Source organism: Cyprinus carpio, chromosome B14, assembly GCF_018340385.1.
Source record: "Cyprinus carpio isolate SPL01 chromosome B14, ASM1834038v1, whole genome shotgun sequence".
NCBI lineage: Eukaryota > Metazoa > Chordata > Actinopteri > Cypriniformes > Cyprinidae > Cyprinus > Cyprinus carpio.
This window is the reverse complement of record NC_056610.1, coordinates 21574131-21635078: the sequence shown is the minus strand read 5'-3', so window position 1 is coordinate 21635078 and position 60948 is coordinate 21574131. Positions and strand designations below refer to the sequence as shown.

Here is a 60948-nt window from a genome sequence, read left to right as displayed (position 1 = left end):
CAGGCAATGGGTTGATAAAAATATTGATCAAAATTAAGATACAATTTATACAAAACGAAAATCTTGTTTTAAACAGAGTCTTTCTACAAAACAAAAAAACTCAATAAAGTGGTCAAAATCATGTCTTACCTACTCCATGTCTCATAGCTATTGAGCATGAGGTATCATATCTTTCTCATGCTGCATGCTCACTTTCATAATAAAGCTATTGATTAAATAAATAAAAAATTACATTAGCCTATAATATTTAAACAAATATGAAACCAAATATGTGTTTTCTTTAATGGCTACAACACATAGCCTACACAGTACAGAGATTTTGTTTTAATTATTTTTTTTTATTTTTTATTTTATTAAACCATCAAAGTACAAGTACATCAAGTACAATTTTTGTGTATAACATAGTAACAATCAAGCCAGGGGAGAAGACTAGTAGAGAAATTTCATGTCGTCAGTCACAACATAATGACGTCACATATTTTCCAACCCAGCCCTCAGCCCCCCCCGCATGAAACAGCTTCCAGCGCGCCTGAATACACCTGCTCCAACATACATTAGATACAACGATACACAGTGAGCAGAGGTGCAACAGTTAGACTAAACTGCAAAAACCATCCAAAACTAACTGGAAATCATCGGTGAAGAGAGGAGCACAAACGAACGGATCATTTATGAGAGGAGCTTAGCCCTGCAGACCTGTCTAATTCACAGCACCGGGAGGCAAGATGCCAGTCCAGATACCGGACGACACCGATTTCTTATCTTTCCGAGATCAATGTGAAAGTCATGATGGCTGGGTCGCCCGTTATAATAAAGGAGGAGTGACGGTTTGGTGTCGAGACGAGGAGTGCAAAACTGTGCAGAAACTCAAGGCAAGTGCGCTGCAATGCGGATCAATAGACGCACACACTCACCAACTAGTGCATTAACGTATAAAATAAGACCAACTCTTGCATATTTTCGATATTACAGATCATCATCTAAATGTCTATGAAAAATAGATTCTCTGTAATATTTTTTTGCTTAGTAAACAAATCCTTCGTTTACTGGAGAACGCAGCATAATATGGCAAGCTGTTTTAACATTTATTCTGTACAACTAACTATATTTTTGCGTTACTTTTACTTTTTTAATTACTAGTAATCCAATAGTGACTAGTAGCCTATCGATTCAATTAGTCACTAGTAATAGGTCTAATTATTTATTTACTACTAGGGCTGGGCGGTATATCAAGTTTGTACAATATATCGATATATTTTTTATAAGCGATAAGGTATGAAGCAATACCAATAATATCGATATCAGCCAAATCAGCCAAAAAATACAGATATATTAATTTTTGCTCATATCGCCCAGCCCTACCTACTTGGTAACTAGTGACCAACTATATATGTTTGCCATTGAATTCAAGGGGATCTGTGGTGCAGATATTGCCTTTACTAGTTAAACTTTTTTCCAATTGTTGTTGGTACTTTTTATTATTTAGTTAATTCATGATTTAGCATGAAAATAATAATAATAATAATAATAATAATAATAATAATAATAATAATAAGAGATTGTAATTGGTGAAATGTGGCTAGTAACAATTTGGAAAGATGTTAGTGTCTCATAAGTAAGTAATAGTATCTAATAAATAAGCACAGATAAATCTAGAAAATATACTAGTAACTTTTAGAACAGTAACTGTGTTAGCTAAGAAATACACATTAGCATGTAATAAATAGTTTACTTGTCTAACTGGAATAGAGCAGCAACAATGACCAGCTAGAAACCAGTTGCTATGTCACAAAACACCAAAGCTGGATTTTCCAATATGGCATATTATTAACGTATTAACAATACTGAGATAATGTTCTATTGGCTTGTGCATTTTAGGAAGTAATTTGCTGTAACCACATCACCTTTTTTTGTGTCTAACAGCCATTGTATATTGATTTATAGTTTTGTCTTACAGCTCATGCACCTGCATTATTATTAGGTACAGTAAAGACATAATGTTGCAAAAGATTTCTATTTCAAATAATGGCTGTCCTTTTGAATAAAAAAATGTTTCTTGAGCAGTAAATCAGAATGATTTCTGAAGGATCATGTGAAACTGAAGACTGGAGTGATGATGCTGAAAATTCAGCTTTGTGGAATCACTGATATAAATTACATTTTAAAATATATTCAAATAGTTTTAAAACATTTCAGAATATTACTGTTTTACTGAATTTTTTTCTTCAAAACAATACAATTATTATTTAGTATTTGTTATATTTAGTAGTAGTAGTAGTAGTAGTATATTTTTCATATTTAGTTTTACAAAAAATGTATACAAAGTTTCAGCATATGAACCAAAGGCTTGAATATACTTAGCCTTTGGAACCGCAGTATATTAGTCTTCGCTGTGCAAAAACAGTAGTACAGCATATCTTTTAAGCTCCTGAACAGTAGCTTTCCTCACAGATGCCAGACCTTTTCAGAGAAAATCTTAAAGAAACAAACAGAGATATGGTTATGGGCCATTTGCCCAGGGGATCTCAGCGTACAGTGGGGCAGGCCAGGCCTGACTGCTTCATGATCCACAGTCTCTGAGATGAAAGAGCGGTCTCTCAGGGGCGGACTGCACTCATGAGATGTGCTGAAACATTAAGAGCGGAAAACCATAGTAAAAGCAGGCTCAGATGAGGAAACCTGAGCCCCTCCTGCTGGCTTACCAGAGTTTTTTTTGTGTAAAAGCACTTCTGTTGACCTCTCTGACAATGGCTAAAAGCTGTCCCGATTCGAGAACCTATGCATGAGGGCTGTTTCAGCAACAGTTTAAAAATTATTTAGACCTGTGACGCCTGCAAAAATGAAAGGAGATGACAGGCCTTCGTCAATAATTCACGCAGCTCTCCGGGCCACCGATGCGTTCTTTTCATGAATAATTGAGCTTTGTAGGCTTTGACGACATTCCATTCATAGAGACTAAATAAAACTTGTTCCAAGGAACCCAATGGAAATGAGCAGCAACCGATCAAGCTGGGGTTGTAGGGGGTTGGGAATAAATTATTAAATGATGCCAGGGTAGAGTTGATTGGGTTACACGGTTTCTTGCGTCGTAGAGCCATACAATATCTGATCACATTGCATTTGATGTATTCATGCTTACCTGACCCTCCTTGCAACCCAGGATAAGGTGGCTACAGTATACATGGAAAAACATTGGGGCTTGAAATACAAATGCAAGCCATCATGCTTAAATCTAAAGCTCCACTGTATCTCTCACTCCACTGAGGATCCTTTTTATGCTTACTGTTTGCTGTGTCAACTTTTACTCTTTTTGACATGATGTGGCTGAGTCACACAGAAGGCAGGGCTTTTAAAGATAAGGAAATGAATAGATCTATGTATAATGGTAGCAGGCCTTTGTCAGCACAGTGAAAAGCTTTCATTTCTCATCTGCCCAGTAACAGAGTGCATTCAAAATCTGTCAGCACTTTATCACGGCTGCACCAGACGGAAAACTACAGGAGATTTTTCACCACTCAACATACTTTGTGAACTTTGTATTCAACTGTAATGGAAAAGTTCTTAAGATTTGAATGACTCAATGAGACAGTGTCTTATTTTTTTTCTTAGATGAGAATCGTGTGCAAGGACGTGACGGCAGAGACTCTCTACGATGTCTTGCATGACACGAGCTACCGGAAAAAATGGGACACTAACATGATCGACACTTTCGATATTGGACGACTGACAGTTAACGCAGATGTAGGATATTATTCCTGTGAGTCAGTCCTTTGTTTCTGTCTCAACTGAGCTGTTATTTCCACCATGTTCCTGGCGAAGCACACAAACACACTTTTTTTTTAATAAAGCCCATTTGTTCTTACTAAGAAGATTGTAAGATTCCATATAAAAGTTGTGGGTGGCTGCGCTGCATTCTATGATGTAGTGCAATTTCTACAGTTAAACTGCAATGACGAAAATAATTGGGATGTTTATGGTTAAGCGAGTGTCTTGCGGTACTCTCAGATATACTATGCATGGATATCACCAATAAATTATATAGGGACATTGATGAGAGTAATTTAAAGTGACAGTACAAGAGGAGTCCCTTGTAAAATTTATTCAAGTCAAACATGAAAAAAATGTATGGGTTAAATCAGGTAGAAATAGAAATATATTTAAGGTAACAATTGCAGGTTACAACGTTTTACAGTGTATTAAAATACAAAATGCAATTCTGATCAACATACAAAACCATTTTTTAAGTATTTGCAATTATAATGAGTAAGAAAACAAGCAGAAAATGCTGTTTTAAGCTATGTTGTGAGAACAAAGCTTATAGGAAACATCTTGCGAGAGTTAGACTTATTTAAACATCATCTAAAATAGTTAATACACTGTAAAAAAACAACAACATAAAAATAGGGCACACTATACTGTATTAATATGAAGTCATTTATTTGTTACAGGTATTTTACCCGTATTTTGAATTTTGCATTTCATTGCGTTTTAGAGTTAAAAATACAATTACTGGATAATGTCCTGGCAGATTTTTTTTTTTTTTTTAAATATCTATTTTAGTATGCAGTGGTTTACCTTCTTGTCTTTTCATACTTTACCAGGCCTCTAAAGCATGTCCTTGTTTATTCACAGGGAAATGTCCAAGTCCATTGAAGAACAGAGATTTTGTCACCATGCGGTCATGGCTTCCTCTTGGCAATGACTATCTGATAATCAACTACTCTGTCAAACACCCGGTATGTCTGTGTTTGGTCTGGATTGCAAGGTCTGTAGAAGCTCTGATTTTAAGAGACATTTTGGCAGAGGTAACAATATAGTCTGAAACAGTATGTCAGTTGGTATGTAGGTCAGAACTTCGGTCTCGAGGCGCTTGAAACAGAAGAGGCCTGATCAGTGGCAAAAGTCTGACAGAGGTATCAAGTAGAGCGTCGGGTGATCAAATCCCCGTGTTGTAATGAATAATTACATGTCTAGCGTCAACAGGCTTATGTCTTTCATTGTTTTCTCCATGGAAAATCTGACACAAGATGTCTTGAAATAAATCTGAAATAAATCAGCTCATTGTACGGCTCTTTAAAATACTTGATTCTGATTGGTCAGTGGTGGTCAGATGTTTACTAATATTGGCTGTTGTCCAGGACAATGCTATATATCTGTTCATTCGTGCAACTGAAACATGCATTTCATACAAAGCCAATTGGTGCTACCTTGTGTCTCAATTTTTGATTAATATAGTTGCGGTATATATATTGTATAAAGGCTGGAATGCACTACACAACTTTTAAAATCTGAACAGATTTTAAAACACTACTGTCAACATTGCAAATATTTACATTGAAAAACTGGACACAATAAACAACTCTTGATCGCTAACAGACTTTCAAGTTGTTTCGAACACAACAAACTCACACATAAACATGCGACTCGTTGCAAGAAAATGTAAAACACACACACACACATACAAAAAAAACTCTTGGCAAAACTTGTGTAGTGTATTCCAGCCAGTTTATGATCAGACACAGGTCAAAATCTAAAAGAAACTGAACTCAAATCTATATTTTATGTTGACATATTTATTTATTCAGTGCGTAGCTGTGTATGATTCACTTTGGAGTGTATTTTGAGACAGTGACCAACTATTTAAAGAAAATTCTGCTGTTGTTCCAATCCTATATGAGTTTCCTTCTTCTGCTGAACACAAAATAAGATATTTTAAAGAACATGGGTGACCAGACAGTTGCCGTTCCCCACTGACTCCCATGTAGAGACCAGCAACTGTTTGCTTCAAAAAATCTTCTACTTTCAGCAGTAGAAAGAAACTCATACAGGTTTGGAAGAACATGAGTCAGTGATGACAGGATTTCATTTTTGGGTGAACCATCCCTTAAATATCTCAGGTCAGACTCTTTGTATATCTTATCCAATCTTACAATTTTAAACACTGACTCCTTCCAATGAAACAAAATGCTCACTGTTGTAATTTTTCAGGAATACCCACCAAAGAAGGACTATGTCAGAGCTGTGTCATTGCTCACTGGGTACTTGATCCAGTCCAACGGAGCGAACTGCTGCACTCTTTATTACTTGACGCAAGTGGATCCACGAGGTGAACTTCTCTAGTTTTCACTATCATTTACAGTAAAATACCTAGAAAAATAAAGGTGTCGTCTTTAAATATAAGTATGCTGGAGTCACAGCATCAGACTGACCTTTCTTTTGGTGGAAAAGTACACCATGAACTTACCTGTTTACACGACTCTTAGGCTGTTTACAGTCTCGGTTGTTGGTGTATATACAAAAACGCTTCCACGTTTCAAAAAGCAGTGCAGTTTCATCTTGCTTTCATAAAAAAAAAAAGAGTGCAGAAATGCATGTGTTTAGACTAATGCGTATTTCATGGAGTAATTTTATGTAATGTCTTGAGGGCCTAGCCATCGCTATTTTTCTTCATGCTCTTTTGCTGTACAGAGTGGGGAGTCAGGAAGCCTTTGAAACTCCTGCTTTACACATATTTTATGGATTTGCTGATGTCATCTTTTCCATGCTGCTCGGAGCGATGGCTTTGATTATTAATGTCTTCCGTTGCTGTGATGCACCAGCTGTTTGTGACGTTGTGGGATAGACACTAAGATTCAGTTTACAGCAGACTCCAGGGACAGAAAGGCAAAATTACAGTGTAAAAACCAGATTAAAAAACATCCAAAAATTTTAACTATTTTACTATTGCAGCTTCATTCAGGTTGTGAATACGTCTATTACATTAATGGTGATTTTTATTCTCTGAGCATATTTTTAAAGCAATATATTTATCTCCATTTCTTTTCAGGGTCTTTACCCAAGTGGGTAGTAAACAGGGCCTCACAATTAGTGGCACCCAAGGTAAGTACATTTTCTTTCTTGATTTAGATAATTTATTTGCATAATATGTGTAAAAAGCATTTTGAGATATTAAAAATGTTAAGAATGGCACATACAATAACATTCAAAAATTTGGGATTTAAGTAAGATAATTTAATGTTTTCTCACATGGAAATGTACTACTGTATATAGTGCCATATCTGTTACCTATAAGGCACATTCACATTACCTATATTACATACACACATTTTCTGGGTAGATGAGGATATATGTTTTTAACATATATAAAAACCTCATAGTAAAATGTGTATATGTACACATGCTAATAATATCGATATAATGATTTTTTTCATATGGTAATATATCTTGCAACAATATATGTCTTCAATATATTTTTATACAATAATATAAATCAACAATCCTCAATTTATGTTTTATTTATATATGCTTTTTTAACTTTATTAAAAACATACACAAAAATCTGTATGTTTTTGTAATATTCTTTTAAAAATATATGTCTATCCTTTATATTTACTTATGTAATATCAAAATGTATCGATGGGGTTGAGGATGGATCTACATGTACATGACATATATGTTAAAAACGATTGTATTGGTTGTTAATATCTGAATTTTTTTCAGTGTCTACTAGGTTTCACATATGTTTTTACTTCTTATGACAATACATTTCATATATGGAAATTTAATAAATACATTTGTGACCCTGGACCACAAAAACAGTCACTGGGTACATTTGTAGCAATAGCCAAAAATACATTGTATGGGTCAAAATTATAGATTTTTCTTTTATAACAATAATAATTAGGATATTAACTAAATATCATGTTCCATGAAGATATTTTGTAAATTTCTAACTGTAAATATATTAAAGCTTAATTTTTGATTAGTAATATGCATTGCTAAGAACTTCATTTGGACAACTTTAAAGGCAATTTTCTCAGTGTTTAGATTTTTTTGCACCCTCAGATTCCAGATTTTCAAATAGTTGTATCTTTCAGATGATGTATGAATCTCATACATCATCTGACCCTTATGATTGGTTTTGTGGTCCAGGGTCACATCTGTGTTTGGTTTTAAAAGAAGCCAAAAACAGTATTTTTGGGAAATATTATTGAACTGAATTTCTATGCATATAACTTTTAATAATAAGATTTTTTTTAAATGTAGATAATTCCTCCCATGACCTTAGTTACTGATTACTGCTTAAAAAACTCAACAACCAAGCTCATGTTATCAATCCCAAATTTCAGTTTTCCTCTGCTGCCATCTAGTGGTTAGAAATGTGCATCTCATACAAGAAATTTTATAATGGCCACATGAAAATAAAAGCATATATAAAATGCATGGTCCAGATCTTTCATCCTTTTTCTCCACAGGCCATGAAAAAGATTTACAAAGCCTGCATAAAGTACCCGGAGTGGAAACGGAAACACGAGCCCAACCTGAAGCCGTGGAGGTACCCAGAGCAAAACACGCTACCCTGCATCAGTGTCGCTGACCTGACAGTGCAGAGAGCTGATTCTCTGGAGAACATCGATGAGAGCAGCGTGAATGAGGAGAAAGCCCAGCACCACAGCGATGATGATGAGACCTAAGATAACACACACTGACTCTCCTGTGTTCTGTGTGTATGTGAAAGCGACGGTGCGTCATTCTCAGACGAGGATGCTTCCCTTGCATTTGTAAATCATACATTCTTTGGATTGAACAAAATAACATTATATTGTTTTGCAGAGATTTAAAGACCTCCATTCTATGTCCATACACTGAGGAAGGGTCTGGTTAGACGTGTTTAACTGATATGTTTTATAGTGTATGATCAAATTATCAAGTGTAAAATGTCTTAAACAGTGTCAGTAAATACTTTGGAAGTGTATTAACTTTATTACTCAACGTTTCCGGTGCACAATGCAGATGTATTGTATTATTGTGACTTTATTAAATTACTTAAACGGTGCACAACTCATTTTGTCATTCTGTCAAGCAGTAATGCAACGGATAAAACACCATCTTTTCTGAGGTGAAGATTTCCTGTGTGATACTGCAAGGACTTCCACCCTTTTTTTCTTTAAAGTGACAAAGATCTGTGTGTATTTCACTGCCTTGAAAAGACCTCAGGGGCTGTAAAAAATCAATTCTGTGTAGTACATTTGGATCTGTCTGTGTGCTTTTAACTCAGTGGCATTTTTCTCAAAGTCTGAAGAATAAAAAGTTTGCTCTTGTATTTCTAAAACTAGCTTTTTGGAAGTATTTAATTGTTTATAAAACAATCCATAGAAAACAAGTGCTCGTATTGTTCAATATACTGCAATATACGCATGAAAAATATAAAAACTCAATTCATATTTATTTTTCATTAGTTAAAGGTATACACAAAGCTGAATACATTTATAAACGTTTATTTCACTTTATTGTTTGCATAGTTGTACATTTCATATAAAATATACAGTACATGATGGTATATAAAAAAAGGTGTTTACTAAAACATAAAATATAATCATGTAAACATGGTTATAACTGATATATAACACTATATGTATTTTCATGTATGTAATATATATATATATAATCATGTATGTGCAATATTGTGTACATATATTACACATACATGTTCCCATATAAATGTTAACATGTAAATAGCATATGTTCAAATATATTTATAAACACAGTATCATATTCTAACACATATACATTGAAATATTTTTTAAAAGTATTACTGAACATAAAATTACATACATTATGATATCAGTATAGTCACATCTTTTTTTGATACAGTACTAAAAGTGGCAATTCCTAATATAATAATACAACATATTCTGTAATATTTTTTGTATACATTAAATAATTTAATATATTGACTGATAATATATAAGGAAATATATTTTCTTTATGCAACGGTAAACACTTTCAACCAATAAATAAATAAATAAATAATATTACTAGTACTACTAATACTAATACAAATGATAATAAGTCATGCTAGATATCATAAGTTGTGCTCATCATTTGTATCCAACAGGTTATATAATACTGAGGGAAATTCTGTTTAGTGTTTTTATTTATGATGAGCATTTAGAAATGAACTTTTGTACTTCTCAGCTTTAAGGATTTGTTGTTTGAGTAGAAATGCTTTCCTCTTTCTTTTGGCAGCGAGGAAAGTTTATCCACAACGGTATCCTTTTTCTTCATCCATAAACGTACAGCTGGGGACCACTCCTCAAAACCTCTATTGTTTCAGACACTTCCTGCTTCCCATTTGAAACAGTTCCTGCCTACATCAATCAGATTGGGCTTTAGGGGAGAAAAAGGAAACTCCATAAGTGAACCCTCCGGCTTTCTCTCACAACAAAGTCCTATTGCTTTTGCAGAACAGATCATGCCTTTCTTCACATCATCTTCATTTTGAACCTATGTTCCCACACTTATAAATACACCCTACTGTGAACTTACCAGAATACTCATGATGTCACACAATATGACAGTATAAGATTTTCCTGTAGGATTTGCAAGAATGCTGGAAATATTCGTTAGAGCTATATTTATAGATATGAAGTGAGTGTATTTGTTAGCAAGGTGTCAGTCAATGTCAGTAAAAAGCATGCTCGGGATGATATATGAGATATAGCCTATGTGATGTGTGTGTCATTTCAAGCCTTAAATGTAATAAAAATATGTGAAGTTAAAATATTATTTAAATATGTCTTTAGGATTTACACAAAACGATAGCTATTAAATTAGCATTTAAAAGACCTAAAAAAATGACCTTTACATCACAGAGTGCTTTAAAACAATTGCAGCTAATGCAAAGACATTGTGGTGAAAATATACATACATACAACAAAATAGACATCGTTTTTTTTTTTTTTTTTTTTTTTTTTTTTTTTTTTTTTTTTAAATTAGCCATAATAAAATTAAGTAGTAGCCTATTGTATGTGTTCATGTTCCAGAGGGACCACCTACACGTATTTAAAACCACCAATACACCACACCATACAGCTAATTAGCTTAAGGACTACAATTGTTGGCTGACTGTTCAAGAAGGTAAACTCACATCCTTGTGGTAGTTGTAGTCCTTATCTAGCAACATGTTAATGACTGTGTGTAGTTTATATTTCAGAACAACACATGAAAGTTACTTAATTCAAGCAGCCCTTATCATAAAATATCCGTCAGTTTAAAAACCCATATTCCTGAGAAAAACTGGAAAATGCTAATGTTCTTCAAGTTTTTGCACTACAACTGAACAACTTACTGCTTGCACATATAATTTTTCCATTTAAATCGTAATTCTTTATTGCAGATGAAAGAAAATGATTTAATAAAAAATATTTATAACATGGCTAATTGTGTGTGTCCTTTAAACCATTATAATTCGTTTTTGTGTGTGTGTGTGTGTGTGTGGCCTGAGTGACCAACGCTAACAGTAACTTATGTAGATTAAACTGTGTCTGTCCCTTTAAGAGGTCAGTGAATGCTCAGCAGCGCTGTGCTGCTCTGACTGAGACCTCCGACATAACAAACACAACTATCAGCGGCTCAACACTCACACTTTCTCCTGCAAGTCTCACATTACTGGAGTTTAAAACGCTCCGCATCAACACAGCGTGATACAACGGGAATATGTAACGCGAATCAGTTACGGTAAGATGCGATTTTTACAGTCATGCTGACATGTCTAGATCTGTAGCGGGCAGTTTGATTCAAATCTGAAGGCTACCCACTGTTTAAAGTTGTTAGACGTGCCAACTTTTAATGATCGTTTATTATTATAACTCGCTTTTCATAGTCTTGGTGGTCCGATATGATCACAGACTTCGTGAAAAAGCTAGAAGTGCTGTCAGGTGAAGCTTACTTTTTAGTTAAGGTCGAGAGTTTAACTATTACCCAGCAGAGTGTTGACTGTTCGGAAGGAATTCCATTGATTCTCATGCACTGCGCTGTAACATATAGCCTACTGTAAGACTGGCTCTGTAGGGAGTTTCTCACTGAGGAATCCGATATCCACAAGCTTTACACCCGCTGAATGTCACAGTTTAGTTTAAACTGATTTAGAAACACCCAGAGCTAATTTGCCAGTTCCTTACAGACGCAACAACTTTGGGAGTCACCGGGGAATTTGCAAGAATAACATGCCATTTTGGAGGCCTCTGCAGAAAACATTTTCATTCAGCAAGTATAGATGCCTGATAGGGAGAAGATCTATAATTATCCCACACTGTATATGCCATACGTCTAACTGAGCAGATTCTTAAATGCAGATTAAGTTCTCACAACACGGGCGAGTGTATTAATTGTGATAAATCTCTTGTTGCATAATCTGACCTGTATTTCCCTCACTGCTCTTCGTGATACTTGGGGAAATATTTTCAGATCTGGCAGAGGTTTGACCATTGGAATGACCTATATAAGGGTTCTGGATGTGATTTTTAATTTTAAGTTTACAATCTAATCCAGTGTTTTTATTATGTATGATTATTCTTGAAATTTTTCAGACATTTGGTTAATCTACGGTATTTATTCCGATTCTGCAGCTCTGCTCATATTCTATATAGTTTTATTTTATTTGAGTGGTTTATAACAGAAACATTCTTGCGACATAATATAATATAATGTCTCTTATGCTCACCAAAGCTGCAATTATTTGATAAAAAATACAGTAAATACACTAATATTAAATATAATTACAATTTAAAACAACTGTTTTCTAAATTAAATTTATTTTAACGTACATTATTCCTGTCATGCAAAGCTGAATTTTCAGCAACATTACTCCATTCTTCAGTATCACATGAACCTTCACAAATCATTTTAATATGCTGATTTTAATGTTGAAAACAATTTTGCTGCTTAATATTTTTGTGGAAACAGTCATTAATTTTTTTTTTTCAGGATTTTTTTATGAATGTAAAGTATATAATATAATGCAATATATTATAATATAATGCAAGCGAAAAAATTTAATTTCCAATGTTAAATGTATTGCAATGGAGGAAAAAAACTAATGCAAAAAATTATTAAAATTAACATATATAAAAAATAAAAAGAGAGGAAGATTTTTATGAAATGTATGTTTTAATTATTATTATTTTTTTTTAATATGTGCATGCATCGGCAGCTTCAATATTTGCGATTTAGTTTTGAACTTTCTCTTTGTTATTGGCTGTTTTTCTTGGGCATTATGTGATCTGATATGGCTTTAATGTGAAAGCGTAGGTTATCTTGCAGCAGTGTGGTTTCAATCGAGTTAGGGAACTGAGATCTCAATATGTGTTTGAGCCATGGTCCAGCATATTAATACACAAGTGTGTTCTGTCATCTCAGCTACGCAGCCTCCACCAGTTGTGAACAATGACGTATTGTGTCACACAATAGTGCTTCACTGTTATTTATACACACCCCCCAGCACACTGCATCCCAAAAGCCTCCTTGATTCCTGCGTTTCACAAATTGCTTTTGACTCTACAGCTTCCACTAATTGTTCGTTCTGGAAGCCCAGGGATGTTTGAGTATGAGAGGGAAAGATGTTTAGAGATGTTTTTCTCCTTTGGCTCCATCACAACCCACAAACCAGTGCTATCAACAGGTCACGAAGCATGCTTTTCAATAAATATAAATATAAACAACAACAAATCATCATGCAAAAGAATAACAACAAACAGAAATAAAAGCACTTAAAAAAAAGTTAGGGCTACTCAATTAAATTGCATTCTCACTGTCTCATGAGACTGAATTACATTAGCCCAGGCTTTATTTGATTTATGTGTTAGTCCTTGCCTGTGCAATTTATTGAATGGTGTGCTAATGTCTTCACTTCCTGTTGCATGTACTGTCGAGATACAGAACCTCAAAAGTGGTGCTGTTTGAATCTCTCGAGAGTATGAAACATCATTTGAAATGCAAAGAGTAATTTTCCTGCTGATATATATTGCAAGATCATTAAGGGATCATTCTGTCACAGAAGTGTTTCCTTCCCATTACGTTTTGGGCAACTAGTCCATTCCATTCCATTATGGTTTGAGATTGTGTTGTTTTCACATGAATTTCTCATGAATCAACTGGTTGGAAATGAAACAGCTTTTTAGGTTGGTCCCAAAAAGGGCTCACAGCATGATTGGCATCAGTTGGAATTAGTACTTATGACTTATGGACTATGCAAAATAAATAAATAAAAATATTGCAAGCATGAACAACGTAAGTAATTGAAAATTCAACACATGTTTTGCTCGAGTTACTTGATATTTGGGAAAACCTGCCAAAAAAGGCTACAGGCATTAAAATGTAGGTTGCGGAAATACCAGATTAAGAGAGTTTAAGGGTTAGTTAACCAAAAAAATAAAAAAAATGAAACTTCTGTCATCAATTACACATCCTCATGTCATTCCAAACTTAGGACTTCTTTCATTTTTAAAACATAAATTAAGACATAAATTAACAATACATTATAAAACCAGCAACATGGAATGTAAGGACTCCCCTGGACTCGCATGGTACCTCTGACAGACCTCACCGGAGTTGAGCCATTACAACATCGATATTGTGGCCCTGTGAGATCAGCCTTCTGGATGAAGGTTCTCTAACAGAGGAAGAGATGCGTTACACATTCACTGGAAAGGTTTCCCTCCAGGTGGACAACATCACTATGGAGTAGGATTTGCCATCAAGAATACCATTCTACCAAGTCTCACAGAAACACCTGTTGGCATTAGTGATAGGCTAATGACCCTCCATCAGAGTCCTGCACGGGTCCATTTTTGGAGACTCGCCCCCGCCCGTACCCGCAAAGTTCAGCACCAGATCCGACCCGTCACCCATGATAATATCAAAATTAATTCTGCATCCGCCCAGACCCATTAATATTTGGCCTGTTACCCGATCCGTGCCCGCGATAAATCACACACGCTAAAATCATTCAAACTAAAGTGCTTTATTTTTTGTCTCGGACCTCTCTCAACATCACAACAGCGTCATGAATGGGCTAATGAAACAGGCTAAAGTGCACTTTGTTTTGCCCCATTCAAGTAGCCTACCATCGGCACCTAAATAGGCTATGGAACCTGATAACTATACGCAAATAGACCTATTAATGAAAAAAAAAGCACAAGAAAAAATACAACCTGAGCCTGTCGCTCACAAACAATAGCCTAGGCTACGAGAAGCATCAACAAAGTCGCACTGTTGCAGTGGTGGTGACGTGATGGTCAATGTCATGTCATATCGTTGTTGCGTATGTGTAATGGTAATTCAGACATACAAAGATTGCACATATTTTTCATCCGCGCTACTATCCGCCCGCAAGGAGTTAATTATCCGGCCGTGAATTTTAGGAATGTCACAATCCACCCGTTTTAGCCACTCACCCGACCCGTTGCAGGACTCTAACCTCCATATACCCCTGGCAAAAAAGCGTTATGCCACACTTCTCAGTGCCTATGCACCAACTTTACCATCTGAGCATAACTTCTATAATGCTGTCAAAGCCATCTACGGACCAACAAATCACTGCATCACTTTCTTGAAAGCAGATGGTCTAACACTTCTGAAGGACCAAAATAGTATCCTGTTGAGGTGGGCTGAACATATTGACATCCTGCTTAATCAGGATTCTGATGCAGACCCCACCATACTGGAAGAACTACCTAACTGTCCTCCCATCCATGATTTCAGCCTACCACCAACCTTTTAGGAGGTTCTATCATCTGTCCCTTCCCTTAAGAACATTAAGTCCCCTAGCACTGATAACATCCTTGCTGAGGTACTGAAGGGGTGGGCGGTGGGGTACATATGTATGCGCACCCTCTACCGGAACATTACCAAGGCCTGCACTGATGAGAACATCCCACAGCAATGTAGAAATGCAAATATTGCTGTTATCTATAAGAACAATGGTGACAAGGCCATCTGCGACAATAGTAGGGGTACATCACTCCTTTCTGTGGGTGGTAAGGTCCTGGCCAAGGTGATGCTTCATAGACTCATTAACAGCATCACTGAGTCAATGCTGCCTGAATCGCAGTGTGGATTTAGGAAGAATAGGAGCATGATCCACATGATCTTCACAGCCCGGCAGCTTCAAGAAAAGTGTCAGGAGCATGTTTATGGCCTTTGTACATATGCCCCACCTGCAATCAAGTTTGTGGGTCCAGGATAAGACTGTTTAGCCATCAAAGATCTCACTGTTAAAGATGTGGACGTCGTCATTAAATTTCGATGGACAACAGCGCGAGAGAGAGAGAGAGATCATACAGTATTTGATATGCTCTTTGTATTTGCATTGATCAAGGTTTATATATTAATAAAAGCTTAAATTTCATGTCCATAAAGTTGTTTAATGTTCATAAAGCAATTGTGTCTCTTTAGAAGACTTGAATTAAACTGCTGATTACTTTTACAACGTCTTTTGGTACAGTACTTTTTGAACCATGAACATTTTGTTTGCCTTAAATGGATTGGCAAAAATGATGAGAGAATATTAAAAATATTTTCATTTGTGTTTCAAAGATGAACAAAAATCTTATTGGTTAGAAAATGATATGAAGGGTGAGAAAATGAGGATTGATTGACTTTTAATATTTGGGTGAACTATCACTTTAACACGACACTGTGAGTATGTGTCCAGTGTACATCCTGTTTTTACAGTTTTTAAATGTTTCAGTTTTAAAGAAATCTGTGAATTGCATGCTAAAAGATGGCATGCGAATGAAATAGTTGTTGTATTGTATGCAAAAAATGTGTGGAAATGTGTCATTTTCTATGTACAGTGATTGCTTATGTAAGTATGAGCTCATATTAACGCAAGTCTTGTTGTCTCACTTCATTCATTATCACTGGCTTCCTTTGGTAATAAGGTTCCAAATCCAAAGGGGTACAGGAAATGTGTATGATCACACAGTTGTCTCATTGAAATGAACCGCTTTGAAACTCACTGTGATTGCTGATGTGCCTTTGACCATAAAAGACTTATTCTTTTAGTTACTTTGGTGTCTAGCATTTACACGATTATCTTATGTAAAAGGGTTTAAATTTCAGGTATTTTGTGGCGGTTTTTAAGAATTAGAAGAGCTTGTCAAGAACACTGTTTGTAGATTGTGTGAAAGTACTTTTTTAGGTTTTATATGTGCCGCCTCATTCACATCAGTTTCATTTTATGCAACATTATCAATGTGTACAACCTTTCTTATGGTTTCAGATGGCTGCGATCATCTCCAGTTCATCTGTGTATCATGCGCAGTATCTCTTTTCCTTTAGCGCGGGAGAGAGGAGGAGGGTTTTGTTTGAGGGACAGCTGTATCCTGTGTATTCAGTAGTTCGGAGAAAACCCAGATCGGCCATCAAGATAAATATAGTTGGGGCGGGGCGGACAGAGCAGAGCAGGGCATAGTTTTCCCAGCTAAATGCACGTTGATTGCTGTTTGAGATGGTATAGATTTGGAGGATGATTTAAAGATGCTGCTGGAATAAGATGGTATGCCCTGCTGGTTCCAGGCACCATCTTAACCTTGTCTAGAGCTTCATCTACAAGAACAGGCCTGCCTGAGACCGTCTACTCAATCATTAAGGCTCTTATCTGCAAGTGTCCCTTCCCCCGGCGGGATCCCCAGGGCACTCGGTGAAGGGAATGCACTCATTAGACAAACACCACATTTATAGTGCGCGCTTTTCTTGTAAGGTTATAGGGTGTTTGGGATGGTTACTTCTGACCCAAGTCATAAAATTATATTTTATCATGTTTGCTCTGTACTTGTAAGTCAAAAAGAAATGGCCTTTTCTCAACAAGCCGCATGGTTTGAGGTGTTGGTAATGGTTTAATATTTAGGCTTCTTGGTTTGTGCAAATCCTTAACCCTAAATATAGGCTATAATATTAATAGTAATACAAATAAACAGATGGCGGTTTGCTGTGCCGTCTGTTGTTGAATAGCAAATCAGTTGTCTGATGCACTGTGTGCTGTAAAATTTAGAAATTGTGGTTTTGATCTTTCGTGGTTTCCTTTTTCTTTACAAAATATTCCCTGTCTTAACCACAAAACTGTAACTGTAGTACATGTGGTTGCAAACTGAAACAAACTTTGGAGTCTGCATAAAATGTGATGTAAATATGTGGTAATGTGGCTGTGTTGATGTCACTGAAAAATCCATGAACATAGCTATTTTGTTAAGGTGTAAAGACATTGTACTCACAGTCAGTTTATTGAAGCAAATCCATAATTAGATTAAGGAAATGCCATTGACTGTGAGGAAGAAAGCAAAAAGTGTAAGCTTTTAAGCTTTGATTCTGGGTACAGTACTATTTAAAATTTTGGGGCCGGCAAGAATTTTTTAAGTTTTTGAAAGGAGTCTCTTTTGCTCACAGAGGCTGTATTTTTTTAAAGAAAAATACAGTAAAATGTGTTATAATGTGAAATATTATTACAATTTAAAATAGATATTTTCTGATTTAATGTATTTTAAGATGTAATTAATTCCTGTGATGCAAAGCTGAATTCTTAGCAACATCATTACTCCAGTCTTTAGTGTCACATGATCCTTCAGAAATCATTCTAATATGCTGCTTTACTGCTCAAGAAACATTTTTTATTTTTTGTCATTGTTGAAACAGTTGTCCTGCTTAATAGTTTTGCAAAAGCCGTGATGTACCTTTTTTAACAGAAAATACAAAAGGACAGCTTTTATTGGAAATACATATATTTTGTAACATCATAAATGTCTTTACTGCCACCTTTGATCAGTTTCATCCATCATTTCCTGAAAAAAAAAATATATATATTTCAAAGAAAAACTTTTCAACAGTATTTAAAATGACATGCTGATTCAGAGCCACATTGTCATTGTCATGACACTCCACAATACACGTTTAAACAAGAATCAACACACGGCCATCACTTTGCTTTGGAAAGTGGATGCAAAGAAGAAAAACCAATCATAATTTTGTATGCAAACAGATGTAAGAGACCAGTTGTAATACAGTCAGCACATTTTACAATGACATCCTCACTACCAGTGACCATCTTATTTTGAAGTCAATAAGAAATTTTCAAACTTTAATGTAAGTTATGTAAAAATTTACAAGCAAAAACAGGCAGATATTATATACAGAACAAATCTGAATGGAGTCTGTATATTAATGGCTGAATTAATTGCAGATGTTTTGCCTCTGGTTGTCTTGTTTGGTTCACGATGACAGTCTTGCTGAAGGGAGTTTTTCTACATTGCTACTAGGGGAAAAAGACAACACCCGGACCCGTTTCTCTCCTTTCCTCAGGTCACACTTTATCAGTCCGCCTCACAAGCTTCCTGCCTCCCCCCTCACCATGGGATCCGGTGAATCAGAGTGGCTGAGCCAAAGGTTAGCATCCAGAGTCCAGACAAAGGAAGACAAGGATATGACTCATCAGCCTTTTTTAACAGCCTTCCAACGTCTGCTTTTCTACTCCGACTCAGTGTTGTTGAGCAAAATAGACCCTGTTGACATTATCATGACTTTTTAACACATTTTTGACTTTTTATCGTGTTTCATAATAGCAGTGGAGCGATTGTGATCTCTGCTGCAAATAGAAAGCGTGCTCGTAATTATCTCCAATTTGAGATGACCTTGAGAGAGAACACTGTGCATCCTTTGTGGGTTGGAGATGTACACCCTGAGCGTTTATCCAATCATCACTCCCACCCATCAGGCTCCGCCCCTCCCGGAGGTCATGGAATCTAGCAGCTCTCTGTTCCTGGGTTTGGCTGTATGCCACTCGTAGCCTTGAGATTCCGCTTAGGCCACTGTTCTCAAATGCTGTCAGTCTTTTGGACACGCAGTCAGGAAAGTGTCAGGAATGTTTAGAAAAAAGCATTCGCACTTGGTTGCTCCCAAAGTTATGTCGTCCCCGCCAAACAAGCTTTGCCCCACCCACGTGGATTTTCTCCCAGGCCCACCCTAGTGGAGTCTTTTTTTCTCAACTGGTTCCCTCATGTGCACCACGTTTTCAACCGCTTTCCCTCAATGAATGGAGGCTTCTAAAAATAGTCCTAAGTAATATAACCGTTTTGTTATTGCTTGCATGTGCGCCATGTTACAGCTTATCATGGTTAGCGATACTGTAATATTCCCATTTGTGTTCACCCTGAATGTGTATTTTGATCGCTCAATGACTGTTTTGTTCCAGTGCAGTGGTTTTAAGTGTCTAAGAGCGGGGTCATGCCATCGTCTGCAAATGTCAGGGTGATTCAGTCTCAGGCGGATGAAAAATGCTCTCTGTCATAAAAGACCATTAACCTCCCTGCAACTATCAGCCGTGTCTTTTGTTTGTCAGATTTACAAAGGTGGACATTAATTATTTTGTAAGATTAAAATTAGTGGTTGTCTTTGCATTTAGGCAAAATTTTAGTATAATAATAGTATTATTGTATTATTATTTTTATTAAAATGCATACTGAAAATAATGTGGATAATATTATTGTTATATAATAATATATTGTTTTTTTTATTGCTAATTGTATGATGCAAAACAGGGAAATTGCAGCAATGTATAACAAGAGCAAGACTTTTGACAAATTGTTGTTGTTTATTATTTTTATTATGTAAAATTCTACTGTAATCTTTATTGTTCCTTCTCCATTATTTTAATTACATTTTAACTGTGCACATGTACACGAGTATTTAAGAATAGGAACAAGAAAACAAAACACACACACAAAACATCTCTGTATCTTACATTAATATTCATTACCACCTCTGTTCTTCTTTTTTTTTTTTGTTATAGCACTTCACCAACACCACCATGTTTTGAGAATGTGTTTTCTTTTACATTGACATATTTGTTGCAATATATGCTCAAATATATTTTCAATGTACAGTAATGAGCTGTTTTACTTGCATGATAGGCTCTATGTTTATAAATATACATTTTCTTCTTTTTTTAAAACAGTTTCCTTATGGTATAAATGAATCAAAAAAGTAAACATCACAATTGAATATTAACATCAAGGATCTTTTCTGTCATTTCTTTCACATATTTCCAAAACCGTTTAACTTTTTCGAAGTCTCATATGGAATGATATAGCATACCTTTAAATTTATGATATCTTATCCAAGTATTGGTGACATTTTCATTATATTTTTGCAATACAGTTGTGGGTTATGGAAGTCCACATTAACCATTTGTATTGCAGCAATTTCTGATGAGTGTTCATTGTTTATAACCGAGTGTTTTTTACATACTTCCATTAGTTTTTCTTTGTATAATATTAGTATTATATATATTATTTATGTGCTGGACTGAGGGTAGATCAAATTATTGGTGGATTAGTGATAGTAAAAATGGTAGCCATTGACTTCCAATGTATGGAAGAAAATACTATGGAAGTCAATGGCTACCATCATCTATTTGATGTAAATGACAGAATTTTTATTTTGTGAACTATCCATTTAAAGAGGTCTTTTCTTTGCAATGAAGCCTATTTTCTTTGCTTGTTTTCTCAGATGAAGGACTGGTGTAATCTTCTGCTCTTGGCTGGAATTGCTGCTGTTTTGCATGCAGCCGAATGAGCACCCATGCACACTATGGCAACAGCAATCGGTCCATGCTCAGATGCAGAGGACCTTTTGGCTTCCATCCACCTCGAGAGGTATCTGGACCACTTCCGTCAGGCAGGCTTTCTCCTCGCCCGAGACTTCTGCCATGTGGACAATGTGGCTCTGAACAGGGTGGGAGTCACTGCCACCGGCCACAGGAAGCGTATCCTCAAACTAGTCGAGCACATTCAGCTGATCTGTCAACATCAAAGCAAAGAGCCCTCGCTAGATCGCTGTAATTCAGAGTCTGCTATTCACGAGGTGGACCCTGTTAAAGCGGAGCCTCATTCTCCTTCAAGACACCCTAGCACTGCCTCAGAAGCCTTATGTAACAGCTCGGCCCCGAATCTTTGTGCACAAGTAAAGCGCTCGTTCTCAGAGCGGAGCGCCGGTGTTGAAAAGCCGGTCCCAAAACCAAGAACTGTCTTCCACAGATTAAGAGCAGAGAGAATTTCTTTACCAACACAACATGAAATGCAACCTCGCCAAAAGTCATCTCAGGACCCACTTTTAAAAGTTGCAGAAGGTTCATCCTCCAGTATAGACACTGTTGAATCATCTACTGAATCAAAAAAGGGGCCTTGCGAACCAGGTTTGAGTAATAGCACTTCAGCCCCAGAGACTAGTGATCCGTTACCCCCAGTGCCCCCTAGGTTAAATCGAGGAATTCCCCCATCCACATTCAGGAGAATGTCGGATCAGGAGCGTCTGAGCACCCCTCCTGACTCCCCCTCCAGTTATCAGTGCTCTCCTTTCACTAACACACCCGGTTCACCTCCAAGTCCACCCTGCTCAGGGCTAGAGATGGTCTCTAATGAAATCTACTGTGGCACTTTACCAGGCACTCCACATGTGTTTTGGAGTCGCTCTGTACCTGTTCCGCCTCCACGCCAAGAGGTCAGCCCATCCACTGAAAATCATAGGTAAACTCTTGTTAAATCTTGTCATTCTGTTGTATTGTGATTCTAACGACTGTGGTACAGTTTTGTTTATCTTTATACCGCTAACTATAGTTTCTCCTCCTTTAGCACTTTAGAAAAGTCGGACTCAACTGAAACACCTAAAAGAGCATCTGGTAGGTTTATTACTTACCCTTATTTCAAACTCTGTTGTGGAAAATGTTATTATTTACTCAGCCTAAAGTTGTTCCTAATATTTATGACTTTCATTCTTCCAACGAATGAATAATGTACAGTTTTACAATATATAGTATTTGTGTGAGGAGCAGATGAGAGTGTGTATATATAGGCCTAACTGTATTCACTATTATTCAGAAGTTTGGGGTCAGTAAAATTTTTTATTCTTTAGAAAAAAAAAATTCAGCAACTAAATTGATCAAAAGTGACGGTAAAGACATTTCAAATAAATGCTATTTTTTTTTTTTTACTTTCTCTTTTGTAAGAATACTAAAAAAGTAGATCATGATTTAATTTCCACAAAAAGATTTAGCAGCACAACAGTAAAAGTGAAGTAATAATTTTTTTTTTGTATAACCCTTTTTTACTACAAATACCATGGTTAAACTATAGTAACCATATTTTTTTTCACCTTAAGAGGACACATGATGAATATAGATATTTATTATTACAAAAGATTTACAAACCCGCTCCAAATTCCCGATCTGAATCAAAAGATTTGTGAGACGTGAAGTGCCGATCTAAATAAAATGACTCGCAAGCCCACTCTGAAGCCCCGATCTGAATAAAAAGATACACGAAAAGCTCATAAGTTCTGATCTAAAACAAAGGATTTATGATCCGCGCTCTGAAGTTCCGATCTGAATCAAAAGATACACGAAAAGCTCATAAGTTCTGATCTAAAACAAAGGATTTATGATCCGCGCTCTGAAGTTCCGATCTGAATCAAAAGATTCGTGATCCATATTATTTAGATTGGGACAATTTGCAAAATGATTCGCAAACCTACTCCAAAGTTCCTAAATTAAAAGATTCACGATAAGCGAAGTTACAATCTACATCAAATGATTTACGAACCCACTCCGAAGCAGCGATCTAAATCAAATGATTCGCCATACACGCTTTGAAGTACTGATCTGAATCAAATGATTCACTATACACAATCCAAAAACCTCACCCATAACTATATCTGACTGTACATGCTTTTTAAAATCATTACAAGCAATGTCAAAATTCTAAAATTAAATACTCCTTTGATCTGTTTTTTTTTTTTTTTTTTTGCTAGTGAATCGCTTCAATTGATTGACCGAAGTGTTTGAATCAATCGGAGCGGTTCCAGCATAATATGACTCACTCAATTAAATCATTTTGTCAATGGAAGCATATGGGTAGCAAAATTCAATTTATTAGTCCTCAGCTATGTCAGTACTACTACTGGCTTAGCTTACTAGTTTAATGACATTAACTGAAATAAGCGAAAAAAGTATGTTTACAAATAAAACATCCATATTTCCATTCCGAAGATAAGTTTACTGCTAACCAGTGAAAACACTCCATTAAAATGACGAGCTTCACCTCAAAATACATGTTAGATGGAAACATTGTGCTCTATGATTGAGTTTGTAGCTTAATTCACTATATTTTAAACAATTTAACCACTGCAATTCAGTTGGTGATGGTTCAGTAGGAAATCAGTAGAAAGCATCTACCAATCTCATACCATTGAAGTGAATGTTAAATTTATCTGTGTATATTGGAGTAAAATTATTGTTGTATCTGATAGTATTAATCTATATAGAGTAATAGTCAATGTAAAAAGAGCAAATGGGAGAAGCAGATGAACACAAATCAGCATAATATGAAGTTTAAGAGGGTACTAACTCATCATATAACAATGATTTCTGAAGGATCATGTGACAATGAAGACTGGAGTAATGATGCTGAAAATTCAGCTTTGCAGCACAGTAATCATTTACATTTTCCATATATTCAAACAGAACGGTTATTTTAAATTGTAATACTATTTCGCTAAATTACTCTTTATTTCTTACTGTATATTTTTAACAAATGCAGCATTGGTGATCATAAGAGACTTCTTTCAAAAACATAAAAGATCTTATCCAACCCCAAACTTTTGAGCAATAGAGAAATGCGCTAAAAACTTGCGGTCCATTATTAACCTACTGCCTCACTTGTGCGTATTTGCCTTTTCATGTTATGATTTCAGAGCTATGCTGGATAGGAAGGTTTTTATTAAACCTTGTTTTTAATGTGCTTTACACACTATGCTGTCCTAAGGCTAAAGAAGACTTGAGTTGGATTTATTTTATCTTATGAATTTATGTAATGCTGCTATTTTCTGTTCAGCCGACACAGCATCTGCTGAGGATGAAGATGAAATGATCAACCCATACTGTGAAACTGTTTTCCACAGCAGACGACAATATCAGCATTCAGAGGTGAGATACTTAGGTAAAAAAATTTCTCACTTTATGTACTCCAATAGGTGCAATTTATCTATGTTTGAATGCGTTTAGGTTGAGAGGACCAAAAGTGAGGAAAAGACTGCAAATAAAGAAGATAAACAAAGAGAACATGGGTAAGTCCAAGTATTTCCATGAGAGTTCAAACTGCAGAATGTTTGGTTTGCCCACAGCGTTCTATCCAGCTGCTAATCATATAGTGACACCTAAAACAGTAGGATAAAGAGAGTCAGTGTGTTGTCTTGGTTGAGCTCTAGTGTCTTCCAGCCTCTGTTGTCTAAACGTGAGAGTCCAGAGCTTCCAGTGCAAGGGTCTGGATCTGTGAGGCAGAGATGGATGTTTTTAATAAAACAAATTAGCTTTAATGTCTTAAAGGGATACTTCACACAAAAATGAAAATTCTGTCATCATTCACTCACCCTTATACTGTCCCAGATGTATATGACTTTCTTTCTTCAGATGAACACAAATTAAAATTTTTAGAAAGGCAAGAGAGAAATACAATGCAAGTGGGTGAAACCCTCAGAGCGATACCTAAAAATCCATGCAAAATGAACACGATAGTAATCCATGCAACCACAGCCATATGGATTATCCTAACATTACAACGGCACATTGTGAAGCTTGATGCAAGTGCATCCTGTAGCATGCGCAAGAAGTGATGCAGAAGCACATTCTGACATTGAACTCTTTAAAATGTTAGTATTTTAAAATGTTGTCATTTTTCTCACACACCCCTATTTTTTCGATTCAGAAGACTGTTTGATCCACCTGGATCTTTCTTCCCATTTTTATATAAAACTAATGAATTAAAATTGTAGTAACAACTTCAAAAAAGGAAATAATAATAATAATATTTAAGAAAATATTTCTTGAATGGTTTATTTCACAACAATAATAAAAATATTTTAATTTTTAGAAAATATTTTGAACCGTTAATTTTGCTTAATAATAATAATAATAATTATGTTATGTTTTATGTTATGTTACTTTTTTTGACCACTTACAATTTTGCCATGTTTTTATCATAAATCTCACTACATTTTATTTATGCTTAAAGGGATAGTTTATCCAAAAGCGACATGAGGGTAAGTAATTAATGACAGAATTTAAATTTTTGGCTGAACTATTCCTTTAATACAAGAAAAAAAATACAAATTTTAGAAAACGTACTGAAAAATGCACTTGTGCTTTTTATTATTTCACTTATTTTCAGGAGATTTCCATCCTTTTACTGGAGCATGAAACTGAATTCTTTTCATGTAGTAATAGTACTGTACAGTTTATATTTTTAACTTTGTCTTCTCACAGGCAGCGCAATCACGCGTGGCTCAAGCGTCTTGATTCTCCAGGCTACTGCACTGTGGGTGAACCGTCCCCGGCCTCTCACTCCTTCTCCCTCCCTCATAACCTCGGCTTCATCGAAGCGGACGAGGACCACATCATCTCTCCCTACGCCAGCTTCACCTCGCTGTCCGAGCGGGCGGCACCCATCCTCAGCGGCTGGCTGGACAAGCTCTCTCCTCAAGGGTACGCCCCGTCGGGGCTGCTGCTCTCCTCTCATCTCTGCGTCTCCTGCACGCTCCTCAGTGGCTGTTTCTGCTCCCTGTCTGTCCTCTCCGGCCGGTTTGTCATTACTTCACATGTTGTGTCTCCTGCTGTTTGTTCCTGTCCTCTGCTTGACATCTTCCAGCGTCTAGATTCATTTCCTCCTTGAATCATTTCAGAAAGCACTATATTAGATGTGACATTTGTAGTGTTTTTGTTTCTCTCTGATGTCATCTTTGTTGCTCTGTTATAGAAACTATGTGTTCCAGAAACGATATGTGAAGTTTGATGGGAAGAACCTGATGTACTTTGGTAGTGAAAAGGTATGACTGCATGTCAACAACTCAATGCCATCCTAATGTTTTGTGATTATCACACATTTATCACTCAGTTCGTATAATTTATTTATTTATTTATTGCCCTTTAACAGTCATAATGTACAATGCTGTTCAAAAGTTTGGGGTCAGTATGATTTTTTTTTACTGAATTCTCTTGTGCTCACCTAGGCTGCATTTATTTAATCAAAAATACAGGATAAACAGCAATATTGTGAAATATTGTTCCAATTTAAAATAACTATTTTCCATTTGAATATATTTCAAAATGTAATGATGCAAATCCAAATTTCCAGCATCATTACTCCAGTGTTTAGTGACACATCCTTCAGAAATCATTCTAATATGATAATTTGCTGCACAATATTATCAATAATGCAGCTGTGTTACTTAATTTTGTTGTGGAAACTGTGAAGCTTTTCAGGATTCTTTTATGAAAAGTCCTAAAAAACAGCATTTATTTAAAATCGTTTATAACAAGTTAAATGTTGTACTGTCACTTTTGTTCAATGTAATACAGGGCTTGAAAATGAAAAAAAAAAAACAATCGGTTCACTCCGAACAGAATCGATATTTTAATGTTTCTGTTCCTGCATTCCTCTGATATTATTACCATTCTGAGACCGGTTCGGGTGGAAAAAAAAATGGTTAATAACGTTATTTTTTAAAAGCAATTTTCTTTGCCTATAATTTGCCTAATAGTAATAATAATAAAGTACAGTGTTATCTTTACTCAAAAAGAAAAGGAAAAAAGAGAAATCTGGTAACGTTAGCCAATAACCCGCTGCGCTTAGTCACAGCACATACAGCATCATCTTTTCTAGATTTTGGCCAAATGTATGCTACTAAACAAAACAAAAACAACAACAAAAAAATCTATCAACACTTTAAAGACATCAAAGTATTTACAAAATGTTTGCTCCATTGTTAAAAAAAACACTTGTATAAGATTGTGTTTTGAGAGTGAAAATAAAACATAAGTCGCGGCTTACGTCGAATTTTATTAGCCCTATTACTTCCCGAAATAATGAAGGCTAAAAGGCCTGTAGGCTAAAGCAAAATGTTTACAAATATTATAAAAAAAACAGTTATTAGTTTCTATCCAAAACAAATCCTCTAAAGTTTAGGCTATAAAAACGTCATTCCAAAAAAAAATTAATTTAAGGTGAAGCTGATGCCTACCTCTCTCATTCGGCACAAATCCAAATCCATATCTGGATGCTAAAATATTATTTATTATATAGTGTTTGTACTTTCATCGACATAAAACATCATCCTCCACATCGGCTATATCAGCACAGTGTGGCACAGTCACGCTGAACGCAACAAATTTTGTACAACGGAGCAGTGTAACTTTTTATTTGTTTCTTTAACTGTATTTTATTTTGATAATGAACAGGCTTCAATATAGCAAAATTATGTTGTGTCGGCGCGATGGTCATACCAACGCTGTTGGTTATACAGAAGCAAGACATTATTCAAAGCTGTCAAGCTTTTGCAGAATAATTAAAACTGTAAAGCTTTTGCAGAATAAAGAAAACTATTCTCTGCTGTTTCGTTTTCCTTTCCGAAAACTTTGGAACGTGTCACAATGAACCGTAATTTAGCACATTTTTTCTTTCATTTCGTTAATCTGTCAATATGATTTAAGTGAAATATATTTAGTGTATATGCTTATATTCCTTTTCATGTAAGCCTATAGTTTTTCTGTTTTCTCCATTCACAGAAGCGCTGCAGGTGTGTGTGCTCTGTTGAATTCATCTTACACTATCCTCAGATAAACTCTAAGGGCGGTGCATTGCCGTTGAGACTTACCAATGATGAGTTCACAGCTGAGCGGACGTTTCACTCGATGGCTTCAGCGTCACATTTGCATAGACAGTACTACTGGAATTCATGATTGGTTGACAGAAAATTTCAGATATTAAATGTAACGATAAAATAACGTTATTAACCGGTTACTGGCCATTTAAAATGTTCGATTCTGTTCGGAACTATAAAATTTGATTTCGTTTCTGCTTCTGGTTCTGTTCCTGTCAAAATTTTGTTAGTTTCTGGTTTTCGTTTTCGTTCCTTGAACCGGTTCAGAGCCCTGATGTAATATGTCTTTGTTTAATAAACGTATTAATGCCAGTGTAGTTTTTTTCACCTTCTCTCTGACCTGCTTTGACATAAATCCCACCTTTGTATGTGTGTGAGCAAAGGTTTACTGTCAAATGTCATTTTTATCCGCCCCTGCCATATTGTCAACATTGTGAACAGCACTGAATAGATGCTGTTGACGTGTAAAGGCCCTGTCACACCAAACACGATACAAGGAATCTTAATGAATCGTTGATGAATGGAAGAGTGAAACCAATATTCATTGAGCTGAATGAAAAGCAAATTGCCAGAACAATAGATGGTGCTGATCGACAACCAAATGCATGTGTGTGTTGAACCGGCACAGCTGATCTGGGAAATGTTATGTTACATTATATAGTCATGTAAGGTTTACAATAAATGGTCTTTTTGGGCTGGGCAGGATGTTTTGTGCTCCCAAAGTTACAGTGCAGCATGTTTTCAATGCACAATCCACCAATTCATCATGATATCTGACCCCTTTAATCACTTCAGCCTGCCTGAAGACCTTCAGAATCGAAACAATTCCCACATTCCCTTGTGTTTCTGAAGTCACATATGCTTGTACACTGTTATTACTAACACAAATGGTCTCTTTCTCCCAGGATGCTTACCCCAAAGGTGTGATTCCCTTAGCTGCCATACAGATGGCCCGCGTAGCCAAAGACAATAAATTTGAGGTCGTCACAAGTCACAGGACATTTGTCTTCCGAGCTGATAATGATGGTAAGCACAGCATTTTTATCCTGCATACATTCCCTTGGAATCCAAACCCATGACCAAAAATCTCAATATGCTGGCACATGATATGTGACCCTGGACCACAAAACCAGTCTTAAGTCGCTGGGATATATTTGTAGCAATAGCCAAAAAAACGTTGTATAGGTCAAAATTATCGATTTTTCTTTTATGCCAAAAATCATTAGGATATTAAGTAAATATCATGTTCCATGAAGATATTTTGTAAATTTCCAGCCGTAAATATATAAAAACTTAATTTTTGATTAGTAATATGCATTGTTAAGAATTAATTTGGACAACTTCAAAGGCAGTTTTCTCAGTATTTTGATTTTTTTGCACCCTCACATTCCATTTTTTTAGTTGTTTGTATGTCGGATATTGTCCGATCCTAATAAACCATACATCAATGGAAAGTTTATTTATTCAGCTTTCAGATGATGTATAAATCTCAATTTTGAAAAACTGACACTTAAGACTGGTTTTGTGGTCCAGGGTCACATTTAGTATTGACATAACCTGCCATCTAAAAATATATATTATGGCACAATATTACACAATAATGTTTAGAGAAGTGTTTTACTTCTCATTTAAAATTTTACTAGGTTAACTCTTTCCCTGCCAGTATTTTTTAATAGTTTTGATGATTTTCACTAAAATTTGATGGCCTACAGTATATTTTGCTGTATGAATATTTGAATATAAAATACACCAAAATAAAGATCAAAGCCTCTACTTTTAAACTAAAACAATCTGTTTAATTCTAGCTTAAAGCATTCTTTTTTATCAACACTTGAATATAGGTAGGTTTCATAAAAATGTATAATCTTGAGCAAAAATGTGAGAAAATCACATTTTTATCAAAAACTACATCTGGATAATATTCAGTACGATTATCAAAGCATAAATCCAGTAAATCGCTTCCATCAACACCTCCAAAGCTTGCACAGACATATACCACTTTCTGGATCATCATTTTACTCCGTAACATTATGCAGTTTTCATTTATAAGCTGGAGATTTTGTACTCATTCAGAAGATGTGTAATAGCGCCCCTGAGTGTATAACAGTGAAAACACAGAAAGCCGTAAAAACTCGTCATTGGCGGGGAAGCATTGTCTTCTAAATGACGAGATAACTCGTCAATGGAGGAGAAAGAGTTAAAAGAAGCCTTTTGATCCTGCTTTATTTCTTTTCATAGTTCAGAGGAGCAAATGGTGCAGTACGTTGCAGGAGCGGGTCAAAGAACAGCTGGTTTTCGGCCGCCCACGTTTTGGCCCTGGCAGTCACTGCCAAAAGAGCGGCTTCCTGGAGCTCAAAACCAAGTCAAAGATTTACACAGCCATTATAATGGAGCAGATCTGGTTGTACAAGAGTGAGCAGGTGATTAGTTAATCACGTTATAGCCATACTACTCTAGGTTTAGTACTAATGATTTACTTTGCTTCTTTCTTCTCTCAGTGTGATGCAATTTGAGTTTTTCAAATTTCCTTTCGATACTGAAGTATTGTGAACTTTAAAAATTAGCCTTAAATCATTTGCATCATGCAGGTTTTACTAGTAATTCTTGGTTTAAGGCTGACCCTTTGTGATATGTGTTCTGCAGTGCTTTAAAAATGGAATTGGAATTACTGTAATTGAGGCCCGAGGTGCTACAGTTCGTGATGGGAAGGGCAAGAGCTTTGATCTCATTACACCGTATAAAACCTTCAGGTAAACAGTTCAAGTCACGCTATGCTTCTGTTAAGTAGCTTGTACGTGTGTTCCCTTTTAAGTCATTTCCAACTCTGCAGAAATGTTGTTTAATCAGTGATTTGTTGATTTTCTGGAATCGAAACAAGAAAAATCAATCGGCTGATAAGGCATATTCATTCTCTAAAAACAAGTCCTGTTATTTTCAAGTAAATTGAAAAAATTGTTTTAAGAATATTTTGATGTTTTTACTAGAAAACAAGCGAAATATGTTGATTTAAAAAAAACATTAAATTAAAAAAAAATTATTGAAAAAAACTCAAGTTCATAATTTAAATTTAACCGCACACTTATGAAAGTATTGAAGTCATGCAGAGGTCTGTTCCTGCAAAGTAACTATGCCAGACTAGAGACAATTAATAGGATCCATGATGGCAGAGCATTAAGAGGGTTGTGTGCCTCCTTGCAGCTTTACAGCAGAGTCGGAGCGAGAGAAGAGGGACTGGATGGAGGCCCTGCAGGAATCTATAGCGGAAACACTATCTGATTATGAGGTGGCGGAGAAGATCTGGTCCAACAGGTCCAACAAGATCTGCGCAGACTGCAAAGCCATCAATCCGGACTGGGCATCCATCAATCTCTGTGTGGTCATCTGCAAGAACTGCGCAGGTGTGTGGCGGTGACTTATCAGCTCGATGACTTGTATCATGTAAACTTATGAATTCTGCTGAATTAAGCTATATATTCATCGAAACAGTTGGTGTTAGATGTTTTGCCTTTTCGAAACAGTGACTAGCTGGCATGGGGAAGAGCAGTGCGGTGTTAAGGTTGATACAGATGGTGCTAAGAGTTTCTAAGCTCATTTGAGAGTTCATGTGAGGTCCTCTGTGCCGTATACTACAGATAAAAGTGGCTCAGAGGCACCGTATCAGGAAGTGTTTGTGGGACACACAGAATGAATGGTGCGTGGAGAGTGATGTGGTGCTTCTTTTGTTCTGTCTGACTGCAGGCCAGCATCGAGGTCTCGGCACAATGGTGTCGAAAGTGCAGAGTCTCAAACTAGACACCAGCGTGTGGAGCAATGAGATCGTCCAAGTAGGGGTTGCCTTGGTTTTTTATGAAAATATCTTTTTTGTTCCAAGTATCAGGATTCCTGATATCCCGAGTGATTTTACCACAAGGTTTTTTACAAATTAGATCTTATCTCTGTGTGTTCTAGCTCTTCATAATGCTTGGCAATGATAAAGCCAATGAATTCTGGGCAGCCAGACTTCCTGTGACTGAGGAGCTGGACTGTGACGCCTCCCCAGAGCAGCGGAGAGAGTTTATCACACACAAATACAGAGAAGGCAGATATCGCCACCCTCATCCCAGTTTTAGCACCCAAGAGGAACTTCTTAAGGTAAAGGTTAAGCCATTCACACATACAGGGGAGAGATCATGCAAACCAATGGTAACTCGTTTACCAGTCATTAAGATTAAGATTATTCATGATTATTTATAGTCTTAAAAGTACAGTCAGGAGTGTTGGACATGGCATCTTTAATGTCAGATTTTATTTTAAATTCACAACCTTTATTTTTAAACCTGAATATCAGGGAATTTTAAAATTGAGTTTTCTTGCCTGGAAAATGTATGGAAAGAAATTAGATAAAATTATGTTTGGTCCACTAACAATTTAATCTGCCCTTGGTGTAGTAAAATAATAATATCTAAAACACATTAAATAATCATTATTTTAGTTAATAATAATAATAATAAAATGTAGTTAAATTAAATTAATATAGTAAGTTATATATAATTTTTTTTTTTTATTTTTTATTATTATAATTATTATTATTATTTTTGTTTTTTTTATTTTTTTTTTTGTTATTATTTTTGTTTTTTTTATAAATATTTTGTTATTTTGTTTTTAAATACACAAAATAAGTAAGTTAATAATAATAATAGTGATAATAATGTAAAAAATTATTAATATTAATACTACTACTACTAATTTACTAAAACAACAGTAATAATAATACTATTAGTATTTTTGTTTTTAAATGCACAATAAAATAAGTTAATAATAATAATTACTTTTATTATTGTAATTCTACTATTATTGTTATTATTTAGTTTTTAAATACACAATAAATTATTATTAAAATAATAATAATAATTGTAATTATTAAGTTTTATTGTGGAAATACAACTTTACTTAATAATAATAATAATAATAATAATAATAATAATAATAATAATAATTATTATTATTATTATTATTATTATTATTATTATTATTATTATTATTATTATGATTTTTAGTTAATTTAAAGCCTTTAAGTCATGGAAATTTCTATGGTAAATATAAATTATTCTTAGTAATGCTCCACTTTATATTGCTGATATCAGTTAGCATGACTGAAGCCTTTGTGTAAACCTTGTGCAGATGTATATAGGCCTTTTGCATTTAACAATGAATATTTTACACCTTGTCTTCAGAGCCACATCCCTTCAAAACTTTGGCAAATAAATGCATTTCCCTTTCCTCTTCTGCAACACACTTAATTTTGAAATACCCTGAATACTTCCTCAAATAAGAAGCGCAGTGAACTATTGCAGCGGACATTTCTCTGTGTAATAGCTTTGCTTCAAAAGAAAACTTTTAGATCAGTCACCGCTGGGGCAGTGAGGACATCCTGTCTTAATATAGCTAGAGCCATCTAAGTATTATGCCAGCGGTCAAGCCAAGATTAGGATGTATTATTCTTTCTCAGGACTTTACCAAGGCTATCATTTGTGTATCCAGGCTACCTATGAACCCCTGAATTAGCCGATGGCTGTGTTGTGAATTGTAAATAATGAATAGAGGGATTTTTAGAAGCAGCTTTGAATGTCCGCTGGCTAAATATGCTATTAGCGGTGCGTCAGTTGAAGTGTGTATATGATTGTGTGTGTGTGTGGTCACCCTGCAGGCGCTGTGCACCGCTGTGACTGAGCAGAACCTGCTAAAAACAGTCACTCAGATATTTGCGGAGGCCGAGGCCGCTCGACTCGCTGACGCTAATGGAAACGATAAGCGCGTATCTCCGCATTACTCATACACACAGTCTGCAGGTACCGTTCCAGCACTTCACTACAGCCATGTTTCTTAAAGATGAAGTTTGCAATTTAATAGGCACCTAGTCAGAACTGTAAAAAATAAACTAAATTACAGTTCTCTTCAAATTCTCCATCTTGAACATTCTTTGATTCTCTATAATGTAACAACAATAAAATTGCATACTTCACCTTTAGTATATAGAAATTGTAATATATGTCATCTTTTAAGTGAAATACAAGTATCTCGCTGTAACTTTCTGGATTCAGATTCCTGTGTCTATGATGAGATCATGCAGCCCATCCTGTACTCCGGCTACCTCTACAAGTCAAGCTCCTTGAACAAAGGGACATTATCCCGCAGAACCAGAGACGGTAGGCGACTATGTGCCATAAACATGCACTGGCCGTGATTTAGGAGCAGACTGTACCTCTTCAGTAAAAACAAAGCTATTCAGTACCATCTAACTACTTCATACTCATCAGCAGTGTTGAGGTAATGCATTACAAAAGTTCGGAATCAGATTACTTTTTTTTTTTCAAGTAACTAGTAAAGTAATGCGTTACTTTTAAATAAAATAATTGAAATTAAAAACGTACTGTTTTCCCATTTGTTCACTGACATTTCTCCTGTCCCCATGTTAAGAGAAATGAGAGTGAGGTGCAGAGACACTTCTTTCAGTCTGAGGCTTATTTATTTTACTTTTAGCGTAAAAGGGCCTTTACAGTTGCCTAAAATGTAATTTTTTTTTTTTTTTTACTTTTAAAAAACAAATTACCAAGCCCAGCCCAGGTGACAAAAAGTAATGCAAAAGTAACTTAATACATTGCATTACTTTCCTTAAAAAGGAAACACTGCTCAACTGATTGTGCAATTATGAAATTAAATAAAATATCATTAAATGAAAAAAAAAAAAATTAAATGATTGCTTCAAAGGTTTGGGTTCAGTAAGATTTTTTTCAATGAAATTAATATTTAATTAAAAAAAGATGCACTCAGTTCATCAAAGGTGACAGTAAAAACTTTTACAATGTTATGAAAGATTAAAAATATTGAGAAGCAAAACTGTTTTCAACACTGATAATCAGAAATGTTTCTTGAGCAGCAAATCAGCATATTAGAATGATTTCTGAAGGATCACGTGACACTGAAGACTGGAGTAATGATGCTCACAGGAATATATTTAAATAGAAAGCAGTTATTTTAAATTGTAATAACATTTCACTATATTACTATTTTTACTGTATTTTTACTGTATTTTTATCAAATAAATGTAGCGTTGGTGTGTAGAGGAGCACTTTAAAATGGTACATTAAAACGAGTGTAAATCATGACCGTCTGATTACTTCTCACTTCAAAGCATCATCTGATATGAAACATACCGAAAACAAACAAAAAAAAATTATTACCTTTTTGATTTCATTTATTCAGCAGATTTTCAAAAGTACTGGTGTTCGGTGGAGAAGTCTATTCTCTTCTACGAGTCTGACAGATGTCATGAGCCCAGTATGAAGGTCGATGTTAAAGACATCATCTGTTTAGGAGTTAGCAGGCCAGACTCCAGCGACAACAGCGGCTTTATTGACAAGTGGGTGCCACTGCATAACACAACATCCTTCAGGACATAATCAGATTTAGAAATGTCATAGTGTCTTAATCATTACATTATAACAATATGTTTCTTTGTTGTTCCTTTCAGATTTCGATACACTTTTGAACTTTACCTAACATGTGATAAAGTGATCCAGTTTGGCTTGGAGACTCCAGATGCGTTGCACAGTTGGGCACGAGCAATAGGGAAGGTAAATATTACATTTACATTTATGCATTTAGCAGACATTTTATCCAAAGCGACTTACAGTGCATTCAGGCTAACATTTTTTACCTAACATGTGTTCCCTGGGAGTTGAACCCACAACCTTTTGCGCTGCTAACACAATGCTCTACCACTGAGCCACAGGAACACATTATTAATGATATTAATCAGTCAAGCTCTGCTCAGTGTACACAGGAAATAGCTTGTCACATCAGTGCATTAGATCTCACCTCGGTTTTGAACTCTGGTAGGCCACCACGCCCCTCAGCTGTCACTGCCTGCTGGCGCGAGAGTTCGAGCGAGTGGGCGTCCTGCGCTACAAGGCCATGCTAGACCCACAGCAGTGGAAAGAAGGCTTCTTTGTTCTGCAGAAGTCCAACCTGTTCATATGCCCTGGAAATGATGGAGCCGCAGAGGATATTATAAACCTGAAACGCCTACAGGAGCTCAGTGAGTCTGTTAGCTCAATCACTGTGAAACTGATATTTCAGAGAAAATAGTGCTGCTGAATATACCCTCGGGGATTAATAAATGAGCTACAGTATGTACTTATCCGTCTTTGTCTTGGGTTAAAAATCGGCATTGCATCCGAAACAGAGAACCATGAGAAGAAGGATATCCTGGTTCTTGTTGAGAAAGGAAGGTGGGTCGTTTACTTCCATAAAGAAACATTTAAGCCAAAATTAAAACTCTTTACTTTCTTAAAAGAATAGTTCGCCCAAACATTTAAATGAGCTAAATATGTACTCAACCTGAACAAACTAAATAGGAGTTTGTTTCTTCATCAGAACAGATTTGGAGAAATGTAGCATTCTATCACTTGCTCACACATGGATGCTCTGCAGTGAATGGGTGCCGTCAGAATGAGAGTCCAAACAGCTAATAAAAACATCACAATAATCCACACCACTCCAGTCTATCGTTTAAAATCTTGTGAAGTGAAAAGCTGCATGTTTGTATGAAACAAATCCATCATTAAGATGTGTTTAACTTCAAAACATTTTTCTTTTCACTAATCAAGACATTAACTGATGGACTGGAGTGGTGTGGATTACTTTTGGATTATTGTGATGTTTTTATCAGCTGTTTGGACTCTCATTCTGACGGCACCCATTCACTGCAGAGGATCAATTGGTGAGCAAGTGATGGAATGCTACATTCCTCAGAAGAAGAAACTAAACCATCTATGTCTTGGCCTGAGGGTGAATACATTTTCAGCAAATATTCATTTTTGGGTGAACTATTCCTTTAATACATCTCCCAGTCCTTATCGCAAATGATTGCATGTTATTACAATGCAGAAAAAGTCCCATTTATATAATGACTCTGTCTGCAGGACTCTGCATCTGCAGGGCATGGGCAGGACCGATTTCTCCCTGTGGTACGCAGACATTCAGAAGGCAGCAGGAGGGAAAGGGAACACCCTGAAAGACCAGCAGCTCAGCAGAAATGACATCCCCATCATCGTTGACAGCTGCATTGCCTTTATAACTCAGTATGGTGCGAACACAGACTTCTCATCTCGCTGTGCTTTGTACTGAAGACAGTCAACCCTGCCTAAATCTGTAAGTTTAACACTGCAGTCCGAATGATTGAATCTCTCTTATGCAGGTCTGGGCCATGAGGGGATATACAGGAAAAACGGTGCGAAATCCAGAATCAAGCTTTTGATGGAGGAGTTTCGTAAGGACGCCCGCAATGTGAAACTCCGCATTGGAGATAACTTCATAGAGGACGTGACGGATGTACTGAAAAGGTTCTTTCGGGAGATTGATGATCCCATATTCATGGCTGATCTCCACCCCTTCTGGAGGGAAGCTGCCAGTTAGTACAGTACACTTTCTTTGAATGTTTATTTGCAGTTTGATTAAATATTGTGGGTTGTTTCCTGCATAATGTCTATTAAATGCATCCATGCATTTATTTCAAAAATATAGTAAAAACAGTAATATTGTGAAATATTATAAGAATTTGAAATAACTGTTTTCTATATGAATATATTTTAAAATGTAATTTATTCCTGTGATGGTAAAGCTAAATTTTTATCATCACTACTGTAGTCTACAGTGTCACATGATCCTTCAGAAACCATTCTAATATGCTGATTTGCTGTTCAAGAAACATTTATTATTATTATTATTATTATCATCAATATTTAAAACAGTTGGGTACGTTTTTTTCAGAATTCTTTGATAAATAGAAAGATCCAAAGATCAGCATTTATCTGAAATAAAAAGCTTTTGTAACATTATACACTATTCCATTCAAAAGCTTGGAGTCTGTATAATTTTTTCTCGGAAATAAATTATAGAACTGAATACTTTTATTTAGTAATGATGCTTTAAAAATTGATTAAAAGATGTTTATAATGTTACAAAAGATTTCAGATAAATGCTGTTCTTCTGAACTTTCTATTCATCAAAGAAACCTGAAAAAATTATACTCTGCTGTTTTCAACATAATAACAATCTTAAATGTTTTTGAGCAGCAAATCAGCATATTAGAATGATTTTCTGAATGATCGTGTGACACTGAACACTGAAGTAATGGTGCTTAAAATTCAGCTTTGAAATCACAGGAATAAATTACATCTTAAAATATATTCAAACAGAGAACAATTATTTAAAATAGTAAAAATATTTCACAATATGACTGTATTTGGGATCAAATAAATGCAGGATTGTTGAGCAGAAGAGAATTCTTTAAAAACATTAAAAACCTTACTGTTCAAAAACTTTTGACTGGTAGTGTATTACAAAATCTGGATTTTGCATCCATAAACACAAAGTTGAAAATGACCCAGAATATTTGTTTAACTGAACAAACATTAGATTTTGGTTAGTTTTTTGTTTTGTCTGTGTTTTTTCTTATTGTTTTGCGGAGATATATCAAAAGCCACAGCGCTTGGACCGATACAAAGAGCTGATTCGAGGGTTACCTCGGGTCAACAGAACGACTTTAGCAGCTCTCATCAGTCATCTCTACAGGCGAGTCTTCATTCTGATTCTGATTCAGCCATTCAGTTCATTTACAGCAGCTCTCACATGGCTTTGTCTTCCTCTCTCTTAGGGTGCAGAAGTGTGCTGATCTCAATCAGATGTGCACTAAGAACCTGTCCCTGCTGTTCGCTCCCAGCCTGTTTCAGACTGATGGGAAAGGGGAGCATGAGGTCAAAATCATAGAAGACCTCATCGATAACTACCTGTACATATTTGATGTAAGTGAATAACTTCATAACATGATATTATAGCAAAAACATGGTAAAGTTATAATATCAGGTGATGATACCATGTACTATGCATCTTATTTAATTCTGAATACCATGCTATGATACTACAATGGTACAAAAAATACAAAAAACATGGGAGTACCATTGTGGAATGCAGTTTTATGTAAATGTCAATCAATTTGATGCTTTTTAAACCTTTTCTTTTTGTGTTTGATCAGATTGACGAAGAACATCAAACTCAGATTGAACTGGAAATCAGTTTGATAACCACTTGGAGGGACACACAGGTAGAGTCGTTTATTTATTTATTTATTTATAGTATTATATTTTAATTTTTTTTTGTGTGTGTTTATTGCAGCTCTCACAGGCAGGGGACTTGATTATTGAAGTTTATCTAGAAGAAAAGATACCAGACTGCTGCATCACTCTGAAAGTAAGTAGATCATATTTAAAAAAAAAGAAAATAGTGAGATATATATATGATGTAAACAATATTGTTGTCCTGGAATGGGAAAGCAATATATTTTAAGTGTGCATACCTGCTTAATGTTTTTGTCAACCTCTTGTACACTAGCATTTAGATGGCCTCAAAGCTAACATACAGTACATGAAATAATATTTGAAAAAATCAAAAAACACAACTCAAACTGTATTTCACTGTTTTCTGTTTGACAGAGAGCTGCTGTTGCACAGCATTACCACACGGTGGCAGATTCTAACCATTAATGCAAACTTCTGGTGTGGCTTTCTCACAGGTGTCTCCCACAATGTGTGCGGAGGAGCTGACCAATCAGGTGCTGTATATGAGGAATATTCCTGCGGGGGAAAAAGACGTGTGGATGACCTTCGAGGCCATCGAGGAAGGAGAGCTTGGTAAAGACAAAACGCAAACTAATTAATTCAGACACTGAAGTTAATCAGACACTGCAGGGCAAGCAGTGTTTTTTAAGGCCGGGAGAAACAATAGATAAATGCAGCATGTCATTTCCACAGAGCGACCTCTTCACCCTAAAGAGAAGGTTCTGGAACAAGCGCTACAGTGGTGTAAGATGGCCGATCCCAGCTCAGCGTATCTGGTGGTGAAGAAGGTGCCTAGAGGAGAAGCTATAGACATTTTCACAGGTGACAGAATATTCACTTCATCAGATGAATTGACTTTTAGAAAATATAATGATCAGTTGAATATTTTAAAGCATTTGAAACATTGTTATAAGCACAAATATTACATATACTGTAGCCTCTCCACTAAACCCACATGAAAAAATACTGTAGAAATTTATATTAAATAATGTAGTGTGTTTGAACCATACTATAGTAAAGTGTATTATACTGTATATATTATAGTATTTACAACACTTTTTTAATGAATGCTACAGCATACTGTAGTATTAGCTATAGTGATAAACTGTAATAAATATTGTAGTATACCTTAGACTAGGTTAATAACATATTGGGTAAAGTAAATTTGTTTTTACCTATAGTTTTTACTACATTACCACAACAAATTAATTCTAGGGTGTATTGTCACGATAATCACATCCAAAATAAAAGTTTTGTAGTACAGTATGTGTGTATACTGGGTATAAGTATATAAATGTGCATATTACTATAGAATATGTTATATTATTAAATATATTTATATATAATATAAAATATAAGACAACATCTATAATTCAAGTACATGTTACTAAATATATAATTTTATGGTATTCAAAACATAATAAATATACCCTGTACATACATATATTATGTAAACAAAACTTTTATTTTGGATAGTAATCGTGATTTTCATTTGACAGCCCTAATTAATTCAAGGGGTTCAAAAACACCTATAAAATGCTATAAAACTATCGTATTTTTTCATGAGGGGTGTTCAAAAGTTAGCATTTTTACTATAGTATTTTTTCATGTGGGGGTGATAAAATGCAAAAAATTACAGTATTGTTCAAAAGTTTGAAATATTATTAAAATTTCAAACAAATGTTTTCTATTTGAATGTATTTTAAAATGTAATTTATTCCTGTGATCAAAGCTGACATTTTCAGCATCATTACTCCAGAAATCATTCTAATATGCTGATTTGCTTCTCAAGAAGCATTATTATAATTTTTTTTTAGGAGGTTATTGATGAATAATTCAAGATCAGTATTTATTTTAAATATAAATCTTTTGAAACATTTTAAATGTTTTTACCATCACCTTCTGTTAATTAATAATAAAAAAAAATAATAAAATAAAAAAACTCCAAACTTGTGAACAGTAGAGTATACAAGAATGAGAAAAAAGAGAAGAATACAGTGTCACTACACATCTATTACTATACAACTCTGAAACCATTTTTGTCACACGTAAAACACAAACTGTATACTTTGTTACAAAATTGTACGAAATGATACAGCTGCATTGTTGTTGACGTTGTGTCTGTTGTATCCGTGTGTTGTGGGCTGCAGCCTATAAGAGTGAGATAGTGAAGTCTGGAGTGCTGAAGTGTCGGGAAGAGCCGCCCAAGCTCTTGCAAGGAAACAAATTCCAGGAGCGATCTTTCCAAATTAAAGACCACAGATTACTCCTGATGAAGGACAAAAAAGTATGTATAGTTCATCATCACCTTCTACATTACAGCACATTAGAGGATTCTGTGTAAATAAGATGACACTGAACTGAAAGGAAAAACTATAAGCAGCTTTTCTGCATCACAGAGCAACAAACCTGAGAAAGAGTGGCAACTGAAAACCTTGAAGATTTACATGGGGATCAGAAAGAAGTTAAAACCACCAACAAAGTGAGATGCACGTTCCACAATAAGCTTCTTTACATCAGTGAACTTGATTGAACTTTAAATAACAAGTGTGTTTACTTGCAGATGGGGATTAACAGTGATGCTGGATAAACAGCAGTTGTAAGTGATATTTACATGTGTGCATGGAATAGAACAGGAATTAAGAGACTTCATAAGAGACTTTTTAAAAACAAAATCTTGCAGCCCCAATATGTATATTTATTACCCCTTTATATGCATGTATGTGTATATATATATATAATGTCAGTTTCTTATAACATGTTATAACAAAACCAGTCTGAAGTCACTGGGGTATATTTGTAGCAATAGCCAAAAATACATTGTATGGGTCAAAATTATTGATTTTTCTTTTATGCCAAAAAACATTAGGATATTAAGTAAATATCATGTTCCATGAAGATATTTTGTAAATTTCCTACTGTAAATATATTAAAACTTATTTTTTGATTAGTAATATGCATTTTTAAGAATTAATTTAGACAACTTTAAAGGTGATTTTCTCAATATTTAGATTTTTTTGCACCCTCAGATTCCATACTTCAAATAGTTGTATTTTGGCCAAATATTGTCCTATCCTAACAAACCATACGTCAATGGAAAGCTTATTCAGCTTTCAAATAATGTATAAATCTAAATTTCAGAAAAATGGACCCTTATGACTGGTTTTGTGGTCCAGGGTCACATATGTGAGTGTTATTATGCATTACACTCTTTAAAGGTACCTTGAAAAAGTAAACAATTATGCAACAATAATGCGTATTATAAGACATGAGTGTGAGTACATTTTGTGCAATAATTATATAGCACAATTTGATACACAATGGTAATTCAAAGTGCATAATCATTAAGAAAAATAATAACAAAAATAAAACAGCATTTTTTGAAAATTTTTTTGACTTATTTAAAATGAATTTAAAACAGTTATAAAATAGAAAATGATTATTACATAAAATACAGTGAATACGTAAAATACAGTGCAATCAGTTTGGACTCACTTGCTCATTCAATAAATGCACAGTTAAACACAGATTTAAATGTGACTAATGTTTGTAATAGCATTTTACATTTCTTTACAATGCTTTATAGAAAGTGTTTATAGCGAACAGTAATCACTCTCCTTGACCTCACAGGTACCTCAGCTGTTCCTGTGAGACTGAATTATGGGACTGGATGACTAATTTACTAAAAGCACAGGTACAGCACGTTTTAAACTGAACAAATCTGAACGTTTATTGACATTTCAGAGCTGTGACTTAACATTAACGTCCCTCCCTCAGAATGATGATTTGCGTCCACCTGTGATGAGACGGCACTCTTCCTCTGACATTTCCAAGCAGAAGTTTGGCACCATGCCGCTTGTGCCCATCAGAGGAGAGGAGAGCAATACCAACTCCACCATGCTCTCCGCCAATCAGACTCTGGTACAACACTAACGGCGTCCTCTAGTGGTTCAGTGCATGTAATGCTCACCTGGTCTTTGCTTTGAGACTTAACTTGTTGTCTGTGTATTTTTGCAGAGAAAGCTCCACACAAGAAGGGCTCTCTCAATGTTCTTTGTAAGTATTTATTTTTATCTGCAGATTAATCCAATGCATTTTATATAAGAAATACTTTAAAACAGTGGTTCTCAACCTTTTTTACTAATTGCTTTTCCTTACTCTAAGGGCCTTATATAAGAATATTTGCTAAATATAACTTTAAAATATTTACATTTATATTTAAAGTCCCCCCTCCTCTCCGAGTCAATACTTCAATATATTTATTTAAAATATAACTTTCAAATATTTACTCACCCTCAGTCCATGCAAGATGAAGATGAGTTTGTTTATTGAGTTTTTGCCGTCAGAATGAGGGTCCAAACAGCTGATAAAAGCATCACAATAATCCACAAATAATACACACTACTCCAGTCCATCAGTTAATATATTTTGAAGATAATCCGTAATTGAAATGGTTCGTTTTTTAGTTTAATTCTTTTTTACTTGATGTCTTAATCCAGTGAAAAAGTTGTCTTGTCTGAATCAGGCGGGAAATATGCATAGATCAAGCGTCATTTATTAACGAAAACATGCCAAAACAGATCTATACAACTTCTATCCATAATATTGCGTTATTATTTGGGTGGATTTTAAGACTTTTTCACAGGAAGAAGTGTTATTATGGATTATGGACTGGTATTTTGGACAAAAGTGATGGTTTAATGTAAAATTTATTTATGGATTTCTTTATTACCAGACATTAGTTGATGGACTGGAGTGGTGTGGATTACTTGTGGATTATTGTGATGTTTTATCAGTTGTTTGGAATCTCATTCTGACGGCACCCATTCACTGTAAAGGATCCATCGTTTTCTCCAAATCTGTTCTGATGAAGAAACAAACTCATCTATATCTTGGATGGCCTGAGGCTGAGTACATTTTCAACAAATGTTCATGTTTGGTTGAGCTATTACCCAACTTAATGTTCAGTTTCACACCTTTGCATACACGTTTTGTCACCATTTGTTCAACACAATCAGTCACAATGACTGTGATTACAGTGGCTGGTCAAAATGTTAAAGTAGGAGGTTTGGAAAGTATCAGATGACCTCTGGGTCTAACAAACGCTCAAAAATGTAAGGGTGTGGTTTACAAAAGAGCCTGTACTTAATTGAGGAATTCCCTTTGACTTCCTCGGTCCTTCCCCCCATTCCTGCTGGGAACCAGGGTTTCCTGATATGACAGGATGCATTTGGAGGAAGAATGCTTCTACTGCATTGTTCTGCAACTGTAGCCTTGAGGGAGGGCAGGGAGCTCGCTTCACCTCTCGTGTTTAGGGGAAAAGCCACAGCTTCTGCTGTGTCCCGGCCCAAAAGCTTTCGCAAGCAAATTGTCTGCAGGCTTCATGCTTTTGTCCTCAGTGTATTCACCAATTATCCCGATGTTGCACTCTGATACTGAGACAAAAGTTTCAACTCAGAAAAGGAAGTAATTTGTTTTGAACATTGTTCCCTTTCTGTGTATGTCCCGCTAACCACAAATAGTTCTTTTGTTAGCATAATAGTAGATCATCTAATAAGATATCTAGTAGATTAGGTATTTTCATGAGATAATAGTCACTAGTTTGTTCGAAAGCAAACACCCGTATGGATGAGATGTAGTTTTTATGATCTTAGTTCAGGAGACTCATTTGATTTGGATGCACACATTTTAAATTCAATCTTTTTGTTTTTCAAAACTATTTCATAACTGTGGTGAAGTGACTGTAATGGATGGCCTGTCATGTGTTATTGGTTTAAAGACGTAGGCCTGTGTAATTAAGTGTTGGATTCTTTTTGACCTCCTGCTATGCCTTGCCATTGTCTTGTTTGTTTTGCTACTCAGCCCATGAAGGTGCAGCAGGACTCGTTTGAGGAGCGCATTAAAAGCCCCGAGCCTTTGTATGAGGAGGTGGGCGACTTCGGTCTGCAGGTGCTCAAATCTTTGGAAACTAGTTTCCTATCCAGCGCTCAGGCAGAGACACAGGAGGTGCCAGCACGGCCCGTCAGCCTCGGACAGAGGAAGGCCGCCTCCCTGGATCGCATGGTTGGGTCAAAGCCAGTGCACTCTCTCTTATCCTCTGGAGAATCAATAGACACTCTGGGCCAGGAGGACTCTCTGCACGTCCCAGGTAGGCACAGGTCCCACAGATCATGCAGCCCGGAACAGGAACTGCTGTTACAGGAACTCTCAACGATGTTCTGCAAGAAACCCGAGTCTGAAGACCAGCGTGAGAACCTCACCTGAGCTTAGAGACTAGATCAATCTCAAGAGCAATTTGCTTTGGAACTCGAAATTGCTGATATTAAATATTGCCATGTGTGTCTGTTTGAAAATGGCTTGTAAGAATCCAGTATTAAAGCCATCGGTTTATTAACGTGAAGAATTGTGCCAAAGCAGTCAATGAAATGCAAATCGGTGAATCTGTGCTAGAATTGTTTTGTATAAATTGACTAAATCTGTTTTGGCTTGTGCATGTGTTGACTCGTTACACTAAAACTGGCCGACCTCTCAACATTTAAAAAAAAAAAAATCTTTTTTTATCGTTATTATATGTTATTGTTGTATTATTTGTACCTAAAGATGAAATTACATTTAAGTTCCTTTTCGTAAAAATACATTTCTCGGCTCAGTACTGTTACATGTTTAGTATAACAGTAAGAAATGCATGGAAAGCAAAGCATGTGCAGTCTGTAATACATAATTGGTTGTCTTATAAGCAGTGAAAACATTTACATTGATATTCCTAGACTGCAGACTGATTAAATGACTACTGTATGAGTGCATTTCACTTCATCTTTTATATGTATACAGTGTATTATATTTATTAATTTATTTATATAGACTATTTGAATCATTCTCATATTTCTCAGTGTTTGGTGACAGTGAAGGAGCATTATCAGAAGGATAAAAGCAGTTTCGACTGTAACAGTAGAGGGCAGTATAGATACAGCACATGATGTCCTGACAATCTAAAGTGTTTCATGCCTCTTTACAGGCATTTATTAAAGGCATCTATAAAGTTCATAACAAAATAAATCTGTTCTTACCCTGATTTTATATTCTTTGGTTCTTTGTGTTTTAATAACCATTTATTTGCATTGAATAAAGTATAATTTGTTTATGAGCCTCTTTTTGAAACAGAACATCCTGATATGAAACATTACAACTGTACTGAATTCATTACTGCTTCTGTATAGAGCTGTTACCCTAATATATATATTAGGGTAAAATGACTATATTAGTAGGTTTTGGGTGTAGTTAAGGAAATGGTTTGAGTAAAACAGGATTATGTTTGGTTATGAGCCTGGTTGAGGATCAGTCAATCAAAAGTGTCTTCTTTAAGAGTAATCTGATTATCCATGCTTTCAACTGGACACCTCTGAAGTAACCTTGTCATGGAGACGCCTCTCATTTCCTTTAAGATAATCTCTCTCTTTATGTCCAAATCAGTCAAATATCAGTTTTATTTGTAGCAATTATTTGTTCCCTTTAGGCAAATGGAAAAAAAAGTATTATTGTCATCATAATGTCTGATGATATGGATTTGATTATGTATTTGGTAAATGGCTGAGACCCTGAAAAGGGGTTTGAAGGCCATTTTCCTGCATATCTAAAAGCCTAAACTGGATTTTTATGAAGTTGAGAGACACTGAACTCTTTTATGAGAATACTAACAATTAAATGTCACCGATTTCATGGAAAATACAATCTTTGTGATATTTGAATGTTCCTCTATAAATCAAATGCTTGACTAAGATTTGGCAATATCAGGCACTTTCCATGACCTCTGATTTTTTTTTGTTTTTTTTTGCATTAGAAGCGCAAATCCCATGTATTTGTTATAAGAATGATGTCTTACTAAATTATTGCCGTAACTCATTTTGGTAACATTTTATTTTAAGGACCAATTCTCACTATTAACTAACATGCATATTATAGCATATTGCTTGTTTGTTAGTATTTATAAAGCACATATTAATGCATTATTCTGCATGACCATATTGTAGATCCCTTAATCCTGAACTTAACAACTACCCTACTAAGCATTATTAAGCAGCAAATTAGATTTTGACGCAAAAGTCATAGTTAATAGTGAGAATTGGACCTTAAAATAAAGCGTGACCCTTATTTTATCAATAACTACAGACCAACATTTGGTCCCAAAGTAGCTAACTACTATTGAGTGACCTTAATTTATGCTATATTTGCAATTCTGTAAACCTTTTATTTTATTTTATTTTATTTTATTTTATTTTATTTTATTTTATTTTATTTTATTTTATTTTATTTTATTTTATTTTATTATTTTATTTTATTTTATTTCCCATGGTTGTTAATCAACATTTATTGTTACATCTGAACAACCTCTTTCACCTGTTGAAGAAAAAAAATCCTAATTTATTGAAGTTTTTTTTTCTTTCTTTCTTTCTTTCTTTTTCTTTTAAAATGTTTTTTTTTTAATTATTCGTGGAGCTGTTTTTTGCTGTGTTTGTGAAAGTATTTACATATTATGCATGTTAAGTTTTGACAGGTTTTTCTAGCATTGATTTTCTAATGTTGCCACTTCCAAATCTGACAGAATTTTTTTTTTTTTTTTTGTGAGCATTCAGCAGGCTCAGAGTGGGAGCTCTTGTTTGAGTTGCTTTGTACTTTCGGGGTCTTTTCTAGGGAAGAAGGGACAGCAAAGACAAGCCCCAACAAGAGCTTAGGGGATTAAGTTCATTCTCACTGCCAGTTCGTCACCTTCCCTGTGCCCTCTGCTAGTGCTCTCAATGTGCTGCAGTGTTTTGTGGTGGCTGATTCACTTCAGTGAACAATTATAAGAAACATCAGCTCCTCCAAAAGCAGGAGGAAAAATATCCTCAGGGTTTTAGTCCTTCATCGAGTACAAGAGGACAAAAAAAGCTCTAAATCATGAAGTTGTATGCAAGCTGCTCAGGCTGCAAGCCGAACAATGTTGGAATCTAGAAGATCCTTAGTGAGCCTTTGTTCCAACGTGTCACTTCTGTACTTCCTTCTGTACAAAAAAGCAGATTATATGAGGATTTGTTGTCAATCTAATGCTCATGTGACTGAGAAATCATGGTAATATCTCTATATCTGGATGCAGTGAAGTCAAACCGTTCGAATACTCGACTAGTCACAAATTTTCAAGTGTTTCTTTCTCTTTGAAAGCAAATGTTGAGATGATGGACAGTTGTGGAGTGATGGCACGGCTCGGTCTTCTTGCACTGGGCACCCTCTTGTGAGCAAACACTTATTGTTGAGTCTGTCTGTGTATGAGTACCCCACTCTGAAAGGATTCATTGAGTCCATGGATGAGTAACCTCGGGCCGCTCGCTCTTCAAAAGGATCCTCTAGTGTGTCTTTGAAAGCAGACTCCTTCAGTGTGGATCTGAAGGGGGACTCTACACCCATTTAACAGTGTTTTTGGAGTAAGCTTCGCACTCGGGGTGTCTGACCCAATGGAGAGATAGAAGCTACAAAAAGGTGAAGAAACCGCAGGCTTACCGCAGAACAGGATCTCGTTTCAGGCTCGAGGACGCACTCCCTGTTTCCGAGCCCCAGGACAATTGGGTGTAATTGGGACTTTTGTCTGAGTAGCATTTCATCAAATACAAGGGAGCCTCTCGGATAACTGCCATTATAGTTGTCCTTTGGCCTGGCAATTAGGATTTGAATCGGATGGTCACAAACCAAACCCTTAATACTTGTTTAATATAACCCTGGAGTACAGTCGGACTGATTTTGGGCGACAGTGATCATAACACAAAAACAAAATACAATGTGTTCCATAAATGTTTCATTATGTTAACACTTTACCATAAGGTCCCTTTAGTTCAGTTTAATTAATGCTTTAATTAACTTAGTAACAATGAGCATTACATTTCTTAAAATATTTATACTTTATCTTTGTTAACTGTTAATTAATAATTTGTTAATTTTTGGTTAATTTTATTTAGTTCAGTTTAATTAATGTTTATTTAAATATTTTTGGTTTTGAACAATGTATTAGAAATTAATAGTTTGTTGGTTTTTTTTTGATTTTGTTGGGGACATAACGGCCGACAACAATAATTACACAGTTTTGATTATGTAAAACCAACAACATTACAGCAGCAGTTTTAAAGATTTGAACAATGTATTAGAATTATTCAAAAAAGCTCTAAATCTCTCTTTATTCAAAGTTATTCTCTCTTTATTTGAAAGATTCATGAACATGCACTGAAGCCCCGATCTAAATCAAAAGATTCATGAACCCTTTCCGAATTAAGTTCCAATCTGAATCCAAAAATTTGTGAGCCCACAGTTTAGACCCAAACTGAATAAAATGACTCGCGATCCACACTCTGACGTTCTGATCTTAATAAAAGATTTGCGAACCATATCATTCAAATCAAATCATTCAATTTGCGAATTGATTCACAAACCTGAAGTCCTGATCTAAATCAAAAGATTCACAAACCCACTCCAAAGTTCCGATCTAAATGATTTGCGATACGTGCTCTGATGTTCTAATATGAATTAAAAGATTTGTGATCCGCGCTTTGAAATCCCGATCTGATTCAACAAGAACATGCTCCGAAGTTCGAATCTGAATCAAATGATTCGCAATCCTAGCAGCTCCGATCTACAGGTCCTTCTCAAAAAATTAGCATATTGTGAAAAAGTTCATTATTTTCCATAATGTAATGATAAAAATTAAACTTTCATATATTTTAGATTCATTGCACACCAACTGAAATATTTCAGGTCTTTTATTGTTTTAATACTGATGATATTTGGCATACAGCTCATGAAAACCCAAAATTCCTATCTCAAAAAATTAGCATATCATGAAAAGGTTCTCTAAACGAGCTATTAACCTAATCATCTGAATCAACTAATTAACTCTAAACACCTGCAAAAGATTCCTGAGGCTTTTAAAAACTCAGCCTGGTTCATTACTCAAAACCGCAATCATGGGTAAGACTGCTGACCTGACTGCTGTCCAGAAGGCCATCATTGACACCCTCAAGCAAGAGGGTAAGACACAGAAAGAAATTTCTGAACGAATAGGCTGTTCCCAGAGTGCTGTATCAAGGCACCTCAGTGGGAAGTCTGTGGGAAGGAAAAAAGTGTGGCAAAAAACGCTGCACAACGAGAAGAGGTGACCCGGACCCTGAGGAAGATTGTGGAGAAGGACCGATTCCAGACCTTGGGGGACCTGCGGAAGCAGTGGACTGAGTCTGGAGTAGAAACATCCAGAGCCACCGTGCACAGGCGTGTGCAGGAAATGGGCTACAGGTGCCACATTCCCCACAGAGAAGCAGCACTGGACTGTTGCTCAGTGGTCCAAAGTACTTTTTTTAGGATGAAAGCAAATTTTGCATGTCATTTGGAAATCAAGGTGCCAGAGTCTGGAGGAAGACTGGGGAGAAGGAAATGCCAAAATGCCTGAAGTCCAGTGTCAAGTACCCACAGTCAGTGATGGTCTGGGGTGCCATGTCAGCTGCTGGTGTTGGTCCACTGTGTTTTTTATCAAGGGCAGGGTCGATGCAGCTAGCTATCAGGAGATTTTGGAGCACTTCATGCTTCCATCTGCTGAAAAGCTTTATGGAGATGAAGATTGTTTTTTCAGCACGACCTGGCACCTGCTCACAGTGCCAAAACCACTGGTAAATGGTTTACTGACCATGGTATTACTGTGCTCAATTGGCCTGCCAACTCTCCTGACCTGAACCCCAAAGAGAATCTGTGGGATATTGTGAAGAGAAAGTTGAGAGACGCAAGACCCAACACTCTGGATGAGCTTAAGGCCGCTATCGAAGCATCCTGGGCCTCCATAACACCTCAGCAGTGCCACAGGCTGATTGCCTCCATGCCACGCCGCATTGAAGCAGTAGTTTCTGCAAAAGGATTCCCGACCAAGTATTGAGTGCATAACTGAACATAATTATTTGAATGTTGACTTTTTTTTTGTATTAAAAACACTTTTCTTTTATTGGTCGGATGAAATATGCAAATTTTTTGAGATAGGAATTTTGGGTTTTCATGAGCTGTATGCCAAAATCATCAGTATTAAAACAATAAAAGACCTGAAATATTTCAGTTGGTGTGCAATGAATCTAAAATATATGAAAGTTTAATTTTTATCATTACATTATGGAAAATAATGAACTTTTTCACAATATGCTAATTTTTTGAGAAGGACCTGTAATTCAAATGATTTGTGATCCGCACTCCAAAGTTCTGATCTGAATCAAATGATTGGCGATCCGATTGGAGTGCTTCGAAACAATTAATAATTTTTTGACAATGGTTTAACTGATTCTCAGTTTCGAAAAGCTCTGTTTGACCTATCACTAAGTGCTTTTTAAAATCATTACAAGCTATGTTGAAACTCGAAAATGAAAGGCTCTTTTAATCTGTTTTCGCTATTGAATTGAGTTTAAGTTTTAATTAATCGGAGGGGTTCCAGCGCAAATGACTCACTCAATGGAATCCTTTGTCTGTTCCTCTGCTTTTTGCATTCATGTTTACATGACACTGTCAATACTACTGGCTTAGCTTGCTAGTGTTATGACATTAACTGAAATAAGCGAAAAAAGTTATGTTTACAGACATTAACTGAAATAAGCGAAAAAAGTTATGTTACTGCTTTCCACGGCGAAAATCCATCACAAATCTATGAACATATTCAGATTAGGTAACAGGTTTACTGCTAACTAGTCAAAAACTCCATTAATATGACAAGCTACACCTCAAAATGCATGTTAGATGGAAACATTATGTGCATTATGATTAAGTCTGTAGCTTAAAGGGGACATCAGATGCAAAATTCACTTTTACATAATGATTGAACTTAAATGTGTGTTGGTAGTGTGTGTGCACAACCACCCTATGATGATAAAAATCCACCCAGTTCTTTTTTTTTTAAATCCCCACAAATCATAAGCACTTTCTCAGATCAAGCTGTTCACAGATTCTTGGCAAAGTGACATAGCTTTGCCCAGGCCCCACCCACAGTTGTTGACTGACACTTCTGTTTTAGAATAGACCCGCCCTGAGTGAGCTGTAAACAGTCCGCCATTGTTTCAACGCCGGAGCAGGTGTAGACAAGATTTTCTCCTATGTGATTGAGGTGTTTTGTTGTTGGATGTAATAATGAACAGAAGTTTACTCCTAAAATCTGAGCCGCTAAAAACGCAGTGTATTTAATTTGTTTTTGAAGGGATTGGGCCCCGTGATCTACCTAAATGTGTCTATGTTTGCCCGAATCATTCGTGATCCAGCTTTACCTCCAAAAGAAGTTTTTTTAAAAAATGTGTATTGATCTTGGCAAATTGCCTTTCCTAATAATGTGGTAGTTAGCAGTTCCGTGGCTAAAGTTAACAGTCTGAGAGAACTGCTTGCCACCCCAGGAAGAGAGGGGCGGGGTTAGCAGAGCTCATTAGTATTTAAAGGAACATGCAACGAAACGGCTCGCTGTGAACAGAGCTGTTTTGACAAGGTCAAATGGGTGTTGTTTTACACTATCATTGAGACATTTTAACCAATGTTGTAGACTTTTCATTAAGACCCTAAAGAATCATATCAACTTGTGGAAAATGGGCATCCGATGTCCCCTTTAATTCACTATTTTTTAAATATAGACTTATCTTAAGGAAGAAAAAAAAAATCTTGGAATTATCCTGGCACCCACTGGAGTGGATGTAGCATTGTGCAAAAGTTTTCAGTTACCAGTGCCATTGTAGAAAAACTATAGTGGCAGTCAGAAATAATGACTGAATTCTGTGAGTAAAAGTGTCTGATAAGGTATTCATGAGATAAATTAAGCAGTACTTAGTTGGTCATGTGATCGTGATATGGCAGAAGACCTGGATGTAAATTAAAACTGCTTTTATTAGGGTACTGACTGACTACTGATTATCTCACATGATTTTAAACATAATTTTCCTACTATTATAATGCTATTACTTTTCTTTACTTTTACTTTTCTTTTTTGGCAAAACATTTGATGATAATGAATACCGAATGCACCTATAACAATAATGCAATTTAAGAAGTAAATGTGACATGTATAAAGCGAGGGTCAAACTACACTTTTCACTCCACTCACTTTCATTCATATGCATGCAAATTATGGTAAAAATGCAAGTTCATGTGAAGAAGTGTTACAATTTGCGGTGTTTCAAAGTTCCAGTTTGGTGAACTCTGACCTGCAAATATGTATCACTTGAAGACATGTAACCAATAGAAGATCAATATGGCATGACACAACCTCATTTTATTTTATTTTATTTTATTTTATTTTATTTTTTTTTATTTTATTTTATTTTATTTTATTTTATTTTATTTTATTTTATTTTATTTTATTTTATATCATTAGTTGCTATTAAGTTTCACAAATATTACAAAGAAACAGCAAGTAACACACTGAATTAAACGTGAAATTATATTTTGTTGTAAAAGTAAAAAAAAAATTATTATTATGATTTTTTTTTAAAAAAAGAAGCCTTGTGATTTCATATCATGACCATTTCTTGTGCAACTGCACCTTAACAATCAAATAAGTGAATTTGTTCACTAATTATATGTGACCTTGAAAAAGTATCAGAGCACCTGCACATTTTTCACGATCACGGCATGCGTACACGCTAATGAGAGTATGATTCGTCTTTAGTTATCCTATGATTGATTTTTTGTTATCTAATGAGAGTATGTCCCCCACCTTGAGCCTGTTTAGATGCACCGAGTTATGCAAATCTGCATGCGGACGGCATTGTTGCACACATATATCCCTGGAGGGATGAGCCTGTAAACACCACCACGGCATTCTTCCCTCGGCCCGAATTTCCCCCTCAGCACCCAGTCGATAAATAAAGGCTACGTTAAAGGGGTCTAATCCTGGGGATGACCCCGCTTTGTCACGTCACCTCTCCAGAGCTGAAGGGGGACGGGTGGGGAGAAAAATGGGCAAAAACGCTCCACATTAAATCCACAACAGTGCACGTCTAAGCTGTCACCTCTGTAAATGACCTCAGGCCTCGAATGGGGAAGACAGCAGAAAAGGACACACTTTATAACTCGGGCTCAATTCAGCCCCGAAGGCCCCACCTCTTATTTTGGCTGCACAAAGTGTTGTTGCCGGCTTCTCCGTACATTAATCTTCAACCCCCCGCTCGTCCCCGCTCGTGCTCGTCTTGGACGGCTCCCTCTATTGTAGCCCGGCTCATTGTAATGTGAGCCTGACTTCATCTCTATGCACCGGCAGGCAGGACTGTCTTTTCCTCTGTCCTGCGCTCCCCCCTCCTTCGCCTCGTACCCCTGCCTTAATTGCCTCGGACCACCAGTATGTTGCGGCTGCAGATGTCTCTCTCCTTAATTTGCGTAGAGAGCACAATCAGCCCCATCTGCTGCAGTTTTTCCTTTCCACCGGCAGCCCCCCTCCCCAAAGAAATCACCTCTGCTCTCCCTTAAGTCTCTGCGGTAAGCCCCCCTACCCCAGAGCCAAAAAAAGCCACAACTCCTACTCCTCCTAAAGAAAACCTTGTCAGTGGGGCTGGGATTGAAAGCCTATCAAAAAGCTATAGAAGAGTGCTTTGCTTCGGAAGGGCACAATCGAGGGTTGGTGTGAAATGAGGGCCCCCTACTAGTTTACTTTTTTCCAGCGCTACTCCCTGTCAGGCCTCTGAAAGAGGCTTGGGCTGCAGAATCGGGGACAGATGGGAGGACTTTAGGGAGGAATAATCAGAACGCGCCACGGCCGATAAAGGTAGTGCGTAGTGCCGTTGTTTATACAAAACAAAATAAAGTACACAAGCATAAATCCTCTCAATGGGCCGTGTGACACTGGGCCAAAGGCGAGCGGGCAGGCGGGCTTTGGGGCGAAAAGCCTCCCCCCGGACTTGCGCCGATTCTACGTTGTAGGGGAGCAAATGCAGATGGCGTGTAACAAGGTGGGCTTTTCATTTTTTAATTCTTTCAGAGTTGACATATTAAAAAGTTGTCAAAGAGAATGCAAAAGTAGACAGACAGGGCAATTACTCTTAAAGTGACAGATGAACAGAACAGGGATTTTGACTGACATCTCCACTCCCAAATGCCCATAGATTGCATTGGAATGGACACTGAGAATTGGGAATGATTGATGGTGCATTGGAAGAGAAGGGAACTCCCTTTTTTGTGCATTTTCATAATTTCCAGAGACGACTTTTGTTGTATCAAACAAAGCTCTTTTTCTATTTTTTTTACTCCGCTAAAATGAGGGTGTGAGGTGAGCGGAGCCACTGTCACCCGTGCAAACCCCTTATTATGGAGGGTTCAGTGAACATTTGTGTCAGTTCATGTGTGCAAATGATTCTCTTTTCTTCGTTTTATTTAAACTCCAATACAAAAGATATTGAGGACGTTTGCACTAATTCTTGCAAATGACCGGTTTGAATCACTCTGCCTGAGGTCTCTGGGACCTCTGATTGTGGATTTATGTACAGATATACAATTTGTATGTAAAACAAACTTGTTGCACAGCATATTAGACACAAAGCAGTTTCTGAAATCATATGTGTCAAATGTATGCATCCTAATTTATTAACTCATATAAGTAACACTTTATTCGATAGTCCATCTTAGACATTCTACTGACTATAAGAAACTATGTCAACTAACAATTTATTTTAATGCTTCCCAACAGACATTCTACTGACTTCAAGTTGGCAACTACTTACTAATCCTAAAATAACGATCTACTAATGTCTAATGAGAGTTAGTTGACATGTAGTTGCAAAGGTCGACATTACTTACAAATTGTAGTTCATTACTGATTTAAAATTACAAGACAAAAATGACTGCGTTTCACATTTTTGGGAACATAATCAGACTACTTTTTGATTACTTTTAGATTAAATGTATTAGGTGAAAGAGGTTCGGCTGACACTTTTGTGTAATTATAGTCACTAGCCGTTCTGAATGTATATAAGCGATAGGCAATTTTAGAAAGGAAAATTTAAAAGATGAAATCAATATAATCAATAAATTATAAATAATTTATTGCTATTGTGTGAGTAATATGTATGTAATAAGTTAAAAAGTAACTGTAATCTGATTACGAGTATTTTTGTAATCTGTTTGTGTAATCCATGTTACATTTAATCAGTAACTAAAGCTGGACTATATATAACACCTCAAACTTTTACCCATTTTTCACACTTAAGGAAAATTATGTTCATGTAAACTCAAAAATACAATGTCTTTGGGAGAGCTTTATAGTGTTTGCTATATAGTTGTTAGGGTGTTCCGGGTGGTTGGTTAGCCCATTTCAAAACAGCAATGGTGCCGCTGTACTTCCTTGTGTTTCCAGCCACACATACAGGAACTGGAGTTCGGCCCTTCGTCATGGTCACTTCTCAGTCAGTTTGTTCTGTTAGATGTCTTTGTATAAAAGTGAATGGCTTTTTTTTGCAAACTTTATCTCTGCCATCTGTGGAGGGTTTTCATTTGCATCTATTTTATTATTTCAAAGATCAGCTTCTTTTCCGCATCTGAAGATTTTTCGAAAGCTTTGTTAAAACTTGGCAAATTAGCTTTGCAATGGTTTAAAATGTTTACAACTTACTGTGTTTATAAATTTAAATCAGCCTTAATATGTCTAGATGTCTTCATATATCATTAGCTATTTTTAGCTGCACTTCAAACATGCCAGTGCATATGCGTATCTGTGGTCACATGATTTTTTTCTGGCACTCATGTTTGTGATTTTCACCACTATGGCACCAGCACCAGATGGCACAGCCTAGTCCCCTGACATTGGTTTCGATAATGTAATTGACAAAATAAAGGCTTCATAACTGTATACTAGCCGCATGCTCAACCCCCACAGGTAGCATTGTAATCTCTTTAAATGGTGATATGATAGAAGGAGTGATATGATAGAAGCTGCCTAAAGCAAGACTAATGACATTTGTGCTTGTTCCTGAACTTGCTAATAGCTGAATGCAGTTTTGATGAAATATGAACCATGAAACAAATGCAATTCATACGAACCTGTAGCCTGTCTAATAAAAATAGCTTCTATATAATTATCTTCTAGTAAGTATAGCATCATCACATTAATGTACAGTGACCCCCAAAATTATTTAGACGCTTAAGACATAAATCACACGTTCTACTTTTATGTTGTTTTGTTATATAATGCATTATAATTATTCATAATGTGCATTGTAATAAATTATATATTGTTGTAAATAGTGCATAGTGTAACAATGAATTGAAAGTGTTATGATGTATTAACTGTGGTTACAATTATTCGTGAGATTGAACTAATGCATTATTAAGTGCATTACAAAGCATAATGAATGCATTCAAACTACATTAAAGTAAAGTGACCCCAAAAATTATTTAGACACTTAAGACATAAATCTTATGTTCAACCTTTATGTAGTTTTATTTTGTTATATACTAATGTTAAAAATCCCTTCTCAACAAGGCTGCATTTATTTATTCATTTATTATTTATTCCTGAAAATTTTATATGCAATTGTGATGCAAAGCTAAATTTTCAGCATCATTACTATACTCTTCAGTGTCACATGATCCTTCAGAAATCATTCTTATATGCTGATTTGCTGCTCAAGAAACATTTCTGATTATTATCAATGCTGGAAACAGTTGCGCTGCTTAATATTTTTTGTAAAAACCGTAATACATGTTTTCAGGATTCTTTGATGAATAAATAATTCTCAAGAGCTGCATTTATCTGAAATGGAAACATTTTGTTACATTATAAAAGTCTTTATGTGTTACTTTGATGAAAAGTATGTAAAAAGTGTGGATCACATTAAAATTTTTTACAATACTCAAACTTTTAAAAACATTTTATGTAGCCTGTTGTTTTAACCCTTTCAATCATAAACTATGAAATTCCATGATAAAAACTATGGAAGAGTTTTAAAAGAGTGAAAATATTTTATATCAATTTTAAAAAATAAGTATATACCACAGATTTGTTATACTGAACACTAATAACAGTATTTATTTATTTTTTTTCAAATGTTGGTGTTATTGTTTACCAAGGAGAAAACTTTGAGACAAAATTTAAGATGTGTGACGTGTGAAGAAAAAAATAAAATAAAATAAAAATTCAAGGTAAATATTACATAATGTTTTTATGTGTTATTTCCACATTTTAATTTTGTCAAATTATGCTAATATATTTAGATATTATTTAATTAGGATATATAAAATGCAAATGAATCAGCCATTTTAGTCCACAAATATGCCTTTTAATCAGTCATTCCTTCACAGAATGTTAATCACAATAAATAGATATAAATATAAATTACTGAGTCGTTCTGGTTTTCAAATATTAGTGGATCATGATCAATGTGATGAACTGCACCTTTGGTTACTCTTCTAGGACACCTGTGAGAACTTGAGGAGAACTGACTTCATACCAGGGTTATTATTATTAACTAAAACTAAAACTTTGAAAAAACGTTTATGAAACTGAAGCTTAGGCTAAATAAACTGAAAAATGTAAACAAAGTTAGATAAAATTAGCTTAGCAACTAACTAAAATAAGTTAAAGTAAAATGTTAAATATACTATCGAATTCAAAAATATTAATAAAAACTATAGTATATAAATAATACAAAAATAAAACGGCTTCATACATCCAATAAAAATGAGCTTAAGTCCACTTGATCAAAGATTCTTGTTTTGCAGATGAAACTTAGTTTGATATTTTGTGTCTAATGCAATGACATTCAAAAACTTCTTTGTATATGGTTCAGATAAAAGCCTCTTATTACTAAATGGTCTAAGGATCATGGTAAGCAGTTTTTGAGCTGTATTCCTACAGGTGCTGCTATCAGGGGAGTACAGTGCTAATTGTGCAGCTTTCCATGCTGGAGCCTGTGTGTCAGTCGACGTCTGGCGAGGGACAGCGGGGACATGCAGCGCTCATAGGTGCGAGTGGCGCTGGCACTCATAATGGATGCTCAGGCCTCGGCCCGTGAACCCCCCACAGAGCCCGCTTTGCTGTGAAGCACCGCCTTTAGTTTGCCATTTATTTACCTTGCTTACTCAAGCCATAGTGGTGAGAACAATGAGGTCTAGATCAACAGCTCCTTGAATGGCTGCGGCTTCTTTATCCTTTGCCTCTGAACACTGGTTACCTCCGCAAGCCAGTGATTAAGATCCCAACGGGCTATCTGCAGTTCAAAAGCACAAAGGAACTCCACTTATCCAATAAAGAGCCCCACATTCTGCATCCGTATATAGCTTGTTGCCGTTAAATATGGTACTGTGAATTAATTTTATTATACCATCTTAAACTATGAAAATCAATCATAAAAAGTGGTTTGATATGATTTTATATTTATATATCTATACCACGGTTTTGTTATACTAAATATGCTTGGTAACACTTTACTGAAAACCTTTATGTATAATGTATTATAAGGGATATTAAATGATATAATGCATTATAATTATTCGTAGTGTGCATTGTAATACATTATATCTTATTGTAAATAGTGCATAGTGTAACAATGAATTGAAAGTATTATAATGTATTAACTGTGGTATTCGTGAGATTGCACTAATGCATTATAAAGTGCATTACAAAGCATAATGAATGCATTCAAACTACTTTTATAATGCATTATAAATAAAGGCTTTAAGTAAAGTGTTACCACATTTTTTTTTTCACTCCAAGTGTCAGTGAAGAGCTTTAAATTAAGAAAAATCAAGGAAAATATCACAGCATATTTTGTGTGTGTGTGTGTGTGTCATTTCCAAACTGTAATTTTGTCAGATTATGCAAAATGTATTTTGATATTATGTAGTTGTATTTAAGATACATAAAGTTTTAGTTCATAAATGTTAAAAAAATAATTTCCTTCACACAATGTATAGCCAATAATTTGAAATATACATGATGGAAATATTTTTAAATAATTCATATAATTTTATATAATTTAACATATATTATAACATATTTTAAAATGTTATTTATTCATGTGATGCCAAAGCTGAATTTTCAGCAGCATATCCATATATATAGATATATATATATATATATATATATATATATATATATATATATATATATATATATATATATATATATATAATGATCTATCAGGTATTGAATGATGCCTTTGTGTTTTACAGTTACCATTGATCTCCACAAGGTTTGTTAACACAGCACAAGTGTTTTTTTGTGATGTTTGATGGCTGAATATTGGAG

At 35.6% G+C, this 60948-nt stretch overlaps 2 protein-coding genes across 8 annotated transcripts; both read left to right on the top strand.

Moving 5' to 3' along the window:
* The first annotated feature begins 537 nt into the window (after positions 1-537).
* LOC109069923 (START domain-containing protein 10-like) lies at positions 538-9083 on the top strand. Its single transcript, XM_042738568.1, has 6 exons — positions 538-872; positions 3610-3757; positions 4633-4736; positions 5989-6106; positions 6827-6879; positions 8256-9083. Exons 1-6 carry the CDS (start codon positions 726-728, stop codon positions 8472-8474), a joined length of 789 nt encoding a protein of 262 aa, XP_042594502.1. The 5' UTR covers positions 538-725; the 3' UTR covers positions 8475-9083.
* Positions 9084-11336: 2253 nt separating this feature from the next.
* LOC109108347 (arf-GAP with Rho-GAP domain, ANK repeat and PH domain-containing protein 3-like) lies at positions 11337-46839 on the top strand. 7 transcript variants are annotated; one of them, XM_042738562.1, is made up of 35 exons: positions 11337-11520; positions 21343-22358; positions 22464-22510; positions 24720-24811; positions 24890-24951; positions 26147-26461; positions 26637-26706; positions 29445-29565; positions 30778-30959; positions 31183-31289; positions 31738-31937; positions 32278-32363; positions 32488-32670; positions 34226-34367; positions 34620-34724; positions 35785-35938; positions 36050-36152; positions 36418-36616; positions 36746-36809; positions 37503-37666; positions 37778-37990; positions 39048-39153; positions 39236-39383; positions 39614-39682; positions 39754-39828; positions 40151-40268; positions 40389-40517; positions 41846-41982; positions 42095-42177; positions 42259-42294; positions 42837-42881; positions 43326-43389; positions 43473-43616; positions 43713-43751; positions 45558-46839. In XM_042738562.1, the coding sequence occupies exons 2-35, from the start codon at positions 21415-21417 to the stop codon at positions 45957-45959; spliced, it is 5148 nt and encodes a 1715-aa protein (XP_042594496.1). In that variant the 5' UTR covers positions 11337-11520; positions 21343-21414; the 3' UTR covers positions 45960-46839. The 7 variants fall into 7 exon arrangements, with proteins under 7 accessions (XP_042594496.1, XP_042594495.1, XP_042594499.1 ...); XM_042738561.1 differs by having other exon boundaries at positions 35782-35938; XM_042738565.1 differs by having other exon boundaries at positions 11338-11520; positions 26147-26365.
* The last annotated feature ends 14109 nt before the right edge of the window (positions 46840-60948 follow it).

Excerpts from the sequence above, each read along its gene's own strand:
- LOC109069923 (XM_042738568.1), top strand. The coding sequence starts at position 726 with ATGCCAGTCCAGATACCGGACGACACCGATTTCTTATCTTTCCGAGAT. Across the intron at positions 873-3,609 it reads AAACTGTGCAGAAACTCAAG|ATGAGAATCGTGTGCAAGGA; the intron begins GCAAGTGCGCTG and ends TTTTTTTCTTAG. Across the intron at positions 6,880-8,255 it reads CACAATTAGTGGCACCCAAG|GCCATGAAAAAGATTTACAA; the intron begins GTAAGTACATTT and ends TTTTCTCCACAG.
- LOC109108347 (XM_042738561.1), top strand. The coding sequence starts at position 21,415 with ATGCACACTATGGCAACAGCAATCGGTCCATGCTCAGATGCAGAGGAC. Across the intron at positions 40,269-40,388 it reads CATCGAGGAAGGAGAGCTTG|AGCGACCTCTTCACCCTAAA; the intron begins GTAAAGACAAAA and ends TCATTTCCACAG. Across the intron at positions 43,390-43,472 it reads CTAATTTACTAAAAGCACAG|AATGATGATTTGCGTCCACC; the intron begins GTACAGCACGTT and ends TCCCTCCCTCAG.